Here is a 72,089-nt window from a genome sequence, read left to right as displayed (position 1 = left end):
GATTGCTTTGGCTATTTAGGGTGTTTTGTGGTTCCATACAACAAAATCCATGTGATCATTTTGAGAGATGCAGAAAAAACATTTGACAAAATTCAACACCCTTTCATAATAAAAACTCTCAACCAATTAGGTAAAGAAGAAATAGACCTCAATGTAATAATGACCTTATTTGACAAACCCATAGTGAACATCATATTGAACTGGAAAAAGTTGAAAGCTTTTCCTCCAAGATCTGGAACAAGATAAGGACTCCCATTTTCACCACTTCTATTCAACATAGTCCTGGAAGTCCTAACCAGAACAATTAGGCCAGAGAAAGAAATAAAACGCATCCAAGTTGGAAAGGAGGAAGTGAAACTATTCCTGTTTGCAGGTGACATGATCTTACAAATAGAAAATCCTAAAGATTCCACCAAAAAAAACTGTTAGAACTAATAAATGAATTCAATAAAGTTGCAGAATACCGAATCAACATTAATAATATTAGATTAATAGATAGTGTATATCTGAATATCTATATAGAGAGGGCAGCCTATCTGAAAAAGAAATCAAGAAAACAATTCCATTTACAATAGCTATAAAAAAATGAAATACCTGGGAGTAAATTTAACCAAGAAGGTGAAATATTTCCACAATGAAAACTATAAAACACTGATGAAAGAAATTGAAAAGTACACAAATAAATGGAAAGATATCCCATGCTCACTGATTGGAAGAATTAATATTGTTAATTAATTTTGTTAATATTGTTGAAATTGTTAAAATGTCCATACTAGCCAAAGCAGATTCAATGCAATCCTTATCAAAACAGTAAGGATATTCTTTACAGAAATAGAAAAAAGTCACTTTGTTTCTAATTATAGGTCTTTTCCTTCTGAGACAGAGTTTCACTATGTGGCCCAGGCTGGAGTGCAGTGGTGTGATCTTGGCTCACTGCAGCCTCTGCCTCCCAGGTTCAAGCAATCCTCTTACCTCAGCCTCTCAAGTAGCTAGTATTACAGGCATTCACCACAGCACTCAGCTAATTTTTGTATTTTTTAGTAGAGACAGATTATTGCCACATTAGCCAGGCTGGTCTTGAACTCTTGACATCAAGTGATCCCCCCATCTCAGCCTCACAAAGTGCTGGGATTACAGGTGTGAGCCACAGTGCCTGGCTTATAGGTCTTTTTGAACTCACTTATATTTGCCATTTAGATGCTAAAAAAAAAAAAAAAAAAAAAAAAAAAAAAAAAAAAAAAAAGTTCTCCAAAAGTAGGCTGTACCAATCACTGTAGCCCTTGCAGCAACTTCTATAAGACCACATGAAGGTCTCCAGCACCTTATGACATTTTCTGAAGCTTCTATAACTAGACCAACCCATACAAAACAGAGTCCTACTGCGCTCCATTACATAAAACTAAAATGTATTCCTGGAAGAAAGACCATTTGGCAGAATGTCGAGGGTGAAAGCATACTCTTTAAAATTGAAGGTTTCTGCATGACTTACATGGGTCAATAATTGCTTAGGACTAAAAAAGTGTGATGCCACAGAAAATATTAGTGGTTGCCAGAGCAATAAATGGCTTCTATACCAAGATTCCTCTGGACATCAACATTGCCATATTCCATCAATACAAAGTCACACATTTGGGAAACTGTTCTAAAATTTAATGCTAGATGATCCTTTGACCAAAAAAGTGATCGGAGCCACCCCAGAAAAAAAAAAAAAAAAAAAAAAAAAAAAAAAAAAAGATATTGTATTAAACCTGTGCATGGACTAATGGGGAAATAGGCTTTCCAGTACACTGAGAAGAAGGATACAGAGATTATCCAGGGACTTCTGGACACTCACTCTGTTTTATCCTTCAAATAAGCATAAATCTTGCTGACACTGAGTTTAGCTAAAGAATCATGAGCACATTTACCCTCTAGATTGTCTTTAATGTTCCAGAATATATCTAAATATTGCCTTCTAAGGAAAAACATTATCTGTGTAAATGCTTCCTTGATGGTACTGTGACATAGTCAAAAAATGAATTCCTCAGATCAAAAAAACAAAAGAAAAACCCAAGTTTGCATGTTAAATGTTAATGGAAGCTTCCAAGAGATGCTAGCACAGGCAGTGGAAAGGTAGCTACCTTGTTTCCAAGAAGATTCTACATTCCAGCCTAAATAAACCCGGAGTTTAATCTAACCTATGTGTGCATGTGTGCAGGCATGCACACACATATATGGTTTCTTCCTACAGTTGTACTGGATTCTGCAACTGTCATTTATAACATTATGTGGGTATCATGAATGAGGTTTAACACTTAAATATATGGCTACATTGAGGTGGAAGAGGGACAGCAGGAACAATGGGAGGAAACAAGTGCATTAGAAAACACATGAATATTATCATGAATTTAAGTTAAAAGGAGAGCACTGTTCTGAATAACAATGACCAACTGAACAAACACATTTACATCTGTCATAGAGTCACAAGAACAAAGAGAAGAGAGAGAAGACAGCAGTAATAAATTTATGGAAGCCAGAAAACAGATGGATAGATGGTAACTGACCTAAAAGGCTCAACTCAGCTGAATTCTAAGCCGGCAGCAGGAAAGCCAGAAACAACCCAGTTTGCACCTCAGAACTTTTTCCTAACAGCTTAGGAATTGGTGGCAGCTGTAGAAATGCTAGTTAAAGTAAGGCTAAAAACAGGAGACTTCACTGAAAATCTATTTAAGAAGAATTGGGGTCCCAAAGTGCCTCCTCCACTCCAAGCAGTCGACACTGATCCTACTTCATCCTAACAGGAGACCGAAGGTTTATTTCTTGTAGCGAATGAGGACAGCGGGTCTTTGGACTAAGGTACACCAGGGACAGTTGATTATAGAGAGGGGGAAATTTGCCTATTAAATGTTGACACAGTCAGCTTTCTCATCTCTTTCAGTTTCCCAGATGCTCATAAGCTATTGTAAAGGTCTTCATTTTGGAACCTGATCAATTGGGTGGGAGGCAGGAGTTGGGGTGGTTTGGGGGGAAGAGATATTGGCATTAGGGATTTTCTGATGAAATAGATCAGGCAAATCACATTATAGTGTCTCCCACAATTGAAAAACCCTACTCATTTGTACAAAGCTGCATGATGTACTCAGATAGTCAAGGGTCATCAGATATGAGAAATATGAAACAAAGTGAACAAAACAACCAGAAAGAAAAGAAAAGAAACAAGAAACAAACTTTGGAGAGAGAAGAAAACTTTTAAAAGGATTACTTATATCTTCTGAGAGATAATATATTGTATCTATGAAACTAGAACAATATGGAGGAAAGAACATTCGGAATACACAAAAAGTTGAAGAGCCGTTGGCAATAATATAAAAATTCAATACGAGTTTGGAAAGCATCTCAGAAAATAGACCAAAAAGTATAAGTATGAAGGCAAAAATAATCCATTCTGAAGATACTAATCTGAATAACCTGTGTTAATTTTGCAGAAGAAAATTGAAGTAACTAAAATCATTTGCTGAGGTATACTTACGAGTTCCTAAGCTTTACAAAAATTTTTTAAAGTTTTAGTTGTTTTTCTTATTTATAATTTAGTTTTCTTGAAGTCATGATGAAATGTAGATAGTTTAAGAGGCATATAGGTCTATAAGACTTATGGAAAAGACCAACAGCTGTCCCTCTCTTCTGTTCCTGTGGCCACAAACATGAGACGCAAAAACAGGAAGATATCAGCAACAAAATAATTTCCAGAATCGTCCCCAAAATTGAAAAACTTGAATTTCCAATTTGAAAGGGCTTATCACAAAGGAGGAGATAGAGCTGCATCAAGACAGTTTTATATTACTTAGGTCAAATAAAAGGTCTCTCTGAAGAGAAAGAGATGAAAGAGCAACAGCAAAAACTCAGCTTTTACATAAAAGATAATGAATGGCTGTGGTATTTTATTTTTCCACAGCAATGCTGGAAGCTAGAAAACAATAGAACAATGTGATCAAAATTCGAAGGAAGGCCAGGCACAGTGACTCACGCCTGTAATCCCAGCACTTTAGAAGGCCGAGGCAGGTGGATGACCTGAGGTGAGGAGTTCGAGACCAGCCTGGCCAACAGAGTGAAACCCCGTCTCTACCAAAAAATCACAAAATTAGCCAGGTGTGGTGGCTCATGCCTGTAATCCTAGCTACTCAGGAGGCTGAGGCAGGAGAATCGGTTGAACCCAGGAGGCAGAGGTTGCAGTGAGCCAAGAACATGCCACTGTACTCCAGCCTGGGAGACAGAGAAAGACTCTGTCTCATATATATATATATATATATTATATATATATATATATATATATATATATATGTATGTATTTTTTAAAGTACATATATATATATTTTTTAAGTATATATATATATGTAGTCTTAAAAATTTTACCTCCCATGCCCTCTTTCTGGGGAAACTACTAGAGTATGTGGTCACTAAGAAAGATGGTAAACCAAGGAAGAGGAATATATAAGGCAACAGGGGAACCAAGTCAAGAAGGTGGCAAAAAAAAAAAAAAAAAAAAAAAAAACCCGAGATGGTGGCAAAGGGAGATTATAGGATGAGAGTGTTCAACAGGCCTAGGGAGCAAGCTGTCTATATTTAAGCAGATCAGAGGTTTGTTAAGAGATATTTCTGTTTAAAAAGACAAAACTGATGGAATAGCTAATGTATTCAAATTTATTGAGAGAAGGAATGAAGAAGAGTCTGGAAGCAAAAGTATGTGTAAATACATAGAAAACTAAGGAAACAAAAGAAACAAGAAAAGTATTTATTCCAGGGCAAGCACAATTATGCAGTAAAGAAAAAGTTGTCATAGTGAGTAGTGAGTAGAGGTGGAGAGAGGGATATCTAGATAGATAGATGATAGATAGATAGATAGATAGATAGATAGATAGATAGATAGATAGATGATACATTTTATGTAATCACAATCTAAATTCCATCAAGTTGTTTCATAGAAGTTGGAAACCTTATTGTAAAATTTATATGAAATTATAAAGTATCTAAAATAACCAAATGAGGCTCTCCTAGTCTGCCACAGGCCAACCTGACAGGTGCTTTGTCCTAGCTCTTTCCTGCATTTTGCTAATGGCCTCTGAGAGCACCCACCCTGGCAGCTCTCACCAAGAACTCTCTACAGGCCCAGAGGAACAAAAGTGGCTCAAAACCCAGCACATGCACTTTGAATGAAATTAAAGCATTTAATATGAAGCAAGGGAGCAGATAGTGCCAAACAGCAAGTAGTAGCTGGTACATATTTGGTGAGTAGGGAATCACTTCCTTCTCCTACTGGTGCTGAGATGGAAGAAATTAGTCAATTTCAGTATGAAATGGAATACAATAAAGATATTAGTCAGCAAATGAGGGTCTCAGAAAAATTAAGTCAGCATCATCAAATGGTGACTTGGAACAAGAATTCCAAGAAGGAGTTCTAAATGCTAATGTGATGATGCAAGTTCTAGAGAGGATTGTTACAGCAGAGAACAACGGAGACATTCTGTTTTGAAGACCAGTGGATCTTGATCTTATTCAGTCAACTCCCTTTAAACCTCTGGCACTAAAACCACCACTTCACGTACTTCAAGTGGAAGACCACCAGATTTTCAGGATTTAGAAAGACCTCCTTCAACCCTTCAAAATGAAGAAATCTGTGTGGTTGGCAAGCTAAAAAGAGACTGCTCTTTGAGTGAAAATGTTGTTGGCCAAAATAGACAGTTGATCAGGAGTTATTTCATCGTGACACCATCACCATAAGAAGCTTGGATCTGTCTTCCCAAGATGTTACCCGAAAATAGAACTAATTTTTCCTCTGTTCATGGCATTCTGTCATTTATCCAGTCTTCCACTCGTAGGGCTTACCAGCATATCGTGAATGAGATGGGTGAAAATCGCAGACCTGTGCAGTTTGGCAGGTCTGCTGCTACCACTTCTAATCTGCATTGTGACAACATCAGGTATGGCACTTCAAACCTAGATACAAGTGAAGGAACTTTGGATGACGTGACTGGTGCAGGTGCAGCTTCGTTAAGACGACAGATAATCAAACTAAATAGACGCTTACAACATCTAGAAGAGGAGAACAAAGAACGTGCCAAGAGAGAAATGGTCATGTATTCAATTACCATAGGATTCTGGCTGCTTAATACCTGGCTCTGGTTTCGCCGCTAGAGGTAACTTCAGCTCTTAAACATACGGCCTCAACAGCTAGAAATATAGAGAACTTGCAAACTTCTTTGTTTCTGTCTTTGCATTTTATGCCGTTATATAGTCCATGCCCCAGTGATGTGTTTCTTCCAGAGAGAAGGGGGAAGGACCTGTATTGTCAGAGGAAAGGTATATTCTGTCACTCAGCTGTATTCACTTTTAACCAGCTCTGCAGTAATACCTACTTAAAATTCTCCCTTTGCATGTTTTGTAAGTAGGCTCTAGTTTGTTAGGATTTTTTTAAAAGGAATTGATTTTTTGCCTCATCAGCTTGCACAACTAACTCTTTGAATGGGAGAACGAGTGCATAGACAATGGATTTCGGAAAGTATCTTTAAAAAGAAAAACAATGTTTTATTCTGTTTTTCAAAGACTAATAGATTAAACGATTTTGTTAATAGATGGTTTTGCATCTACATTTCAACATTAACACTTTTGAAGTCACGGTCTGGTGTCAAATTTAAGTAAATCAAACCACCTAATATTTCATGATCACCTTCATTAAGCACACGTACAGGTTAAATTAATTCATAACATTTCAGCGGTTTATCTAATACATGTGCAATAAGTGTGTTCTTATTTTCATTTTGGTCTTGCAGATGGTTTTCTATAAAGTGCATTTTTACTAAGTCCATGTGTGAATAATTTTTAAAACTACAGCATTAAGTACAAATGTAGTATATTTAATAAACTGTCAACCAAAAAATTAAACCAAATAAGGTTTGAAAAAGAAGAATAAAGTTGATGGACTTAAACTACTGACTTCAAGTCTTATTATAAAACTTTAGTCTTTAGTAATCAAGATTGTGTGATATTGGCATGAGGACAGACATACCTATCAATAGAATAGAAATAGACCCATGCATATATGGTTAATTTATTTTCTTAAAAGAGAGCAATGTAATTAAGTAGGAATAAGATAGTCTTTTCAGGAAATGGTGCTGAAAAAAAATTAGAAATCTACATGCAAATAAAAAGAATCTCAACCCTTATTTTATACCATACACGAAAATTAGTTAGAAATGCATCATAAACCTCAAATAAAAGCTAAAATTATGAATAGTCTATAAGGAGACAAAGGAAAAGATTTCCTTAATAAGGAAATATAAAAAACATGGTACTCTTAAAAGTAAAACAATTAAAAAATGCAGTATAGATACAAAATGGAATACAATTCAGCCTTTAAAAGAGGGAAATTGTGTCATTTTCAACAGTATAGATAAACCTGGAGGACATTATGTTAAGTGAAATAAGCAAGGCACAGAAAGACAAATACCACATGGTCTCACTTATAAGTCAATCTAAAAGAGGTGAACTCACAGAAGTAGAGAGCAGAACGATGGTTACAAGAGGCTCGGAATGGGAGTGGATGAGAAAATGAAAGAAGCTTATCAAAATTTCACTTAGGAGGAATAAGCTTTAGTAATCTATTGTACAGAATGGTGACTATAATAAATAATAACATATTGCATATTTAAAAATAGCCATAATAGTAGATTTTAAATGTTTTCACCATGGAAAGGTAAGTATGTGAGGTGTAGGTTTGTTAATTAGCTTAATTTAATCATTGCACATTGTAAACATATACCAAAACACCACATTGAATCACATATATACAATTATTAGTCAATTAAAAATAAATTTTTAAAAAATCTAAAGAATAAAAAAAGTAGGCCAGGCATGGTGGCTCAAGCCTGTAATCCCAGCGCTTTGGGAGGCCGAGACGGGCGGATCACGAGGTTAGGAGATCGAGACCATCCTGGCTAACACAGTGAAACCCGTCTCTACTAAAAAATACAAAAAACTAGCCGGGCGAGGTGGTGGGCACCTGTAGTCCCAGCTACTCGGGAGGCTGAGGCAGGAGAATGGCATAAACCCGGGAGGCGGAACTTGCAGTGAGCTGAGATCCGGCCACTGCACTCCAGCCTGGGTGACAGAGCGAGACTCTGTCTCAAAAAAAAAAAAAAAAAAAAAAAAAAAAAAAAAAAAAAAAAAAAAAAAAAAAAAAAAGAATAAAAAATGTAGCTAAATTAGATGTCAAAAACTTCTCTTCTTTGAACAACACTGATATGGTTTGGCTCTGTGTCACCATCCAAATCTCATCTCCAATTGTAATCCCCATGTGTCAAGGGCGGGAATTTGTGGGAGGTGATTGGATCATCAGGGCGGTTCCCCCAGGCTGTTCTTGTGATAGTGAGTGAGTTCTCATAAGATCTGATGCTTTAAAAGTGTTTGGCAGTTTCCCCTGTGCTCTTGCTCTCCTGTTGTCATGTAAAATGTGCCTTGCTTCCCCTTTGCCTTCTGCCATGATAGTAAGTTTCTTGAGTCCTCCGCAGCCATGTGGAACTGTGACTCAAACCTCTTTTGTTTATAAATTACCCAGTCTCAGGTAATATCTTTATAGCAGTGTGGAAATGGACTAATACAGAGAATTGGTACTGGCAGAGTGGGGTACTACTATAATGATAACCTGAAAATGTGGAAGCAACTTTGGAGCTTGGTAACAGGCAGAGGTTGGAACCGTTTGGAGGGCTCAGAAGAAGACAGGAAGATGAGGGAAAGTTTGGAACTTCCTAGAGACTTGTTGAATGGTTTGACTGATAGCAATATGGACAATGAAGTCCAGACTGAGGTAGTCTCAGACAGAGATGAGAAACTTATTGGGAATTGGAGCAAAGGTCACTCTTGCTATGCTTTAGCAATGAGACTGGCAGCATTTTGCCCCTGTTCTAGAGATCTGTGGAATTTTGAACTTGAGAGAGATGATTTAGGGTATCTGGTGGAAGAAATTTCCAAGCAGCAAAGCATTCAAAAGTTGACCTGGCTGATTCTGAAAACATACAGTCATGTGCATTCATAAAGAGAGGGTTTGAAATTAGAACTTACATTTAAAAGGGAAGCAGAGAATAAAGGTTTGGAAATTTTGCAGCCTGACCATGTGTAGAAAAGAAAACGCATTTTCTGGGGAGGAATTCAAGCAGGCTGCAGAAATTTGGACAGGTGAAAGAAAGAGGGGAATATTAATAGCCAAGACAATGGGGAAATTGTCTCCAGGGCATGTCAGACTAGCACTCCCTCCATCACAGGTCTAGAGGCCTAGAAGAGAAAAATGGCTTTGTGGGCCAGGCCCAGGGCTTCTCCACCACCAGCACCCCACGCCCGCCCCTGCCATCAGTGTGATATCTTGAGGAAGCTTGGTGATCAAGGTCTCTCCCAATAAGATTATGACACAAAGCTGGAGAGTTGATATAACCCAGAGGTAGGACAGTAAAGGCATATTGCTGGCTTTGCCACCCAAAGGCAAATTGCTTCTGGTGGGCCTTATGGACAGGAATGGAGAAAAGGGCATTTTCCAAGCCAATGGCTACATACCAGGTACCAGGAAAGGTGTTAATTTGCTCAAGCAACAAAACCACATCTGGTACAGCAGCTGCAATTGGAGTCACCACTTAGTTAAGCTTAGATAACCCACTATCTTTCACGAAGATCCATCTGCCTTCTGCACAGGCCAAATAGGAGCGTTGAATGGGAGTGTGGTGGAAATCACCACCCATGTGTCTTTCAAGTCCTTGATGGTGGCACTAATCTCCGCAATCCCTCCAGGGATGTGATATTGTTTTTGATTTACTATTTTTCTAGGCAGAGGCAGCTCTAATGACTTCCATTTGGCCTTTCCCACCACAATAGCCCTCACCCTACTGTTCAGAGAGCCAATGTGGGAATTCTGCCAGCTGCACCTCTTTTGTTTATAAATTACTCAGTCTTAGGTAGTATCTTTATTGCAGTGTAAAAACGGACTAATACAAATACTGTTAAGAAAAAGAACAGGCACGCAATAGACTGGGAGAAAATATTAGCAAAACACATGTCTAAAAAAGGGTCTCTATGCAGAATACATAAAAACTCTTAAAACTGAATATTGAGAAGACAAACATTCTATCTAAAAATGGGCAAAAGATATGAAGAGATATTTAACCAAAAAAGCATATGAATGTCAGATAAACACATGAAAGAAAGTCAATATCTTTAGTCATTAGGAAAGTGCAATTTGAAACCACAATGAGATACTACTCATAGCCACTAATGCAGCTAAAATTAAGGACTGCCAATATCAAGGGTCAGCAAAAATGTTTGAACAAATGGAACACTCATAAATTGTAGGTGAGAACATGAAGTGGTACAATTACTTTGGAAAACAGTTTGGCAGTTTCTTATAAAATTAAAAATATACCTACCTGTGACTCACAAGTATTTTCCCAAGACAAAGGTAAATATATGACTATACAAAGATTTAATGTACATAAAAAGCTTTATTCTCAATAGTCAAAACTAAAAACAACCCAAATGTCCATTAAAAGGTGAATAGTAAGCAAATTGTGATATATCCATTTAATAGCATACTACTGAGCAGTAAAAAAGAACTACTGATTCATGAAACACAGATGAATCTGAGAAACATTATGCCAAGTGAAAGAAGCCTGACTCAGCCAGGCACGGTGGCTCATGCCTGTAATCCCAGCACTTTGGGAGGCCAAGGCAGGCAGATCACCTGAGGTCAGGAGTTCAAGACCAGCCTCACCAACATGGAGAAACCTTGTCTCTACTAAAAATACAAAATTAGCCGAGCATGGTGGCACATGCCTGTAATTTCAGCTACTCGGGAGGCTGAGGCAGGAGAATCACTTGAACTCTGGAGGCAGAGGTTGCGGTGAGCCGAGATCGTGCCATTGTACTCCAGCCTGGGCAGCAAGAGAAAAAGTCCATCTCCAAAAAAAAAAAAAAAAAAAAAGGAAAAAGTAAAAGAAAGAAGCCTGACTCATACGGCTATATATACAATTCCATTTACATAAAACTCTAGAAAACGAAATCCAATTTATTGATTGAAAGCAGGTGAGTGTGTGCCTTGTAGCGGTGGGAGGGAAGTGGGAATTGACCTAAAAGAGACATGAGGGGGATTTTTAGGATAATAAAATGTTTTATATCTTGGTTGTGATGATTGCTAATGGGTATATATTTATCAAAACTTTTTGAATTATACACTTAAAATTGGTGAAATTTAATATATGTAAATTATACCTCATAAAGTTGTTTTTTCTTTTTTTAAATTATACTTTAAGTTCTAGGGTACATGTGCACAACGTGCAGGTTTGTTACATAAGTACACATGTGCCATGTTGGTGTGCTGCACCCATTAACTCGTCATTTACATTAGGTATATCTCCTAATGCTATCCCTCTCCCCTTCTCCCACGCCATGAGAGGCCCCGGTGTGTGGTGTTCCCCTTCCTGTGTCCAGGTGATCTCATTGTTCAATTCCCACCTATGAGTGAGAACATGCGGTGTTTGGTTTTCTGTTCTTGCGATAGTTTGCTGAGAATGATGGTTTCCAGCTGCATCCATGTCCCTACAAAGGACACAAACTCATCCTTTTTTATGGCTGCACAGTATTCCATGGTATATATGTGCCACATTTTTTTAATCCAGTCTGTCACTGATGGACATGTGGGTTGATTCCAAGACTTTGCTATTGCGAATAGTGCTGCAATAAACATATGTGTGCAGGTGTCTTTATAGCAGCATGATTTATAACCCTTTGGGTATATACCCGGTAATGGGATGGCTGGGTCATATGGTATTTCTAGTTCTAGATCCTTGAGGAATCGCCATACTGTTTTCCACAATGGTTGAACTAGTTTACAATCCCACCAACAGTGTAAAAGTGTTCCTATTTCTCCACATCCTCTCCAGCACCTGTTGTTTCCTGATTTTTTAATGATCGCCATTCTAACTGGTGTGAGATGGTATCTCATTGTGGTTTTGATTTGCATTTCTCTGATGGCCAGTGATGATGAGCATTTTTTCATGTGTCTGTTGGCTGCATAAATGTCTTCTTTTGAGAAGTGTCTGTTCATATCCTTTGCCCACTTTAAAATAAAGTTGTTTTTAAAAAATCAATGCAATTCACCACATTAACTAAACAAAGAAGACAAAAACCAGATGATCATCTCAGTAAATGCAGAAAAAGCCGTTGATAAAATTCACTATCTACTCATGAAAAAAAAATTTAACACTCTCAAAAGAGAGGTAAACTGCCTTAAAAGGCCTATTTTTACAAAGAATCTAGGGCAAACATCATACTTACTGGTGAAAAGCTAAGTGTTCCCTTTGAGACTGAGAATAAGACAAAGATGCTCCCTATGCACTCCTCTATTCAACACTGCACTATATGTCCTAGCCAGTACAATTAGTAAACAAAGATAAATAAGAAGTATAAAGATTAGAAAAGAAGAAAGAAAACCTATTCACAGATATATTTATATGCATGGTCAAAAATCTACAGTTAACCTTAGAATTAACAAATAAGTTTAGCAACGTTGCTCGATATGAAGTCGAAAAACCTAACTGCATTTTTATATACCAGGACAATTCATTACAAAGTGAAATTTTGAGATACCATGTATAATAGCATCACAAAAGATCAGATACTTAGGAATAAATCTAATGTATAATGTGCAAAATCTCCACACAGAAAACTATGAAACATTTGAGAAATTAAAGACCTAAACCAGTAGAGAGATTCCAGTATTCACATATCAGAACACTCTATAAAGCATAAATATCAATTCTCTCCAAATTGATTAACTACATTTCCAAATAAGATCCTAACATTTTTGGCAAAATTTACAATGGAGTCTAAAATTTATAACACAAATGCAAAGAACTAAAATATCCAAAGCAATATCAAAGAACAGCTCTAGCAGATATCAAAACTTATATAGCGGCCAGGCATGGTGGCTCATGCCTGTAATCCCAGCCCTTTGGGAAGCCGAGGCAGGAGTATTGCTTCAGGAGAGTTTTAGACCAGCCTGAGCAACATAGCAAGACGACATCTCTACAAAAAAATGAAAAACTTAGCCAGGCATGATGGTGTGCACCTGTAGTCCCAGCTACTTGGGAGGCTGAGGCAGGAGGATTACTTGAGCCCAGGAGGCGAAGAATGTACGCCAGCCTAGGTGACAGAGTGAGACCCTGTCTCTAAAAACATTTGTTTTCAATTTATACAGATATGGTAATAAAGACAAAGTATTATTGGTACAAGAATATTCAAATGGACCAATAGAATACATATCCCAGAAGTAGACACAGACATGTATAGGCATTTGATTTATTTGTAAAGGTTGCACAGAGTAGTGGGGAAAGTTTTCAACAAATGAAGTTGAATAACTTGTAAATCCCTATAGTAAAAAGCAAAATTTGACATCTAACACACCCAATTTATAAAATTCAGTTCCAGGAGAATTGTGTATTTAAATGTGAAAGGCAAAACAATAAAACTTTTGGAATAGGGAAATATTTTAACAGGACATACAAAAAATAACACTTATTAAAGAAAAGATTGATTGATTAGATTACATTAAAATTAAGAGTTTTTGAAACCATTGAGAAAATGAAAGAGAAATCATAGAGTAAAAGATATTTGCGATAAAATAACAAAAGGCTTACATCTGGAATATATGAAGAATTCCTACAAGTCAACGAATAATCTACCTGAACATAAAAATGAACAACAGAGTTGAAAACTTCATTAACAAGCAATACTAAGCTATAATTTTAGAATTCAGAGTGGTAGTTACCTTTGGGGAGTAGGGAAGGATACTGACTGGGAGGACACATAGGAGTTGAGTTTCTGAGATACTTGCAATATTCCATTTGTTGATTTGTGTGGCAATCACACAACTCTATTTAGTGAGTTGTTTATTTATTTTACATGCATTTCCCCATATGCGTGCTATGCTTCACAGTTTTAAAAGTTAAAAATGGAAAAAATACATCAACAGGAAAGTTACAGAAAACCTTCAAAGCTCAAATGCATACAAAAAGATGTTCATAATCATTAACGATCAGAGAAATGCAAATTAAAACAATAAGATATCACATCTTTTAGACTGGCAGAAACAGCTTCATCATATCAGTTATGGGCAGGGATATACCTAGGAAACTTCATTCACTAACATTGGGAACATGGACTGACTAGGCCATTCTGTGTGTTTGTGTGTGTGTGTGTGTGTGTGTGTGTCCTATGACCCAACAACTCCATTCCTCATTATACATTCCAAATAATTTCCTGCAGAGACCCATAAGGAGACATGCATTATTAGAATGTTCAGTACAATGTTATTTGTGGTGACCAGGAATTGGTTCCCATGTGGGGTCTATCACTGGACATGGCATAGGTGAAATGTGGTAGTTGCACTCCAAGGAGTATCATGCAGAATTAGAAATAACAGATTAGAAACAAGAATGGACCTTAAAAACAGTGCTGAATTTTAAAAGTAAGAAACTGAATGAGATATAACACAATGTCACTCATGTAAACTAAAAATACTTGAACACCAAAACAAGGTACATTTTTCAAGAACGCATAGAAACTACATGATACACATTAAATATATTTGACTATATGCGCGGAGTAAGGGAAAATGGGAGTACAGAATGGTAATAAAATGAAATTTTTTTATAAACAAGAAAGAAAACTACGAATAGCCATGATCACACACCGAAGAAACTGATCACTGAATTTAGCATCACCAGTAGCAGGACAAATCGATGTAATGTGTATCCTAATATGATACACTAAGGACACAACAGTACTTATGTGTTATTCTTGCCAAACCATGTACAACCTGACTTTAAGCAGAAGGAATTACCAGAAACCCAAATTGAGGAGCACTCTATGAAATAACTGGCCTGTACTCTTCCAAAGTGCCAAAGTTATTGGAAAGATGAAGAAAGGCTGAGAAACTGTTTCAGGTTAAAGGAGACTAGAGATATAACAACTCAACGTGGGATCTTAGATTGGATCCTGAACAAGAAACAGAACAACAGAGAGACAAGTGCTGAAATCTGAACACAGTGTGTAGGTTATACTACTATATTGATGTTGATGTTTTTATTTTGATAATTGTAGATACGTAAGATATTGTCATCTGGGGAATTGAAGAGTGTGGATACTCTCAATTTTATTATTATTAGATATAATTCTCATATTTTGAAATTCACCCATTTAAAGTGTACAACTCAGTGACTTTTAGTATATTCACAAAGTTTTGCAAGCATCACCAGAACATTAATTTCGTAACATTTTCATCACCCCAAAGAGAAATGTTGTATCCATTAGCATTCATTCCCCACTCTTTCCTACCTCCAAGCCTAGCAACTACTTATCTACTGTCTCTATAGAATTGCCTATTCTGGATATTTCATATAAATGGAAATACATAATATGTGGCTTTTTGTATCTGGCTTCATTCACTTAGCATAATACTTTTGAGGTTCACCCATGTTGTAGCATGAATCAGTACTTCATTCCTTTTAAGACTGTGTAATAGTTCATTGTGTGGATATAACACATTTTATCATTCATCAGTTGATGGACATTTCCGCCTTACAGTTATTGTGAATAAGAATAGTGCTACTATGAACATGCATGCACATGTCTTTGAGTACCTGTTTTCAATTCTTTTGGGTATACACATAGGCGTGAAATTTCTTAATCATCTGGTAATGCTATTTGAGTATTTGAGGAACTGCCAAACTTTTCCAAAGCAGCTGTACCATTTTAAACTCCCACCAGTGCTGCCTTTGTATTGTTTTTGCAACTATGTTGAAGTTGGAAATTATTTCAAAATGAAAAGTTTTTTTAAAAGAATATAGTCAGGTTGTTGTGCCTCTTCTAGTAAGAGCCAACAAACCAATGTCCATTGCTTCATGGGTCTTACAGAATGAGAGAAAAAACAGTTGAGAAAAAGTGAGAAGACAAGTCCCTGGTCATTTGCACCTTTCCATCTTGTTTTCATGCTTAACACTTTGACATCAAATGTGCAGGTTTCTTCCCCCACACCAACCAATTCTCTGACACCAGCTGAGTGCCCTACAATTTAATTCTGGCACCATCTAACTGGAATCAGTGTCAGATGGCACAAGTTAAGGACTCACAAGACTGTCCCCACTTCAAATGTCAATTCCAAGTTCTGAACGAACCACTTGTATTTCTGACTGGTTATTAATCAGGTGTTCCCACTACTCCCATCTTGTGTTAGGTAATTTGCAAGAACAGGGCACAGAACTCAGAAAAAAAATTTACTCAATATTAATGGTTTATTATAAAGGGTACAAGTCAGGAACAGCCAAATGGAAAAGATATACAGGGCAAAGTATGCGGGGAAGGATGAGGGGCTTCCATGCAGCCTCCTGGCATGCCATCCCCTTAATATCTCCATGTGTCCACCAACCCAGAAGCTATCAGAACCTCGTAATTCTGGGGGTTCTATGGAAGTTTTATTACATACACAATTGATTACATTATTGGCCATTGGTGATTGCTGTGGTCTGATTGCATCTCCCCAAATTTGTATGTTGAAACTTAATCACCAATGTAATACTAAGAGGTGGGGCTTTTAGGCAGTGATTAAGTCATAATGGCAGAGTCCTCATGGATGCGATCAGGGCTCTTATAAAAGCACTTGAGGGAGTGGGGTCTTCTCTTCTGCTCTTCTGCCATGTAAGGATAGTTCATCTCTTTTGCCCTTTCACCTTCCATCATGTTAGGACATAGCAAGAAGGTCCTCACCAGACACCAAATGTTGGTGCCTTGATCTTGGACTTCCCAACCTCAAGAACTGTGAGAAAAACAAATTTCTGTTCTTTATAAATGACCCAGTCTCAGGCACTTTGATATAGCAGGACAAATGAACTAAAACAGAAAATTGGGGTGTTGCTATAACAAATATCTAAAAATGTGGACACAGCTTTGGAACTGGGTAGTGGGTAGAGGCTGGAAGATTTTGAAGGTGCAGGCTAGAAAAAGCATACATTGCCATGAACAGAGCATTAAGGATGATTCTGGTGGGGGCTCAGAAGAGGAAAGCTGTAGAGACAGGCTTTTTTTTGAGAGTACCTAAGTTATCGTGATCAAAATGCTGGCAGATATACGGATAGTAAAGGCCATCCTGATGGCCTATAGAAATGAGGAGTGTCTTATTGGAAACCAGAGGAAAAGTCATCCTTGTTGCAAAATGGCAAAGAACGTGACAGAATTTTGCCCACCTCCAAAACTTTAAAGAAGGCATAACTTTACGGAAGGCAGAGTGATGAACTAGGATATTTGGCAGAGGAAATCTTTGAGCAAGGTGTTCAGGGTACTGCATGGCTTCTCTTAACTGCTTATAGTAAAATGCAAGAAGAGAGAAATATAGTAAAGATGGAATTTAAAATGAGAGGAGTGGCCAGGCATGGTGGCTCATGCCTGTAATCCCAGCATTTTGTGAGGTCAAGGTGGGTGGATCAATTGAGTTCAGGAGTTCGAGACCAGCCTGGGCAACATGGTGAAACCCTGTCTCTACCAAAAACACAAACAAATTAGCCAGGTGTGGTGGCACATGCCTGTAGTCCCAGCTACTCAGGAAGCTGAGGTGGGAGGATCAATTAAGCCTGGGTGGTCAAGGCTGTAGAGAGCTGAAATCACACCACTGCACTCCAGCCTGGGCAACAGAGCAAGACCCTGTCTCAAATAATAATAAATAATAAAATCAAAGGGGAAGCAGAATTTAAAGATTTGGAAAATTCTCAGCCTGGCCAAGTGCAAAAGCATTCGGAAGAAAACACCAGGGGTGTGAAGTGACCATTTGCAAGGAGATTAGTATGGATAGAAGAAAGTCATATACCGTTCAAGACAATGAAAAGTGACCCTGACCACGGTGAAACCCCATCTCTACTAAAAATACAAAAATTAGCTGGCTGTGGTGGTGCACGCCTGTAATCCCAGCTGCTGGGTAGGGTGAGGTGGGAGAACAACTTGAACCTGGGAGGTGGAGGTTGCAGTGAGCTGAGATCATCCCACTGCCCTCCAGCCTGGGTGACAGAGTGAGACTGTCTCAAAAACAAAACAAAAAAACACCCTGAAGGCATATCAGAGACTATTGGTGCTGCCTTTCTCATGACAGCCCAGAGTGCCAAGGCCTGGGGCACATAACTAAAACTAGGGACTTAGGGTAACCAAAGAACCTCAGGGTTCACTGCCCAGTGATACCTCATCTCTGCTCCATTTACTTCAGTGTAGCACTCCTCACCCACCTCAGCCGTGGTGCAAGTATGCCTAGGTGTGGCTAGTGCCCCCAGTGTCCACATTATAACTCTCCAGACACGCAGAGTGCAAGAGCTGTGGAGGCATGACTAATTCCACGTAAGTTTCAATGGATGACTTGGAGAGCCTCAGGACCAATACAGAGAACTGAGACAGGGATAGTGCCACCAGAGTCCCCAGTGGGGCAATGCCCAGTGTAGCCATAAGATTGGGACTGCCTCTGAGACTCCAGAACTGCAGAGCCACTGGAGTGTGATCCTAGCCTGAGAGAGCTGCAAACACCCAACTGCAACTTGCAAGGTACTATGTGGGATATGCCCAACAAAACCATGGGAGTGAGGCCCCCCCTATGGTTTTGGGGGCTTAACCTCCACTCTAGTGTGTCTAGATAATTCTCAAGCCTTAAGATTTAATGTTGTTTACCTTGTTGGTTTTAGCACTTACTTAGGACCTGTTATTCCTTCCTTATTTCCTACTGCTTTGTTTTGGAATGGAAATGTCTATCATATGGTTGTTCCACTGTTGTATCTTGGAAGTATATAACTTGTTTGACCTTATAGGTTCACAGCACAGAAGCAATTTGTCTCAGAATGAACCTTTCCTTGAGTCTCACTCATATCTGATTTAGATGAGATTCTAGACTTTTGAGTTGATGCTGGAACAAGTTAAGATCTTTGGGGCTACTGAAATGGAATGAATATATTTCATACGTAAGAACATAAATTTGGGGGGCCAGGAACCAGACACTATGGTCTGAATGTGTCCTCCAAAATTCATATGTTGAACCTTAGTCATCAGTGTGATAGTATTAAGAGGTACGGGCTTTAAGAGGTGATTAGGCTACAAGGGAAGAGGCCTCACTGATGGGATGAGGGCTCTTAAAAAGGGGCTTGACGGAGTGGGTCCTCTCTCTTCTCCTATGTGAAGACACAGCATTCATCTTCTTTTTGCCCGCTTGTCATGTGACGAAGCAGTAAGAAGGCCCTCACCCAACACTGAGTGCCAAAGCCTTGGCCTTGGACTTCCCAGCCTCTAGGACTGTAAGAAAATAAACTACTGTTTTTTATAAATTACCCAGTCTCAGGTACTTTGTTATACCAGCATGAATGGACTATGACAGTGATCCATTCAGTTGTCAGAGGTCAGGGGTGGGGTTGAATGTTGACAGTTCCAACCCTCTAATCATACCTTGGTCTTTCTGACAACCAGCCTTCATCCTGAAGCTACCTTGCCACCACCTCTACTCCCCACTAAACCAAGTCATCTCATTATCTTGTTAGCACACAAAAAGACACTCATCACTCCAGAGAGTCCAAGGATCTTAGAAGCTCTTGTGTCAGGAACAGGGGACTAAGACCAAATATTTTAACAAAAGATGATATCAACTCTATTAGTTAGAAAATTACAAGAGTTTTAGGCACTCTCTTCCAGGAACTGAGGGGGAAGAACAAATATGTATTTTTCTTATTATCACAGCATTCAATCTTGCTCTGAGGATCAACCCAATACTTGTACCTGAGAGGTAAATGTAAACTTATCAATGGAATTAGGGAGTTCTTCACACCTGGCACCACTGTCAACACCTTCTCATTTAATGATAGGCAAAGGGACTCAAAGAACATCAGAAGTATAGGACTGGAGGGCTGGGCATGGTGGTTCAAGCCTGTAATCCCAGCACTTTTGGAGGCTGAGGCAGGATGATCACTTGAGCCCAGGAGTTCAGTACGAGTGCACTCCAGCCTGAATGACAGAATGAGAACCCATCTCTTTAAAAAAAAAAAAAAAAAAAAAAAAAAGTATGAGTGGGCATGGGAGAAGAGAAACTGTCCCTTTGGTAATTATGATTTATTAAACATAACCGTGTTGCACAGAACCACTTATTACTCTTCAAAGCCTGTCAAACATCTCGAGTGGAATGACTTTCTCTTCCTGGGCCACAAAAGCCAGTGGCTCAGGTACAGAATAGATAATAGAACTGATTGGTGAGTAGGAAGCCAAAAGACACACACAGAGAACAGTACAATATTTTAAAAGCTCCAAGTCATTAGCTTTATTTTTACTGAATTCAGCATGGGATGACAAAAATGCATTATATCACTACCATCCATTATTACATGTAGACATTCATCCTTGCATTCTTTATATGTCTATTTTCTACATTCAATACTAATTTAAATTACATGATTTCCTACTAAAAATATGCAGTTCATATAAGCAAGGGCAGATAAATCCTCCTTAAAACATTTTATTCCTTTATAATTGAGAACTTAACAGTCTTAATGGCTAGTTCTTAAAAAATGTTTATAGGATTAAGTTTAAGAGAGCAGACAGACAAAACACACTGTAAAACTCATATTTTCCAGAAGCAAGTTCCATTCTCTTCCTTTCTTCCTGCAAACTGGTGTTTTATCTTTACAAGTTCTCTGTCATTCCATAAGAAAGCTGAACAGTGGTTAAAACATCCAGTTTGCCTAAATTCCTGAGTGATTCAGATTCCAGTGAGACTGAGGGTCATTCATAACAGTTACAAGGCTGTGTGGTAAAGGCAGAACAAAAATAAACTGGGTTTCTGCAGGTAAGTGAGAAGACAAAATGAAGAGGAATAAGGTTGTAAGGCAGCATGATTAGGCTCGTGGGTGCTATGCCTTCTGATAATAATTATGAACAGAAATAAGCCAAAAAGTAAACAACATGTTAAGTGGTCAATCTCTGACAGTTGAGGCAGGGAGAAGGAAGGATGACATTACACCTTATCTCTGGTTTACTAGGCTGGTGTGTGAGACCACTGGGGTGAAATCATATTGAAATCATTCATTGCTGAGCTGATCAGCTTTCTTGCGGTCCTTTCTCTGCACTCTATTCAATGATAAACTCCACTGGTTTATACCTCCTGGAAAACAGTTATTCAGAAACATTATAGGTAGGTGAAGCATCGGTGAGACAGCCAATGGAGAACATGTTTCCAGGTAGCCTGAAACCCAGCAGACAATGTAGCTGTTGCCTAATGAACACAGAAATCTACATTGTATGCCAGGTTCATGCCCCAGACCTGGATGTTCAGCTTGCAAGTAATTCTCACATACTATTTCAACACAATTGCCTACTGCATTCAAGATTTCAAAATTGGCATTTGTCTTTTCTACCACAAGGAAAAGACAACCAACAGTCAGAAATGCTGGCACTTACCTACTACCAATAAAATTTCCTTAAACCATCATATCATCAAGTTGTCATTATTTAATCACCACATCATGTTGAAAATGCCATCTAAAAGTCAAGAGATGAAAAAGCTGGATGGAAGGAAGGTTGGATAGGTACGTGAGTAGGTGGGTAGATGGATGGATGGATGGGAGGATGGATAGATGGATGGATGGGTAGGGGTATGTAGGTAAGTAGATAGATGAATAGATTGATCTATCCAAATGATACCTTTCATAGGGAGGAAAGAGAAAAAAAAGAGGTAAAACGAAAAGAGGTAAGAGGTAAAACATGGATAAATATCCAGATTCCTCCCCGTTGTAGTATTGAAAGCAAATAGATGTCATCATTCATAAAACCTTGAAGGTTCCCAAGCCCCAGCTGATATTGTTGGACTTAACACCCTAGAACTTGACTCTCTCTCCTCTCTGTCTCTGTCTCTCTCTCTCTCTCTTTGTGTGTGTGTGTGTGAGTGTGTCTGTGTGTGTGTGTGATTCAAGGTAAAGTTTTCATTATTAAGAACTGTTTTCATTATGAAAGAGATTATTAAGAGATCAATAATCTCTCTCAGGACACTGAAGCTGAAGCTAGAAGATGCCATCAGAGACCCAGTAGCCAGATGTAGCTGCTGATTACGAAAGACAGGATCTACACTGGCTACTGAGCCATTGAGGGTACCTATACCTTCCAGCAGCTGGGTGATCCTTTGCCTTCTGGGGAGAGGCTCTGTGGAAGAAAAGAGAAGATATCAGATTTCAAATGCACATTTTCCTTCGATCATGAATTGACATTTTGACAATAATCTCATGTATGCAATTTTAAACAACCTCTAGATTTATTTACTTATCCAACAGATACTGACTGAGTGACATTAAATAAAATGCCACATATTTTCTTAGGTGCTGGAGATCCAGCAGCAAACAAAAAAGTGGAAAATCTCTTCACTTCTACAGCATACATGATTCCTTGTGACAAAATCTACAATCAATTATTTGGTATGTTTTGCAGTAAAATGGAAATATACACAAGGGAGAAACAAACAAGCAAACAAAAAACCAATCTACCATTTTATTGTGGCTTGGAGCATTTTTATTGCTTCCTGTCACTTTAACTTGGGTAATCTAGCAATGACGCACATACGTAAAGTAAATTGCAGTTAAAAAATTCTTTCCTGCTACGAACTGAGGATAATACAGTTATGTTTACCAAATATCTCAAACACCAAAGAAAATTACAGAAAATGCATATTATAACAGATATTCAAAGCAGGTGCCCACTAGTATGTCAGTTTCAAGCTTTCCTCCCAGATACAATGCAGGTAACAAAATAAGTCACAGGATTGGTGTGCTCTTTACTATTCATTTATCCACCCCAGAAATACTTACTGAGTACCTTCAGTAAGTACCTTTCAGTACCTTACGGAAATACTTCTTTATTCCAGGCACTGGGAATGCAACACTGAATAAAATCCCTGCACTCACGGAAGTTTAAGTCTAAGATTTAAGGAAAGGGTAGAAAAAGACTGAAAAAAACTTCCATAGATATGGACGGTCATTTCATAGAGTAATGAAACAGTTAAGAGGTATGCTATTTTCAATAAGGTGGCTAGGGAAAGCCTTACTGAGGGCCTGGCATTTGAGTGGATTCCTGAAGTAGGAGGAGAAGAATCATGTACATACCTGGGGTGGGAAAGGACACCACAGGGAGAGGCAAGAGTCAGAACAAAAAGCACTGAAACAGGAAAAAGCCTGGTATCTTGGACAAGGTGTTCTTTTATTAGCACATGACCACATGGCCAATTATTGTTTCCTACTTTTAGGATTATTCTAGAATGTGAATGACTATGCAACTTTGCTCCAAGTACACGTCTTAGAATCCTACTTTGCTTGAATTTAAAATGCTTCAGCTATCACTCAGAAAAGATTTAATAAAGCTACTGTCAATTGGAAACTAGGACCATTTGATTGGACATGCAGCTATACCACAGTATGACACACACACATATTTATCACCAAGAGAAAAGTGGCTTTTTAAAAATGTGTTAGCTATAAGAAAAGATAACCAGCTTTCTGGGAGCTCTAAATATATACATATCTAGGGAATGATTTAACTATTTAATCACAGATGTCTAATTTTAAGAGGCAACTCACTTGCCAAGTTATAATAATAGTGCTTCACCAGTGTGGTTAGCTCTTGGCGGGAGGATAAGGGTGGAATTTACAAGGTGAAGCAGGGGTTTTTTTGACTGCTTGCTTTTTTTTCTCTTTAAATAAGTTAAGGCCAATCCCATCTATGAAGTATATTTTGGCACTGCCTACAAACCAGTGGGGGAAAAGACTGTTTATATAGGTTTGGCTAAGTCTTACCCTCAATGTAAAATAAAGCATTTATAGAACACACAAACTTACATTTCATAAACCACTAAAACTAACTGTTCATAACTCTACTTTTATGAATAAGGCTAACAATTAAAGTGAGGCAAGGGTTTAGTGTGGTCAGTTTCAATGCCAAAATACAAAAGATTATCTTTTATAAATCTTTACAGTTGGATGAGAAATGTACATTTAGATGAGAAAAGGTAAATTTTTAATTCTCAAAGGTATCTATTCTACAAATCTTAGTACTAAAGTTAAGGTGGTCTTTTGTCCCTTGTTTTAAATTTAATCTAGGTAACACAAATAGGAAAATCTGTGAATAAAATTTTATTAAAGGTTATTCTGTAAATTAGTGTCAACCACTAACCAGTACTATACAGCTTTTAAGTTTACTAAAAACACAAAGAATAGAATATATAGAATATACAACACCATAGAATATTAACTAATAATACATTTTCAGCTTACAAATAAAAGGAAAGAAAAGAAGTAGGTTCCAACTAGAAATGCTGAGTTATATAATTCTGTTATCTAACAATTAAGATGACAAGTAAGCCCCAAGGGTGGGTGATAGGACTGTAACCAAGGTACTTCTGCTCAAGTCCCAGTCACACTGCAAACAAACAAAACAAAAACAGTAATAAACAAAAACTCCCATACATTCTGGCTAAAGACCATTTATTTGAGGTATGAGAAAGAGTTTAAAGGGAGGGAAAGACTATTAAAAGTTAAGCCTGCCACCTGCTGTTGGAAGGCCTGCTTTGAACTCGGATAAAGACCATTTCTTGAAATGTTAACCTGGAATTTGAAGAGCTTACACTCCACACCGTTAGAACAGGGGCAACCTATACCCCAAACCAAGAAGTAAAGAAACCCATTGATGTTTAAAGCTACACTGAGAAAGATAAAAATCGCATTCGCATCAAAGTTCTACTGGAAATGAAAGAAATGCTGCTTCGTGCGTCATTCTACTGAAGGAAGAGTAGAATTACTCTGTCTTTTAAAGTGGTTACCTGGACAATTCTATTTTGCCCCCAAAAAGCAACTCTAAGTTTAGAAATCATCATTTTTAGAAAGAAATTTTGACCCAGGGGACTATATGTGGAAGTAAATGAAGAGAGACGAACAATTTCATAGCATTGCCAGAATGCTAACTTTACCAAGTCAAAATTGTCTAACTCACTGTTTTTAACACAAATGTGAAATAATCTATGCTTCTTTGAGGAAAAGAACTTCCAGATGCTTTCCAGTTCCATGATTTTCTATAATCTCACAAAGTCTGGCCCCACATGTCCCCCCAACCCCCATCCATCATATTTCACATATTTTTGTTCATGCACCAGTAGCTTTCTGTAACTAAACAGGAATAGAGTCAAATTCTATCATAATCATATTTAGGGATTTGACAGAGCATAAGCCAGTCCACTATTCTAACAAAGTCAGAGTTTACTTTAGAAGTGAAGAAAAACTGCCACCCACAGTGTATATCTCATGTTAAGTGATTCTTAACATATACACAAACATAGACACGAAACCAAAGGGATAAATGAAACTTTGAGAGGTGTTGAATACATCCATTACCTTGATTATGGTGATGGTATCACAGGTGTTTGCATATATCCAAACTCATGAAATTATCCACGTGAAATATGTGCAGTTCTTTATCAATTATACTTCAATAAAGCTGTTTTTTTTTTTTGAAAAAGCTGCCTCCCACACAGTTAAGAACAAAAAGTCCAATTAACTCTAACTGTAGGCCAGGGAAGAAAAGCACCCATGTATACACAGTGCGCCACAGGGTGAAATTATGCTAGAGGAGAAATCAGCCTTTTAAATACAGGTGTCTAATTAAAGTGTGTTCTTATGAACTTGGATTCCTTCTGTGTTATGTTATGTTAGAGCAACTGAGCCAGGGTATCACCATAACCAGGCACGTGGTTGAAACCCGTCCAGCTCTTGCATACCTGAGATCCTGTGACTACATTGACCAAAAACATTTATACCAGCTGATGGTCACTTGATTCTCACATCTCTCTATTTATTTAGTAAATTGCTCCACAAGCCAACTTGAAGATTGAGGTGAACATTTTCTGGGACGTTCCTGCTGAAGACATTTTTTTTAAGACATTGCCCCTGCCAGATAATTCTAGTCTGAACAGGCCTGAGAAGGGACTGGGTTGGCACAAGATCCTAAAACAAGCTTCTAAAGGTGAAACCACTCAGAGCCCATAAAGACAGACTCAGACTAGTTTTTTAAAAACTAATATTTAACAATTAGGTGTATGCCTTTAATCCTTCTCAAAGAAAAACAACATTTTTTAAACAATCAATAGAAGAAAACATGAAGCATTTTACTCACTGCAAACATTCAGAGGAAAAGGATAGTTTTAACCTAAGTAACAACCAGTCTTTTTATGGACAAGTTTCAGAAATTAATTGCCCTAAATCCATGTACATATATATCTCTCTTTGTCCCTCTCCCCACACTCTGGGAGAAATCCCTAAGGCATGCTCTACACACAATGTCGGCAGTGTGCAACGATGGTGAGGAATTCTTGTCGTTTTTAAATAAAAGAAAAAGTAAAATAATTTGCATTCCATCAATGATAAGTAAAAACAAGAAAAGGATGTCAAAATAAAGTAACTTCTCTGAGCTTGTAAACAGTAGAAAAACCAGTCAGTTCTCTCAAGAATTCATGACTTAGAGACTTATTTAGTGACAATTAACCCATTACTATTCTATACTATTACCGAGGTCTTTCTGTGTATTTGGTCTCATTTTTAAGCCTTGTGTTATTTTCTAAAGGCATCGACATCACACATGTCTAACATTGCAACCTTCATTTATAATCAGATCTCTACCAAGCCTCTGCTTTTGGTACCGTACAGAACGTCTTCTGTCATACAATGTTCTTATGGTACAAAATTCTTTGTGTGGCCTTCCTTGAATCTTCCCATCAAGTTTCCCTCTCTTCAGATGGACTGATGGAGGAGCAAAATTTGGCTCTTGTACACTGCCTGACAAGTACTTCCCTCTCTGCAAGGCCCAGCTCTCTTATAGGATGCCTTTAAGGGACCTTCCTGAATTCCTCTGGAAAGTTAGCTGCATACTACTGGGGGCTGGCTCCCAGATCACTGAGTCTGTGCTCTCAGCCAGAAACACAAGACACATTGCTCTTCAATTTGTTTAGAAATGTGTCTCCCTGTGAGAATATGTGCTCTTTGATGGTAAGAATCAAGTCCTATAATTTTGAGATTCCCCAGGTACCAGCATAGTACACTGGATCACAGTCACCTTTTAGTAAATATTTGTCAAATAAAGAAATGTGAGTGAATAGACAGTAAAATGCCTGACACCTATACTGATACATTTCAAAAAATAACAACAAAACACACACACACACACACACACACACACGCACACAGTGGGAGACTATCTCTACTCAGGGAAACTCTTGTATTTCTTCATCCTTTAAACATTTCTTGCTTTTTCTCTTAGTTTTATGGTAGCTTTCTGTAAGATTTGTGGGTGCTTATAAGATCATGCTATTTGTAAAGGAATGTATGTTCCCTTTAACAGAAGTATGGACTAGTGAAAGCACTGTCTTAGAGTGTGTTTGTGTACAATCACAGGTTTGTAGCACAGAAGGGTCCTCAGGGAAATAAAATCTACTCCAGTAAAATGATAAAACTGAGACAAATGAACAGGTAATGAGGAAGACCAGAAAGAGAACATCCATATATACAGTTTCTTTTGCTTATGACGGTTATCAGAAGCTTAACCGCATTAGGTATCAATTATTATGAGTCCTATGACAGTATGTGGACTTTTAAAATTAGGTGGCTTATATAAATAACTCACACCACAATGGAAGAGAAGGGAAGATAGTTAACAGAAGAAGTGTGAAGATTTGGAAGGACTAATAAAAACGATTTTTAAATGATGAAGGGCTAAATGTATTTCCCACAGATGCCATCTAATGACGTATCAGCTACAAGACACACACACACACACACACACACACACACACACTTCAGCAAAGAGGAACAGGATGAAAACATGGATTCTACTTGTGTAACAAAGAGAAAATGGGAATGCTAATTAAGATTTTTAAAGGAAGAATGTTCTAAAATGTGTTAAACGAAGGGAAAGAGGGGAAATATATATTTTCAAACTTCTAGATAATGAAGAAAGACTACAGTATAAAGACCTAACCTACAAGTCAAGTATGTGCTCCCAGAGTGGCTGCCACATAGTGGACGTGTGATCAGTTCTTCAACAGGTAGTAAGGAAACCTCAACTGTTTTGGTGGAAATAACTCAGTACACCCCAAAGACCATGCAAAGCCTTGATAATAGCACAGTAGCATCCTTCTACCCCTTCTTCTCTCCTTATTGGGTGATGCTGGACTGTATTTGTGCTGACAGTGGAAGGTTTCTTGACAACGTATGGACAGTTCTATAGCGCAAAATATAAGTATTTAGAGAAACACCATCAATATAATTAAAAATCAGATTCAAAATTAGGATTCAAAACACTAACAAAGAGGAAAATGGCAAAATATCAAACACAGCTTATAATTGGAGATGGTCTACAACAAGACAGTCTGGAATGTAAAAAGGAAGCAGGATATTGAAGAGGGAGCACCACTGCAAGTGTGAAAGAGCCAGGGAGAGAGACATCAGTCAATACACCAGAAGAGAAAATGGACATAGGGAAGCCCAACGCCCAGATACTCATCAATGAGACATGAACTTCATGGGCGCCCACTATTAACTGGGTAGAATAGGAAGTTTACCAGGTAGAGAAAACCAGAAGGTGGGGAAGGGAAGGAGGCCGAGGAGTAACTCTTGGGGGTTTAAAAAAAACGTTAGAAAAGGTGAGCATCCGGAGTCCATGACAAAGCGAAGATTATTCATAGGCCTGGGCAAAGTCAAGAGATGAAGGAAGGAAGTCTTTCTTCCTGTGCGGGGTGGGGAGAGCAGCAGCAGCAAACTTTATTACTAGGTTGAAAGGGGAAATAACAGAAACAAAACTGCTGTTTGTATTGATGGTAAGTCACACAGGGGAAATCTGGTTCCTCTTTCTATGAGTGAAGAAAGAGGTCAGGGGAGGTGCTTGGCACTAAAGGATGATATAACCTTGAAAGGACTGGCTCAGGGAGGACAAGAGAATGGTGTGTGTGTGTGTGTGTGTGTGCGTGCGTGTGTGTGTGTGTGTGTGTAGGGGAGACCGGGTGGAGTGTGAATGGCAATGTGCTATGGGAGTAGTTTTCACTCAAAAAGGAATAGCAAAACCCTCTCATACAGAGAAAATGACAGGGCGTAAGGAGCTCAAAAATGAAGAGGAGCCTTCAGCTTCTAACAAGAACATGAAGAGGAGCCTTCAGCTTCTAACAAGAACACACTAGATGTAAATTGGCAATGCTGAAAGAGCAGTGAGCCCCAGAGCCAGAAGGAACTTTCCTAAGGTATCCAGGCCGTGGATAGTCTAAATGTCCCATGTAGATGTGACAAGCCAGGAATGATCCCAATTTACCTAGCTCCAGAATTGCCTGATCTTCTTCCTGACTCAATGCCCCCAACCTCACATTCATCCTCTTGCTTCCCATTTCTAGCTGGTAGGTAACAGCACTGAGCCCATTGAAATTTCTCACTGACTGTCTCTATTCATTCTGACCTTATCTCTCCAGTAAGTCCTACTCTGGTTATCAAGCTTTCTGTAGTCTGAAGAACAAACAAATCCCTAATATGGTCATTCTTTTCATGCTGAGAGATCAAACTCACCCTATTACTGGAATCAGTAATAGTAAATGCAACCCTGATACTGACAGGAGAGAGTCGTCAGATACATGACTACTTTTCTTCACAGTTGCCCCTGTGAAAGCCATGGAGGACCACGGAATTAGGGATGGAATAAATTAGAGGGTTTGATGAAAAACAAAACAAAAAAATAGGGCTCCCTTTGACTGTCATCCTTAGCAAAATTTTATACTCTTTGCACTCCCATATGATTATATCCCCTGATTTTCTAAGACTAAAATCCATTAGAGTTAGAAACTGGAACTCTCAAGCTGCAGTCAAGAAAACAAATCATGTCTGGTTTTAGAGGTGCCAGAATGATACAATGGACTTTGGGGACTTCGGGGAAAGGGTGGGAGGCGGGTGAGGGATAAAATACTACAAACTGGGGCCAGGCGCAGTAGCTCACGCCTGTAATCCCAGCACTTTGGGAGGCCGAGGCGGGCGGATCACAAGGTCAGGAGATCGAGACCATCCTGGCTAACACGGTGAAACCCCGTCTCTACTAAAAATACAAAACATTAGCCAGGTGTGCTGGCGGGTGCCTGTAGTCCCAGCTACTCGGGAGGCTGAGGCAGGAGAATGGTGTGAACCCGGGAGACGGAGCTTGCAGTGAACCGAGATTGCGCCACTGCACTCCAGCCTGGGTGACAGAGCGAGACTTGCCTCAAAAAAAAAAAAAAAAAAAAAAACTACAAATTGGGTACAGTGTATACTGCTTGGGTGATGGGTACACCCAAATCTCACAAATCACCACTGAAAAACTTACTCATGTAACCAAACACCAATTGTTCCCCTTAAAGCAACAGAAATTCTAAAAACTTTAATTTAATTTCAAAGAAATCAATATATGAAAAAAGAAAAAAAGAAAAAAAAAAAGGAAGTGTCGTTGGGACAGACAGAAAACTCTCAGGAGAATTGCTCATTTTGCCAATACATCAAATAGGTTATTTAAAAATTTTTTTTCTAAAGTGTGTTAGAGGGCTAGTGAAGAGAGAAGGCCAACGAAAGTGATGAAGAATGAGGAGAGATGTACAGGCAACACAACCAAGGAAAAAAAGAGGATGCCAGACGTGGGTCAATCTTGTTAGCTAAGTAAACCTCAATGGCATCTGCCTCTTAGCTCTGTTTGGTGAGTCTCTGGGACCCAACTAATGATGGTTTAGTGTCCTTTAAAGAATTTAAAATAATCCAGTACGTAGAATTTCTTATTGTGCAACTTTCCAACTCTGAAGGAAGCTATAGGGCAACTAATGGAATTAAAGTGCTATGTCTCCCTGTTGGGTTTGGAAAGTCACTCAGTACTGTGTCATCAGTAACCCAGGAACAAAGAGGGCAGTCACACAGTAACATCAACACCCACTGGGTACACAGAGCTGCCCACTTTCCATGGCTCTTCCACATGTAAGGGTCAAAGACTCTTTGACCCTTACAACAAACTTGGGAAGCTGGTGGCTGTGTTATTACCCATTTAGAAATGGGGAAACAGGATTAGAGGGAATTATCATCTTCAACATCTCATATTTTTAAAAAGGGACTCTAAAAACTACCTGACAAATTGGTGAGCGAAGAGTCTTAGCCAAACACTCAACGACAAGAGTTTGAGGAAGAAGCAAAGTATAGTAGTTAGAATGGTGATTTCTGAGCAAGAAGATGGAGGCTCTGTATTCCTGGCCAAGTAGCTTGACTTCTCTGGGTCTCCGTTTGCTGCCAAAGCCAACGAGGATAATACTGACCCTACCTGTAACAGGACCACTGAAAGGATTTCACAGGATGAGGTTTATGAAAGTACTTTATACTTAATAATTCTGTATCATATACCTGACATTTGCTAAGAGAGAAAATCTTAAAACGATCTCACCACAAAAGACAACTATGTGAGGTGATGCATATGCTAATTGACTTGATTGTGGTAATCATTTCACAATGTATACATATACCAAAACATCATATTGTACACTGTGAATATATACAATTTATTTGTCAATTATACCTCAATACAGCTGGAAATACATAAAGTTTCATGCACTGTGTAAATATGAGAGATTTATTTCTCTAACAATGATAGAATCTGAAAGTGGGGATTTTCATGTCTTATCTTTGCAATCTGAACACAGTAGCTTCGGGTGTCTTAGCCACATTGCACGGTAGACTGCTACAGTAGCTTTGTTTAAGTGCTAATGCTTAGAAGTCAGGCAGGCAGCTGGAACCACCATGCTGGAAAAGATACTTCCTGAACCACTTGTTCAAATGCTTTGTAAACAAAAGGCACTAAAGAGATCCCATTTATTATGCTCACTGTTTAACTTTGGTTTCTCATCTCTACTAGAAGATCGTATTTCTGTCCTCAAACCATTAAAACTCTATCAGGTTCCCCCTAACCCCCAATAAATGCTGATTTTGCTAAATATAAGGGCATTTTGAAGCCTTCCATCTACTATAACAATGATTTCTTATTTTAGGTTTTTTTTTAAGAATTAAGGAATAACTGACATATGATAAACTGTACATATTTAAATTGTATAAACGGTAAGTTTTGACATATATACACCCATGAAACCATCAACACAAGACAGAGAAATTATCCACCGGCCTGAACGTTTTCTCAGGCCTTTTTGTAACCCCTTTTTCTTGCCACCCGCATCTCCCCTACCCCAGGTAACCACTGATCTGCTTTCACATTTTCCAGAATTCTGTATACATGGAATCATATGATACGACTCTCATGGGTTAGGGTCATCCATGTTATTGAAGGTATCAATAGTTCATTCCTTCTTATTATTGAGTAGTATCAATCATACAGATACACCACAATTTGTTTATCCATTTACCTGTTGATAGACATTAGGATTGTTTCCAGCTTCTAGCTATTACTAATAAAACTACTATGCATATTCATGTACGAGTCTTCAGGTGAGCACATACTTTCTTTTCTCTGGGAGTGAAAACAGCTGAATCGTATGATAGGTGTATGTTTGACATGTTTGTATCATTGTACATGAGAGTTCTAAATCCTACACATCCTCACGAACAGTTGGCAAGGCTGGCTTCTTAAATTTTAGCCATTCAGATAGGTGTGTAGCAGTACCTCACTGTGGTTTTGACTTGTGTTTCCCTAATGACTAATGACATTGAAGATTTTTTCTTGTGCTTATCTGCCATTTGCATATATTCTGTGGTGAAGTGTCTGTTCAAATCGTTTACCCATTTTTTAATTTTGTTTTCTTATTATTGAAAATGCCATCAGTTTTACGGAGTGGAGCAAGACTGGTAACTGAGAACTGCAACAAAATTTTACAATTCATGATACCCAAAAGGATAAAAAAAATTCACAAAGATTATTTTCCAAAACTTGTGTGGAGTGAAAATATTCTCCAAACGTTATGACAAATTTGAACTTCTTTTAAAGCTTGAAAAGGATTTAATCATATTTTATCAGTATTGCTGCTAAGTCTGCACAGGTTCAGACTATTAGTAAACCAAATAAGCATATTTCGATGTACTCTATTGGTACCAAAACCATCTTAATCTCTCCTTCGTGCATTAGCTCAATTACCCAAGCATCTATCCCTAAGCCACATTTCACACTTTGTACTAAGTATACTCTAATCCCATAGATTCCATTTTACTAATTATTTCTTATGTCAAGTTTGTGCCCACATTCAAAAGGTGATGAAGGCCAAAACCTCATCGCATTTTTTTTGTGTGTCAACAGTAACAGATAAAATGTGATCTACAATCATGAAGATGAATTCTCCTTTCCGATCCACAGAGAATGCTAGATTTGAGGGCACCTACAGGCTTTGAGGAAAAGCAGGCCCTGTTCTGTTGTGTAGAGCCATCGGCTCTTAGTTCAATTGTTACAGTTGATGTGGGTTTCCTTTTAGATGTCTGGAAAATGACTCTGCTGACCACATCCACATTCTGAAATACTTTTTGAGAACTTGTAACCGAACTGCAGGAACTGACTCATTTTGCAGTGCCCAGCCACCACACAATTGTTCCAGAACAGACTCAAGTCAAAGGGAAAAATATGAAGGTCTTAGAACACAGACAGCAAGTTGTCTATTTATACGGGGGCACAACCAGGGGAAATCCCAGAGCACATGGGGCAAAATGGCTTGAGCCCCAGAAAATCAAGACTGCGGCAAATCTTAGAGGAAGGACCAAACAGAACTCACCACTTCATGGACAACACATCTGTTCTCCTCAAAGCAAGGGGTCAGAGGCTGGTAGAAAAAGAAACTTAATGTCTATCTCTTAGACATTAATCTACACTTAGAACATAGATTCAGTAGACAAATGTATGCAGATGACTTGGGGGAGACGTTGTCTTCAAAGTCCATTCCTGAATTCCTTGTCCTCCTAGCTCCTCTGAGATGGGATGCTCAGTAAGTCAGGAGTATGCCCCTTGTCTCGCAGGAGATAAGCCAGAAGGGACAGCATGTCTAAGATGCTAGGAAGAACTGAGGCTGACACTTAAGCTTAGGACCAAAAATTCTCTGGCTCCCCTGGGGCTTCCCTACATCCTCTCCTGGTCCATTTTTACATCTTTCTCTTAATTCCCAATGTGGCTCACCCAAGGGGGTCAGTTTCCCCATGATGTCCCAAATCTTTCTCCCTCTCTCAATGCAGACTTCTTACCCAAGGGGAGGATGAAAAGGAGCAAACTAAGCTCTCCTCCACACAACACTCTATGTTCCCAAATTACTCATTTCTCTACCCCACAAGTGAAACTGATTTAGTCAGTCAGTTTCAGCCAAAGGCAGTGAGGAAATCCGGTCTTGTTGAACTAAACTATAAATGACAAAACCAATAACTCTTTTCTGCAGGTGGGTCCCTTGCTAAAAGAATATGAGGGTTAACCCAACCCAAATGTATCATTGACTAATAGAAAGTCAGGCTATGCGATAAGAATTAGGTATAGAGTCTCAGGCAGTATTCCAGGTAAGATAAACCTGGACGACACCTATAAAAGGCTATCAAGTCCCTTTCTAAGCCCTGTATGTCGTGATATAATTACATATACATTTTATGTCTGTTCTCACCCGTGCAATGTCTCTTAACATGTAAACTCCCAGATGACAGAACTTGCCCATTTCCTTATACAAAACATAGGGCATTTAGTATCAGAGTATAACAGTGAAGTAATGATAGGGGGCTGTAATCAATTTACGGCAATCAACTCTACCTTTAAGAAATTACAAAAATGTTTTTAACACAACTTTAAAAGAGAAAAGGTACATAAAACATTTTACCCTTCCCACCTGGCCAATTGCCTTTATTTTTCCCCACTCTCTTTGTACCGCCAATTGTAAAATAAGTGCTATACAGCAAGACTTCCTAACCTGTACCAAACATAAGAGGGAGCTTATCATCTGTCTGAACATAAAACTAAGAATTATTTTAAAATAAAGGCGTTTTAAACATGGATTTAAATCCCTTCAGTTCAAAATTCTAAACTGCTTGTTACTGAGTGCAAAAATCAGCAAAGATGTGCCTTATGGAAGATGAGTTTTTGGCAAATTTAAATCAAATCAAAACGTTCCACAGCTAGACATTCAGGTACCCCACATCTCTCTGAGGAGTAGTGTGACAGGAAGAATTGCCCACTGTGCGCTTTTTAGCTGTAATTGTGCTTCAAATAGTTCAACTTTATCTTTACTAAGATTTTCATAGCATAATAATTTAAATTACAAAAGTAGCATTTTACTGCAAGAAGGCCTTACACGACTTGTAAACACTCCAGTTATGAGGCACAAGGGGCTCGACTCTCCGGGATCCCTACAATAAATCACCTAGACTCTCAGAATACCATCTTCACTCTCTCTAGTTATCATTTCCTACCTTCCAAACAGCTTCTTACTGCGGCCAACAGAGTCCCACCTGATCTGCCACAATGTGTCTCTTGGACACACAAAGCCTGCTTCCATCTCTATTGCAGTGACTTTTTTATTTTCTCTGCCTGGAATCCTCTTCCTCCAGACACTCCCACAGCTGACTCCTCACTGGCCTCATAATATCAAAGAGGCCTTCCTATTAGCCCTGGTTAACGTCACTCTACCCCTGATCCCCAGGTACTCTCTGTCTGATACAGCTTTATTTTTCTCTGCAGTGTTTACTAACACCTGCCGTATACTTATGAGTTCCATCACCATCAGCCTACCCGCTCCATGTGAGCAGGGACTTTATTCACTGCTGTATTCTCAGACCCAGAACTCTTGTTTGGCACCTGGTAGATGTGCAATATATTTTTGTAAAATGTACATTTCCCATGTGGTGTCTCAGTCTGCTGTTCTGCTATAAGCATATGAAACTTAGTTGGTACCTGAGACCATTTTTGTTAGCACCTTACCAAAACTCCAAACGCATCAAGGGCCAGGTGGACAAGAGCTGTAGGAAAGTGATCATTCCCCCAGGAGTAAAAAAAGAAAGCAGGAGAAACAACAGTTTCTCTATAGTCTCCCTGCTACCCATGCATAGAAAATAAGGGAAGGTCTTTTGGAGTATGGATGTCAAACGGAATGGGGAGAAAGGTAGATATTCACTGTCATTATCAACCTAACTTGTCCTGAGGCCTCCTTATTTGCTTTAATATATATAGAGAGAAGAGCCTTGAAATACTGAGACACCCTTTTAGAGTGTGAGTGATTTTGTTTTTGTTTTTAAATCTACTTTAACATTTTCTTCCCTTGGGCCATATATACCTACTAATAAGGTAGACTTCACATTTCATGCTGAAAGACAAAGCATTTTCATTGTCTTTGCTGGTGTGGTCAAACTTGTTTCAGAAAATGCACAGGTACAGTTTGTGCCATTGAAGAAAACTTGAAGAGTGATGTTTTTCAAAAACTATAGGAGGTGATATCAAGACTTAAATAACAGGTAAACATAATGACTCTGTCTTAAGGAAGCGCATTCCTAACTGCAGCATGGAGATGAGTAATTATTTTTTGAAAGCATCGTAGTATAAATTCCAAAAGTCCTCCCCATCTTCATTCCTCATTTTCTATATATTTACTTAGAAATATTTTCAACAAGTCATAATAAATTTGATTGAGGGCATGGCAATACTTCTTACCTTTAAATTAATTTAAACTCTATTTTAAAATTATTTTTAAAGACATCTTTGTGATGGCCTTTGTTGTCTCTTAATGTTCTTTTTTTTTAAAGCATAGGCAAGTGAAGCAGCAGGAGAGAGAACAAAGCAATCTGTAACTGGTTGTGATCATTAATTGTAAATACCACTGCACTTAATATTCTTCAAACAAGGAAATTACTTGAAAGCATGGGCGCTCTTAGATTATATTTACTGATACGTTCCCTACTATGAACCCTTCTTCCGCCAACATTAAAAAGAAAGCAAGAAAAACCATTTCTCTGCATTGTTTTTCCCTCACAAGCATTTTCTCCTCTCACTTTAAAAAAAAGAAACACGGCTCCCAAAGGAAGATGCTTAAAGACCTTCATGAGTGTCTGTCTGTGAAATACACGTTGTCTCAAAAGGGGCAAACAATCAGATACAAGACACAGTCAGTGAGGTGAAAGGAACAAAGAGTGAGTTTATTGCTACTCCTCTCCCGTCCCCCGATGGACTCTCACTCCCATCATTTCTTTCACCTCTTTGCAGGTAGATGTTGACAGACTTATGCGAGAATATGGACAAATGAAGGAACGAACAAACAAAGGAAAGAATGAAGGCAGGCATGATTAATAAGTCCCCCAAGAGCAGGCTCAGTCCAAGGCCAGGGGATTTTTTTTTTAAGAGATTTCCAAGCACTCTGGACCCACGGGCTAGGACAACCAGCCCTCATCTTCTAAGTCAAAATTCTCAATCTACATCTGAAAGAGGAAATTCTCAATGTGAAATCCCTTTCCCATAGTCTGAAAATTTAGTCCACACCCAAACACAAGGTTCTATGCACATAGGTGGCTTCCTGTACTTCTTTATCTAGAAGTTTTACCGCATCCTCCAGAAAATATCCAGAACTAGATGGAGATAAAGAAGAAAAATATTAGTAAATACAGATTCTTACTCATTTCATTTTTCTATGTATTAGTTCTATACCAACAAGAAGGAATTTCCAGAAAGGCTGATGTAAGTGCATCCCGAGGACTCAAATGCTAACACACTTCTCCCTCCCACCCCCACTTTCAAGTGAAAACATTAGAGAAAAAAATAGGGGAAGTTACATGAGTAAACTTGTTAGTATATGAGATCAACTGAAAACAAGGAATTCCCCTCCTGGATTGCAGTGGCCTAATTAAAACTCATGAAACACAAATGACTAAGACTGTTCCCGTTGATTTGTGAAATAAAAAGCAGAAAAAGTTAATTTTGTATTTCAATATTGAGAGAGGTAGGCCTAGAATACGTGACACTTTACAGAATAGAATGAGAAGACCATTTCCAAGACTTTCAGGTTCAGTCAACTTTTATTCTGCTTTCCTGCCAGAAGTACATGTACTTACCATCTGTACTGGCAACAACCTATTTGGATTTAGATTCTGGTTCCATGACAGATGAGTGGCCCCTAAGTAAGTTCCTTTACCTTTCTGTGCCTCTGTGTGTTCATCTATGAAATGGGCATGATAATTGCACCAATAGTTTGCCATGAGGAAAAATGGGTCTATGCAGGTAGAGCCCTTACAACAATGCCTGTCCAGAACATGGTAACTACACAATAAGCGACAGTCACCATCATCAGTGTTTTGCTTAATCTGATGTGAAAAAAAGTCCTATCATTTAGCATGGATCTACAGGCTTTAGGACTAAACTGAAGAAGTCTGTTCCTAAAGGGATTTTGGAAGGGAATGCAAGTGTGTTAAGCACCATTACTCCAGGTTCCACAGCATGTGCTTTACTCGTGTCATCTCACGCAACAAACCTGCGCGCTACTTCTGATGCTCTACACTCTGGGACTCAGGGAAATAGGCAGAATAGCTTACTCAGCTAGCAAGGGGCAAAGGGAGCTTAAAGCACAAATCTACTGATTTCCAAAGCCTGGGCCTCTTAGGGAGTAAACTACTTCAATGGATGCTGTGAATGGACACCCTCTTGGGGTCATGGGTACCATTTTCACGCACTAACACTCTCTGGAAAACATCTGAAGATTTGAAGATTTTTTTTCAGGTAATCTGAACTCTGAATGTTCCCTGCAAAGTTTTGTTGGGCGTATACGGATTTACTGTTTCTCTCAACTTTAAGAACTCTAGTCTCACTTCAGATATATTACATAAATCCTAATCAAGAAAAAAGAAAAATCAATGGATTTTCACTTTTAAAAACCTTTCTTCCCTCTCCTTTTAGAAGACGCAGAAAAACTAAGCTTTCTTCCAATACCAACACCAACAATGGGCTTTCAATACCATAAGCACATCAGGGGAATTAAACTCTTCCATGGCAGAAAGGGGAGATAATTTAAAATAAAACCTTAGCCTGCTCTTCATAGTCTACCTTAAATAGTTATACTATATTTTTAAAAAGCAAGTTATTACTTTATTAACCATTTAAAAGAAAGTAACTAGAACTATTTTGTTATAAAATATAGCTAAGAAAACAAAATGTCTCAATCATTACATTGACTTACAAAAGCATACTAAATTCAACTTTTATATGTATCTAATCTGTTCCTTTAAGAATTAGTCTAGGCCGGGCATGGTGGCTCACGTCTGTAATCCTAGCACTTTGGGAGGCCAAGGTGGGCAGATCCCGAGGTCAGGAGTTCAAGACCAGTCTGGTCAACACAGTGAAACCCCATCTCTACTAAAAATACAACAACAACAACAACAAATTAGCCAGGCGTGGCAGTGCGCGCCTGTAATCCCAGCTACTCGGGAGGCTGAGGCAGGAGAATCCCGTGAACCCAGGAGGTGGAGGTTTCAGTGAGCCGAGGTCACCCCCATTGCACTCCAGCCCAGGTGACAGTGCAAGACTCTGTCTCAAAAAAAAAAAAAAGAAAAGAAAAGAAAAAAGAAAAGAAAAGAAAAAAAGAATTAGGCTAAAGAAAAAAATCAACTAAAATGATGCATTTACATAACCACACCACATTGTTTATAGTTAATAATATATATGGGTTTTTTTTTTTTTTTTTTTACTTTATGTTTTAAATTATCCTAAATATGTTGGAAAGAATAAACTAGAATAAATATGGGGTTGAAAAACAAGAGATTAGAGTTGAGGATTTTAAGAACTTGAGTCAGGAAATATTCAAGGTTAAATCACTTACAGTCTTTAATGTGTAGAACAACTGTTTAATAATTGATTTATTTTTCAAATGAAAACAGTAGGAAGTAGGTAGGTTTAACAGGTCTTACTCCCAAAACATGTCATATACAGTTACCCAGTTGTCTATCTAAATTGAAGGTAGTTCATAAAATGCAAGTGTTTACTTTGCATGTTCTCCTTAGTAACTTAATCTTCTGGATTTGTTACCCAATGATTGTATTCAAATTTGGCTCAATTTCCCTCCTGAATGAAGACGTCTATTCTCCTAATTCAGATTGTATAATCAGTACAGCTTGTTTAAGAAAAATAAATATGATAACTAATAGTAAAAAAAAAAAAAATGGGCAAAAAGTCATTTATTTACAGCAGTCTGAGATTGATAGGAGGGAATGAGTTGCAAGATGAACATCAAAAAGAAATAAATCTAGGACCTTCAAATGTATTCAAAGAAAACAATACTGCTAGTGTCTAACTAAAATGCCAAATGAATAAATAAGTAAGACATACAATATGTCAGACAGAGGCAAGTGCTAAGAAGAAAAATTAAGCAGGAAGAAGGATCGAAAGCTGGGGAATAGAATGGGGAGGTTGCCATCAGTTTGAAATGAATTCTTTTATTCCTAGAAATATATAGGGACTTGAGACATGCCTTACATACATTTTTTGAGAAGTACTGTTAAAGGTATCCTTTTGTGAATTCAAAGAGTCATGCAGCTGAAGTTCCATGGGCTGCCTGATTTCTCCCAAAGGGCTTGGCTGTGTCCCAGTGTAGTTCCCAAGCCATGGAGCTCACACCCTCGGAGGTGACCCATGCCCTCTTTATTGATTCCATACCTCCTGCTGGGTAAGGGGTCTAATGAATGTCTACAGAAAGGTTTTTCCCACTGTTCAAGGAAAATTCCTTAGGGTTAAGGAAAGAGTTATTTCCTATGTCTTAATTTTTCAAGATGAAGAAGTCGGGCTGATTTACTGATGGAGATCACCTTGGGAAGTCTGTGAGGAGAGTTCAGACCCCTGGAATTCCTACACTCCCACCCAGGAGAACCTGTTACAAGCATTCCACCACAGCCCCGATTAATGACCATAGTGGTGTATCACCAGCTCTTGATCATAGGAGGTATAAGGTGACTATGAATAAAGTAAATCACTCAAACACCCCCTCTGACTCAGTTAAGAAGTCCAGTGCCACATCTCCAGTCCTCTCTTGTATCTGAATCAGAATCATTAAGAGCAGATTGGAGCTAGACTGTCTGCTTTCAAATCGTGGCTCCACTACTTTCTGCCTGTGTCACTGTGTCACTTTGGGCAGGTTGCTTCACCTCTCTGTGCATCAGTTTCGCCATGTAAAAATGGGGGTAACAAGCATATTGGTCACATACTGTTTTTGTGAGTTAAAGAAGTTAGTAAGTGTAAAGCATCTCCTACCAAAACGTGTCTACTAAGTACCTACTATGTGCCAGGCACTGTTCTTAGATGCCAGTGATTCATTTAGAACAGTACCTGGCATATAATATGAGCTCAATGTACATCAGCAATTATGGGTCCACCAATGCTTACCTGACACTCAGATTGATTATTATTATTATTTTATACAGGTAATATGTTGATTATTCAACATAGTATATAAACCTCTAGGGGGGTCTGGAACAATATTCCGTGATCAAACACATTAATACTTCTGGAGTAAAACATACAAAGATTCATTCTGAGCGAGCTAAACAAACACTATCATTAGCCTCACATCAGTTCAGGTCAGGATTTGCTGCCAAATTTGTTACATGAAAATCCTTTGATTTTCAGAGCTTTTTGAATTACAGAAGAGATGGTGGGCGTATATTTATTAAGGAAGGGACTAACCCCACTGAAATCTTTTTATTTCTAACTTCAGGAGGTTCTAGCAAACAAATTAAAAAAACGTAGCTAAGGGAGTAGATTTTAGGTGCTTTTACTACAAAAAAAAAAAGGTAACTATGTGTGGTGATGGGTATGTTAATTGCTTGACTGTGGTAATCATTTTATTGTGTATATGTATATCAAGACCTCATGTTATACACATTAAATACATACAATACAAAAAAAAAATCTATTTAGGAGTAGGAAATAGGAAGACCTTCAGACATGGAAAATCAACAACTGCATAATTAAGCTATGCCAAATATTAGTCTAAACAATCCCTCTCCTCAAATACAGTGCTCCATAGATTCTCCGTTCACAAACATTTCCACCAACAACAGGTCTCAAACAATCTTTTTCTAAGTACTTTTCAAAAGCACTTTTTGAATATAGAATAAAATACTTAAATTTTATCACTACTTTAATAGTATAACTTTATCTGTCCCATAGAAAAAAGACAAAAGCTATTAAATGACAAATGAACAACTGGTTGAAAAACATGTGCCTTAAAAGAACACAGTATCCTCTGTAGTCTGCCTGGGGGAGATGAATCAATGTTATGCCAAAGTGGTAAACCATCCTGCTACCAAAGGAATTTTCTCCACATTGCATTTGAAGGAAATTCACAGCTCTTGAAGAGCTATACAATAACTGGTTCAAGATGTTCTCACTGCTAGTCAGTAGAATGGATAAAGGATTTGCAGAAACCCGTGGAAGCCTATTTCTCCTGCCTCTTTATTGCCCCCATGTGTCGTTATGTATCTTCCCCAACTTTTCTGACCCCTTTCCATGTATTTTTTTTATTGAAGTATTGCTTTGTTCAAGACCTATGTTTACCACTCCCATGGTGATCCTGCACACAAAAACAAGTCAGAAAGACATGAAACGAACGGAGATACTTAGGTTGCTTCATGGTTTTTCCCCTTCTCATTATCCTCCTCCTCAATGAGACTATAGTGGGAGGTCTGAATGACATTTCCAAACCAAGAACTTAAAGCTACATTTCAACACCCAACTACTCAGTTGTCATAGGAACAACACTACGAGGCTTATCTGGGTTCTAACAAACAGCCACTTGTTTTGCTAATGATTAAAACTCCCCCTTCAAATCAAATATATACACCCATACATATATACAGACCTCAAAAGAAAAAAATGTAATTGGGTAAAACTGTATACTACACCAAAAACTTAAGAAACAAGCCCAAAGGGAAAGCATTTACATTCCCAAACATGCAAATTCAAATACTATTTCAGAGAAATTATTTTGAGGTCTGTCACTTGACCAGATCCCTTCAGTTCGTCGCTTTACATACCCACAAAGACAAAGACATATGCAAAAGGCATTAATATCTTTTAACAGGGTATACGAAAATGTGAATACTCTCAATGACCCCAGAGGAGAATTCAGAGCAAGCAATGTTACTCACTTTCGATGTACTTTTAAAAATTAATAAATTAAGAACAGAGAACGGCAAATAGAATTGAAAACATGAAGTTCTCAGATAATTCTTCTGGGATATACTCTCTAGCATTTACTGTTCCAACCTGCTTCTATCACATTTTGTCATTCAAAACAATGGATTTTAAATGGATGAGGAAAACCTAAACATTAGAGGCTTTTTTCCAACAGGCACAGCAGTATTTATCCAGATTATTAAATCATCATGTTCTCCCCAAGTATTTACTTACATGAAATACAGAGTTGAAAACATAAGCTAGCAGTTGAATATAAATTACCTGTAAGTACCTTAATGCTTTGTTGCCATTTTTCTGTCTTCAAGACTCTAAAAAACTATAAATTGGTGTACTTCAAGAAAACTAATGCCACACCTTAATGAAGTCAAATTGACTTGTCATGTTCACAAGTTTGGATCACCAATTTCCTGACTTATTGTAGGACCTGCCCTTAAGAGCCGTGCTTATCTTGTCTTTCTATTTCTTTAAGAATAAATACTTATGCAAAAGTCTTGAGAGCTGCTAGTCTGAGAAAAGTGATCTCAAAAATTATCCAAGTATACAAGAGGAGGAAAACACAATTAATATATCTCACTAGATTCATCTCCCTCCCTCACCCTCATCCCACTCCACTGCTAAGACAGAGAAATTTCAGCACTGCTATCCTGTTTTATTATACATTTTCCCTTTTGAGTTAAGGATTTTAAGATTTTGAAAGTAACAGAATAGAAACCAAAAGTAGACTCAACTTCCAATTTGGCTTAAAAAGAAAGAAATAATTATTATTTCCTATGTTACCCAAAACTTATTCTGTTAATAACAGTTATAATTATATATTCAAATTAATAAATGAAGATCGCCATAATGGCCTTAATATAATTGTTAGCAGCTAAAGAACAAAAATTTTTTTCATTTGCTTCTATAAGTAGACATCACATGATTACTTCTATTGACCAATAAGAAACTAGTAAAATCAGGCAGTCACCCACCATTCTTTTCTAATATTCTTTTTCTTATTCTATTCAACCTTTTCGGTATATTCTTAAGAAGCAAAATCAAGAAATTAGACCTTCATGCCTAAACTAAAATTGTATTACCTTATACATCATGAACAGGAACCTGTTGTATATAACACAGGTATTCAAAGCTTTATTGTCATTTTCTAGAACCTTTAAACATAAAGGCAGCTCAGATTCAAGATTAGAAAACTGAATTCAACATTTCAGGGAAAGAGAGACAGGCAGGAACATGCATACCAAACCAGTAAGAACTACTAATCATGATCTCCCAAAATGTCATGAACCATATAGATAGAAATAACCACCCTTTCCTCTACTCATGTAATCAAATAGAACAAACTTAAAATTAGTGACACAAATGTAAAAAACAACAAAAAAAAATCTATTGCCATTGTAATCTACCCTTCCCAATCAGGAGGAGGTGTTTCCCATGCACTACTTGAACTTTCATTTTGCACAACTTTCATCTTGTAAGGTTCTAACTAAATACTTGACATCTTAATGCAGAGGAAAGGAAAGGAGGGCAAGTAGACTAATTCTGAAAGCATCCCTTCAAATTTCATACATGCTATTCAGATTAAATGGAAATCTACATCCATGGAAAGTTAATGTCGCAATTCTACTAAACAGCCCATTCTGATGTTATGTTTCCCCTCCATTAACAAGAAAAAATAAAACAACCAAATCTAGCCGTATTACATATGTTTAGCTAAACTGATAGCACTCAGCTCATTTTTGTTAATTACCTGGCTTCTTCTCAGTCTTTATGCGGTATTCTTGTGCTGCTCTTTTTTAGAACTCCTCACTGTTTATGTGTTCTCTGTTCAACACAGTTGTTAGGGGTCTGTGAACAATTTTTCAATTCCCACACACACATATGATATCTATTAGGGAGCAATGCCACTTTTCACTTACCAATTCTGGATAAAGGAGTATTTCCTGGTGACAGAATGCTGCTGCTTCCGTTCACTAAAACTCCCTCTTCGCAGCTTGATAAATCTGATTATAAAACGTCTTTGTTCCAGATCACACGAGGCGCTTTTCCTACAAAAGTTTTCTAAAGAGTTATCTGCATTTCATTCCTGTGACAAAACAAATCATAACAAGGGGGGTGGGGGGGAACAGGGAATAAGTCCACACAAGTTCCTGGCAAAGATTTTAAGCTGCATTTTTCTGAGTTTAATCAGTAACCTATATTAAAGTGACAGTTACCAGTTCAGGAAGCCCAGAGTTTGATCAAGTCTGTCACAACCACTTTGACTGTCTTCCACTGGTGTGCGGACCCCAAGAAAGCAGTCACTTGGTCATCTATCACATGTGGCTGAATCACTGGACAGACACCGCCCCCCACCCCAGCCCCGGTTGAGCAGCAGCCCAGGCAGGAGAGTGGCCGGATGCCCGACCCAAGACCTCTTATAGGGACCCGCCAATTAGCTGCTGACCAATCGCAGCCAGAACCTAGTACCTAAGTCACATGATAGGGCAGTCCCTATGACTGCAGGATTTCTGAATTACTGGGGTTACACAAAGGACACTCATTCAGGAAAAGAGAAAAAAAAAAGCCATAAGCCGAAACAGAAAACGCCCAGGCTGCGACAACTACGGCTTTAAAACAGGGAACACCCCAGCCTCACACAGACAGAGAAAGAGCCACAACCAAGCCAGGATGAAAATCAGAAGAATGTCTGGCACATATTAAAAAATAATCCCAAAGCAGAGGCTGAGTTTACAAACCCACTTCAGCTATAAATCTACTCCTCCTTCCCCTTCCTCTATAGTCTGCAACAATTTTACATTCTAAACTTTTTTAAATGGTTTTCCTACAGCAAAACCGCTGTAGGAAAATGTGCGAGACACATGAGCCTCTCTTCCCATCCCCTCAAATACCCCTAAAGAAGATTCAAATTTGCCATGAATAGATTCCTAAGTGAAATACATTTCTTTTAAAATAGTCAAATAAATTAAGTGAAATTAAACATTGTCAGAACAGATTTGTATGGTTAACTACCAAACCATCTCTCTCTCAATCATTTTAAGCTGTCCACATCAAGAATACTCTTGTTAAGTAAACGAGCCCACTTAGTGAAATAGATACCCATTTATTTTTATTTCAATGCCCCTAATTTGTCTCTTAAACACCTTTTATGTCCTAGGAAGAAATTCAACTGTGAACACCCCTACCATTTCTCCGACCTCCAAAAATGGTACTTACAAATATTCCTTGTTTGGATCTGTCGACTTCTTCTCCCCTCCCCCGACATTTGGAGTCAAAATATGGGCTCAGCCTCATCCTTCAAACCTAAAGGCCCTATTTTGATCATGCAAGGCTGCAACAGCTCCTTCTCCCAGGCAAGCCCAGAACACTGTGCCGCTCGCCATTCCCAATTTATGGAAGGAAGCGTATGTCAAACAAACCAGGTGATGACTCAGACTGCCTCCCCCAGCCACGTTTTCCCTAGAATAGGAGGGTAGTTTAAGTGCAGCCCATTTGGATGTGACTCAGTTTTATTAGACTGGTGGCTGTAGCTAAGCTGACAAGCTCACTTTTTTTTTTTTAGATAACTTGTACATTTAGAGATCAGGACGCACATTCCAACTGGTTTCAAGGGCTGAATCATGTAAACAGGAGAGATGAAAGATTATTTTTAAGGTATGGCAACGCTCTGGCTCTATTCCCTAATATTTTAAATTTCAGAATTGTGCCCTGAAATTTTTACAATGGAGGCAACCAAACGTTTGAATTCACACTAGAGTAGCAAACAGGTTTTCTACATTTAAGTTTACTTGAGGTCTTTACCATGAGGGACTTGGACTCTTTCCATCCTGAGGATTCAAGTCTCTAAGTCTGGGACCCGCGTGGCAGGGTTCTTCAGGAAGTGGTTGGGAGTATGAGAGCCATGTTGCAGCTTTCACTTTTGCATTTACTGCAATTCACACTCTAAGCTGAGCTACTCACACACTGCACACACGTAATACAATCACATTACCAAAAAATCTGTACAGTCCTTTAGTCTTGACCTGCCTAAAAGCTGCGAAATCAAAACTTGAAAGTCACCAGTGAAAATTCCAATTAAATATACTGACATGCCCTAAAAGTCTTCCTCTTCAGTAAAAACTTTACTACCAAGATGGGAGTGGCGTTACATGGAGTAAATCGTTCCCAGGTATTACGTAGACAGGAAGAATACAGTAATAAGAAGTGCAATTCCCCACATGAAAAATCTGGAAGGCTTGGACTGAGCACAGTTATCTCTTTTCAGCATACTTCCTTTAACCCTGAGCAAAGTCAGCAACTGTTCTAAGGCTTGGCATTTATTGTTGATTATGCCTTGATGGATAACTCGTTTTATTATAACACAGGAAATACATCCAACATTTGAAACACAGAAAAATGTTCAGATATCTAATTTTCAGATTGGTAGATGAGAGCACAGAAAAGGTATACACACTGAAACCATGTATAACAGTTAATTCAGGAGTCGATTATTCACTTTATAAAAAAGACTTCCTGCAGGGCTTTACTGTAATAAACACTACATTCAATTTACATACAGAATTGATTTTCAGAAATTAAAATCACACGAAACTATTTCGAGTGCACTTCCAAATTACACTTTTGAATTCTATTTTAAGTATGTGTGTGTATTTCTCAGTTATTAAAACTTATTCATACTTCAACAGTAATGTATTAAGTTTTACTGGCTTAAAGACAGTTACCTTGCTAAGATACAGAACATAAAGTCTATAATTATATGGCTTTCAATGGAAATAAACACAGGCTATGAAAATAGAATGTGAATAAAATGGAACATCTAAAACTCTGACATCTAAAAGGGCCTATGACATCTTTGAAGAGTCTAGCTTCCAGAGTCAGACTTGCTGGGGTTTGACTTCTGGTTCTGCTGCTCCTAGCTGTGGCACCTGGATTAAAAAATGACTCTACGTTAAGGGCTGAGAACAGTGTCTGACAGAGAACTCTGGAGTCATACACATCTCAGTCATTCCCTAAGTAACACTTCTGAATGAGAAAAATATGATTCCATAACTTTTAAAACAAAGAATCGCTAATAACTACTTTACTAATGTTGGCAAACACATAGCCAATCCATATTTTCCTCCTAAAGTTTCAGCAGTTGAAATACTCATCCAGTTTTACATCTGAGACCTGTTTGGGTCTTTCCTCTCCAAACTTGTGGAGTCTCCTAAGGCCAGTGCAGAATCGAGCTGGGACCAGTCAGAGAGGGCATTTAAGAACTCCAATTCCAGTCTGCCCAGATGTGTCAGGACACTGGAAGTGTCATCAGCCAGGAAAGAAGGTGAGTGGGTCAGAGACTGGGGGCAACACTACAGCTCTGTTGGGGACAGAGCACTGCCCTTGACATTAACAAGGGCCCCTAGTCAGAAGCATGAAGAGATGGGTACAGACTCAGAAAAAAGTACCCAAGATCCACTGTTTATTCGCTCCACAGGGCCATGACATAAAACCCTACCACAATTACCCTAAGAGAAACCCAGAGAGTTGGGTGGGGAACCTCAGTATGCATTCTCCTCTATGCTGTCTTTCATTAAGAAATTTCATTTCTTAAAGGAGCAAACAGCACGCATTTCCATCTGAGAACTATATGAAGCTGTTTCAAGCATCCCACAAACCCCTCAGTAACAAAAGCTAATCGTTTCCAGTCAGCACATAACATATTTGAAGAATAATAAAAAGGACAGCAAGCAGGCATCACTGAGGTGCAAGCAAGCTTTATAAATATGGAATTCCTCAAATATGGTGCTTGGCACTAGTCGGGGGTGGGGGGGAATGGGAGCGAGGAGAAGTAGTTCTGTGTTTTGTTTGAGGGCGAGCAACTGCTCCAGCTTGTCTTTACCCAGGCAATGTTTTGGAGACAGATGGTAACATAATGGGGGAAAAGCCAGCAAAATGAAGAGAGGGTGGTTGGGATTACAAATGAGTGATGGGGGAAGGCTCCATTCTGTTCCCCTCCATGTCACAGCCTGGTTTGAAGATGCACACAGACCTGATTCAACAGTTCAGTTCAAGGCTGCTTTGGAGCTCCAGCATGGAGCTTCCTGTCCACCGCCACTCCTGTCTTGGGTAAGTTCTAAAATACCAAATGATCCAACTGTGTCAGGCTCCCAAAAAACCAAAGTTACAAGTCAGGGTAAAGACAAACAGCTTGGGTTCTAACACTGTCTCTGAGGTTATTACCTGTGGGGACTTAGAAGAGTCCCTTCATTTCTCTACGGCTTTTCCTTCATCTGAAGAATGGGAATAAGCAAAAAAATACAAGCAAGGAACAGAGACTGCTGCCTCAATAATGTTTGCTACCACCATCAGCTCTCTAACGGTGAGCTGTCACCTTCAGTACTAATCTTACAGTTCCTCAGGAAAGAAACAAAAAACAATCTTGTGGCCGAGTGCAGTGGCTCACGCCTATAATCCCAACACTTTGGAAGCCAAGGTGAGAGGATTGCTTAAGCCCAGGAGTTTGAGAACAGTCTGGGCAACATAGTGAGACCTCATCTCTACAAAAAATAATAATAATAAATTAGCCAGGCACAGTGCTGTGCGCCTGTAGTCTCAGTTACTTGGGAAGCTGAGATGGGAAGATCACCTGGGCCCAGGAGTTCAAAGTTGCAGTGAGCCGTGGTCTGTGCCACTGCACTCCAGCCTGGGCAACAGAACAAGACACTGTCAAAAAAGAAAAAGAAAAACAAACAACAACAAAAAAACCTCAAGCTGCCAAGTCCCACGCTTATTTGAAGGCATACAAAATGTCTTTATCACCTATGCTTTGCAATGATCAGACATCCTTGGATTGCTTCTATATTCACTTTTTGATTATAGCAAAGTATCCTACTTTGAAAACAAGGTTCTTTCTGTATACATTATATGCAAGATTCACAATATCGGAGGGTTTTCATAGAAACCTGCCTCCATGGCTATGTGTATGCCTCTACAGACATGCACACAAGCTATACTAGTCTTATATAAGACAATCTGAACATTTCTTCATGAGGGCTAGCCTCTCTTTCAAGCTTCTCATGTTATGTAAGTAGCCGCTTTGCCTGTCTTCCTGCAATGATTTCAGATCTAAGCAGTATACTTCGCTCAGAAAAGTTTTTATTAGTTGTCTCCTTTCCCCACCCATTTTAAAGAACAAACTGACTCAGTTTTTTGATGGCAACACCACTGGGTGGGAGTGAATATGGGAGTGGGCAGGGTGGGAGAAAGGGAGGATGAGGAGGAGGAGGAGGTGGTGGGAGCCAAGAGCTGAATCACAGCCATGTGAGTAATCTTAGGCTTTTTTTTTTTCTTCTTCCTAAGGGTATGAATCAAATTAGGCTTATTTTGCTGTGGGTGAAGGAAGAGGAATATAATAGCGTGAATCAGAGCAATTATCAAATATGCGGCACTCACTAAAAATTAATTACAATCACTACTTTTTTCACATGTCTGCCTGAAAATGCCAGAGAGCTTTTGTTACTAATCAATATAATCCTTCACAAAAATTCTTCAGACTTTGAACTCAATTATCACCCTCTTCCCTTTAAAAATTTCCTTTTACACATGAATTTCAGAAACAGGAATTCTTTCGGAGCTTCTGTGAGATAATCTTTGGCCCTTGGAGGTAAGTGTGAAAACAGCATGGATAATACCGGGTAGAGACCAGGTTATACACTATCTGGCCATGAACACTGGAAGCAAAATACTGAATTTATAAAAACAATTGCTCAGAAAATGAGTTCAACCTCTCATGCAACAACACGCCCTCAGGGAAAAGTGGGCATTCCTTTCCTAATAGTTGGCAGTGAGAATAAAGTTGTCATACAGAACTTTTGAATTGCCTTAGGGTGAAATAAGCAGATCTTCATCAATGTAAGAATTTGCTAAGAGTAATATGAAGAAAAAGATGGATCAAAACATATAAAATCTGTTTTTCTGAATTTACATACTTATTACCAGGTGTAAAATGGCTAAGGGGGAAGGCTTGAACAACTAAAATACTATTTCAAAGGAGTCTATGCATTTGGAAGTCAAGAGGGCATATTTGAACTCTACTGAGATTCTGTTACATGTTTTACTATACAAATGAGCTAAAATACATTGTCTGCTTAGTTACCCACCCGTGACTTTTTCCTTTATTAAACATAAGTATGGATATTCTTTAGATAAGCAAATGTTCTCTATGAATTAGTACCCTTACAGAATGTTCTACACCCAGGAGCTCAGAGAATAGAGTCTTTATCACATTGTCAGATTTTCCAAAGTTCATTTCTATTTATATAACACTGTTTTTTGTGCTAGTATCTTTACTGGGGTCTCCAGATAAATTCAAGACCACTCTGAATAAGCCAATGCTTTTACTTCTCTATTTCTATGTGTTCCTCAATTTGGAAATTTTAATCTGTAATGGTAAGCTCTTTAGGGATGATAATTTGTATGCCCAAGTTTGCATATCCTTAAGTCTGTCTATAGAACATTAACAATTTTGGAGACCTCAGTCAAAACATATTTACATAATCTACAAAGATATATCAATATTGGGTTCATATAAAATGGCCCTAATCTGTTTCCAGAACAGGTGACTTGGCTACCTCTACCCCCAACCCTCAGGTTCTCTACCACCCCACCTAAGCCAAGTTAATTGTATTGCAGTATTTGACCTTCTACCTTTCAAGTCAGCGCTCTCTCAACTAACTTCCTAGGTAGTAGAAATAATACTCCCAAACCCAATTTTGTCACATCCTGACCTGCATCTATGGCAAGGAGCCGGCAGCTTGTAGAAATTTCCAGTTCATATTTTAGCTCTCTCTCTCTCTCTCTTTTTAAAAAAATATTTCAAATAGCAATTGCAGGGGAAAATTCTCAGAGTTCCAGCCCTCTGAAGAAAGAGTCCTTGGGCACTCTGTGTGGGTTTTATCTGCTCCCAGAATGCCAGATGTTTGAGGCTGAAGGTCAGGGGCAGGGGACAGGGGTTGCCATTCTGATATTTTATCTGGAGAGAATCAGAATTTTCAAAGGCATCATTGATGCTGAGTATACATGAATTTAAGGCTGTTTGGTCTCAGCATAGTCACTAACTATGCTGACATGACGTGGTTCTCATCTAGTGATAAAAGAAAAGAATAAAAAACAGCAGCAAAGACAACTTGAAGGCCAGGCATTTGGGCAAGGACAATGATGGAAATGAGGTAGAGGTGGAGGTGGAGGTGGAGGTGGAGGTGGAGGTGGAGGTGGAGATGGAGGTGGAGGTGGTGGTCTTGACTGAGGTGATGTAGTGAAAGAGTCAGCAGAAGCAGAAAACAAAAGGTGAGTATTTGGACAGAGGAAATAGGGACATCAGGGCTGCTCACAATGCAGACCATACCCTAGAAGTCTGGCTTCAAGGGACAGAAGATAGTACAGGGTGTCTAAAAGTACAAGTGAAAGATAACAAATAATATAAATAGGAAAGAGAAACAGGGTAAGGAAGGCACTACCCTTATTTGAAGAATATAATTGTAATAATGAGCTTTAGTTTCCAATCTTGTACCAAATACCTTCTGTCATATTTTTTCTGTAATGTACCTCTCTCAGCTCACCCCCTAATTTACCACCATTATCTTCTCTCTAGGATGTGGCCAAGCTATCAAAAAACTGCAGCCTGTGGAGAAGCAGCAAGTAGGAGGGAGGTCAGGAGTGGGTGGCTAAAACCACCACAAGATTTGAGAATGCAGATGTATTTAACTGAAAGGAGAAAAGGAAAACACAGAGGTACCTGTCTGTTGTCTGATCTGTGGGTAAGAAAAGTCCATCATGTGGAAACTGGACTGAGGCCTTAAGCAGAAAAGGATCTTAAGAAGAACTGCAACAGTAACCTGGCTGGGTCTTTAAGGGGGAAATCACCCTATCCAACGGGTAAGGTTGACCTCATGTCCCTTCCAACTGAGGTTCTAGATCTTTAAGTTGGTCTATTTCAAGAGATTTTTTGGAGCACCTGAAATCACTCTAAAATGATTGCTTCAAAAGAAAGCTGTGCTGAAGCAAAAACAAATCAATTAGGAGTTTCTCTGTTGGAGAGCTTCAGGCCACTAACTCTTGAAGACATTTTAACCTGAGTGATTATTTCCTCTAGGTCATGAAAATCAATGTATTAGTCCCTCTATAGCAACTGTGCCTCTGGGCTCACCACCTGTTACCAGAAACACTCCCTCCTAAAGTGAGGTGGCTTAGAGCATAACAAAATTACCTGATCTCTCTATTCCTACTCCAACAGGTCATGGGAAAAGAACAAAATGATCTATTAAAACTGCAGCTGTGCTACAGTTATGGGCGATGTCACTGTGGGAAGAAACTAGCTGATGGATACTCGAGACCTCTCTGTACTATTTTTATAACTTCTTAGGAACCTATAATTATTTCAAAAAAAAATGAAAAACAAAACCTGCAGCTGTCTGAAAAAATTATTTTCAAACTAATCATGAGAACCAAAAGTCAAAACTCACGACTGGATAATTGGTCCCAATTATGCTAGTTCTTTACGTAATGCTTGGAGAAAGGCATTCAGTAAGGAAACCAAGAAATGATAGCACAAGTGTCTGGCCAAACCTCTCCCTTCTTGGTTTAACTAATAAGGAAGAGTAACATTTGTTATCTTAGAAACTAAGATGCAAACTAACAACCATAAATGACAAAATTAAGATTTATAAATTCGTTTCATCATTCTAAGATCTAGAAAAGAGATCTACCCTATTTTATTCAAGCTAAAACTCTGTTGATTGTAAGACACTTCATTATTTTATGTATCATTAGGAAAGAAACAAACTTTGCCAATTAACTATGACACAATGCCTTAAAGACAGTCTTGGGTGACAGTCAAACTAGTTCCTCACTGCTTTGTTCTGGGGGATTTGGCAATTTCTTCTGCCTTGAGTTGCATTGCTTGTTGTGTGATCAGCAGTCCTTCTGAATGTAACTCAGTAACAAAACATAACACAGCTTCAAACTCCTTCTATCTTTCTAGTTGTTGCTATGAAAGAAAAGATAGACTTTCAATCATTTCTCCAACTATGAACATTTGCTTGACTAATATCAAATTTAGTGCCTAGTTTTCTCATGCCTTTCTGTATGCCCAATAGTATTTTGTTTCATCGCCAATAAAATCTTATTTCAATAAATGTAATCTTATTGAGAGCATATTAAATGGCAGGTACAGCCACTCTTCCATTCTCTATAGCCTATTTCTGAACGGTTTGCCTAGGAAATTCACTCAGTCATTTAAAAAATGTTTATTGAGTGCGTACTAACTTCCAGGCACCACACTAGGTTAAGGTGATATAGCAATGAACAAGAGATAAATCCCCTGTCCAGTCTAAAGGGGAAGGAAATACAACCAAATAACTACATAATATGCTCCGGGTGATGAGTGCTCAAGCAGGATAGAGAAGGCAGGCAATCCTGGGATATGTGGGTGGCAGTAGGGTTGGCAGCAACTTATTTTGTTTAGAGTGATCAGTGAAAGAAAGCCTCTCTGATCAAGTAGGCATTTAAACAAAGATCTAAAGGAAGAGAAGTAGTAGGTCCCATAAATATCTAGGCAACAAATGAGAGGGCAAGGCAGAGAAAACTTGTAAAAGAGACAGTAAAGAAGCCAGTGTCACCACAGCAAAATGATCAAGGGAGAATGAAGAGGGATATGAGACTGACTGCGTTTGGTAGAGATGGGAGAGCAGATCACATAGGACTTTCTAGGCCATTGTCTTTACAAGGGCTATGGTCTTTACTCCAAGAGAAATGGAAACCCATGTGAGTAGATTGGGAGATATCTAAGAATCTTTACAGGGTGATTCCAAAGGCAAGGGTGGAATAGGGCACCCAACTGATTACCTCCAGATAAGACCCGACAGCAGCCTGAACTAGGTGGTAGCAGTGGAGATTATAAGTGGTCAGATTCTGGATATATTTTAAAAGAAGAGCAGACATGATTTGCTGATGTGAAGTAGAAGCTAAAGAGAGGGGTCAGTAGCAGCACTAGGATTTTGCAATTTTAAAAATGGCACTGACATTTACCAAGATGGGGCAGTTTGGGTATGGCAGGGGTGAGAAAGTGTGTAGAAGGAAATGAAGAGTTAAGCTTTGAACATGCTAGGCTTGAGATGCCAATCAGATATCCAAGCAGAGAGGCAGAAAATATGGTTGAAACTGAGCAGAGTTCCAAGATAAAATCATCAGTGTTTAAGTGACATTTAATGTCAAGGGACTAGATAATTTGGGAGTGAGGACAGTTACAGAAGTTGTGGAGGCCTGAGGCACTTGAATATGAAGAGGCTGAAGCAATGCCAGGAGGATCAGCAAAGAAGACTGGCATGGATCACCCTCTGGGTGGGCAAAGGACCAAGTGTGGTATCAAAGAGCCAAGTGAAAAAAAAAAAAGATTTCAAGGAAGAGGGCATGATTGGTTGGGCCAGATCCTACCAGTAGGCTGAATAAGATGAAGACTGGGGACTCAACACTGAATTTGAAAGGTAGAGGTCCTGGGCAATTTTGTCAGAGAGTCATTTGGGGGTGGGGAAGGGAACACCAAGCCTAACTGGGGTGAGGACTGCAGAGCATGGGAGGAGAGGTATGCGAGGCAGTAAAGAGAGACAACAACTCTTCAGAGATATGGTATAGTAGCTGGAAGGCGATGTGGGTGGAAGAACAGATGACACCAGGGACCACGGGGACAACTGCAGGAACCTTGATTAGAAGACAGGATGATGGGATTCAGTGCCTTGTCGAGAGATGGGCCTTCGGTGGGGTACTACAGAAAAATAACCCATGAGCACCCATCAAAGTATGTCAGGAGGCCCCCAAGTAGCAACATATGAAAGCTTTCTTCCAATTCCCTAAGTCTATGTCATATGTCTGTTTAAAATCTTCTCTTTAGATACAGGCTAGTTTGTTCTCCTCTGTGACATTTTATTGCTGCCTTTGCCACATTGAGACATGTAGGAGGCCCACAGGCCGATCCCAATTTTTTACAACAAAGAAACAGACAGACTTCGTTGTTGTTAATGTCATGCAGAGTGATCTGTGGCTATATATTGAAATATCTGACAAACGTTAAACCACAAGCATTCAACAGAACTTAGTGTAATAAATGGCGCTTGCTTTTTGTTTACACAGCTAAGAAACACAATGAATTGTAAAGCAAAGTGCATCAATAGCAAATAATACTACAAAGCCACTACAGCAACTTTCATATCTGTATCTTTCGTATCTTAGTCACATTGTTTGAAAACATCCAACTACATGGCTTATGCAGATCCATCATCTGGAATCATGAGACAAACTTCAGATTGATTTTCTCTCTGGCAGTGACACCAATCCCTTTAGTCAGAGGCAGCCCCTGCCTCGCCTGCCTCATGTGGTGCCTCTCTGGAACTGGCTAGTTGCGCACACCAGGGAGAATCTATCTGTAGCCACAGAACTGAGCCTGACCTGAGTTCTCAGTAATTGAGAACATCAGGCCCCACCACTGAGTTTCCTGAACTCTAGGCAAAATACGTGCCTGCAAATTTCCTGAACTCTAGGCAAAATAGGTGCCTGCAAATATGCACCTGCAAATAGGTGTTAACATTTATTCTAAAAATGCTGTGTGAAAAATAACACCAAAATTATCAGATCACGATCTGAAAACAAAAGAAAATCAATCGGCTTCCCTAAATTAGTTTACCATAGAGGCAGGATAACAGAGTGAGGCTAAGAACACAGACTGGCCAGGTCTAATCCCAGCTACGCCATTTACAAGCTGTGCAATTTACTGAACATCCATGTGCTTCAGTTTTCCATCTATAAAATGATAGTAACTAACAGTACCTTTTGTATAGGGTTAGGGGTGGGGGTTAAGTCAATTGCTATATGCATCCTCAATAATTATAATGAGGCATAATCTCCATCCAACTTGTAATTTAAAACTGACCACGAACAATATAGCTATAAGTAGCATGGGGACACTTCAGGGAATTTACAAAACCAGGGGATAGGCACTACAAAATCTAAGGACAATAAATAATGAAATTTGTAAAAATAAATTTTAAATTGTTTAAATATGAAAACATAGCTATAGTGAAGATTAGAATACAAAAAATCCCACTTGAAGATAAGGCAGAGACTGGAAATAAATTGTATGTTTGCCTCTGGCCCTTTCATGCTCACAGCCTCTGAGGCTTAGTGCCCTCTTGTGAAACTGCAGAGGAATACTGGCATATAGCATTGTCTGCTGAGTCAGAGGAGATTCACAACCAGCAGGGAAATCATGCTGGGAGGGCTCTCCCATATCGAATTCTCAAAATGAGATGAAACAGACCTAGAAAAGTTTAGTGATTTGCCAAAGGTTAAATAAATAGGCAGGGTTAGCAAGTAAATCAGGGCTACCAATTCCCAGTTCAGCCATTTTTTTACCTTGCCCTGGGACTTGGAGTCTCCAGTGGGAGACACCATATTGTATGTACAGCTTCTTAACAACAGAGTCTGGGAATCTGTGGAGTGTTTCTGAGAGGACTGTGGTCTCCACCCTAAACCTTGTCAAAGTGCCCAGCCTCCCCTGTATTCCCCCCAGGTCAGGTGACTCAGAGCTCCCAGAGATGCTCCAGCCAGGCCTGTCACTACCTGTCCCCATCTGTCCTTTACTTTTAGCCCCAGGCTTAAGAGATAGGTGAAAGGAACCTGAAGGATGAGCAAGACAAAGAGAAGATGGCTCCCATTTTCTAAACTACACGTTTTAAGAGGAGCAAGTAATAGAAGGAGGTGGTCGCAGGGTATGAAAATTTTAAATTTGTATCATCTGTAAACTCTGTGCTCTGAAAATCAGAGAAGGAACTACTTTAATTCGTTCCTGCAACAAATATTTATTTTCAACCTTATGATTTACAGTGCAGTGGCTGGGCTCTGGGACAGCAGAGATATACAGGACTGAGACTCTGCTCTCCAGAACTCATGATGGAATCTTAGAGACCAGGTATGAAGATTAGGAAAGACAATGAATAATATAAGACAACATGCCTTATATTATTATATACCTTGAGCATTGCAATGTTTTCTTTAAAGAAAATTTATGAGAAACTCCAAAATGTAAAACAGATAAAGTCAACTGTTTTGGTAAAAGCTGGAAGAGCCCCTGTAGGCAGCTCTGTTCTCTGCTGCCCACCCCCAGCCTCGAACCCCACAGTGCCCAGCCTTCAGAGCCTTCAAGAAAGAGAGGCAGGCTGTGCTTTCAAAGGTGAGCAGCACTCCCAAGAGTGGGAAGGAAAGGGTCCCCTAGGCAGGAAGGGCTGCCAAGACATGGGTGTGGAGGCAGGAATAATGCCACAGGTGGACTTTTAGGAACAAAAAAAAAAGCACAACTGTCAAGAACAGAAGTTCATGGATAGGAGAGTTAAAATAGCTGGTGGCATGACTTCCCCTTTCTGACATTCTAATCTTGAAGAGTGCAAAGCAACTGCGCAGCCAAAAAGCTGTGCAGCAGTGGCCTGGGAAGGGCTCGATGAAGGGCATAGCTCAAGGGCACAGCTCAGGGGCAGAGCTCTGGGACATCACCCACTCATAGGGAGAGCAGCAGGGAGCCACACTTCCCATCCCAACTCAGCTTCTGTCCCAGCTCTCATCCCAGGCTCCCCAGCCCACAGGATGATTCCTGTGAAGAGAAGCACATGAAGATGGAGGAATCCCAACCAAGATTCCCCTCAAGGACAAAAATAACTAACACAATGAGAGACAGAGGCCAGGGAAGGTTGTAGAACATGTACCTCTACTGATCACGGCAGACATTTCTCAGCAACCCCTTCCCCCTGCCACTCCCCGAATTTGTCACGTGAGGATGCAGGTCCAGGGGGCCAAATCAACCAGATTTTCAAGAGAAAAACAAAACAAAACACTGCAGTGTTTATAACTGTATGGACCAAAGAGAACACGTCTACAGGCCAGTATGCAGTTCCTATGTTAGAAGAGGGGTCTGAGTTGATCCTGCCTATTGCACTGGGTCCAGCATCTTGTTCAAGGTCTAACAAAGGTAGGGGCTCAATACACATCTGTTAAATCAGTGCATGAGAACCAAACATTAGATCAGGCAGCAAATTATAAGCCAACGTCTTTCCTCCCTCCTCCATTAAAGAAACACTACAGCGTAAGAGAGGTAGCAGATTCTAAGTAAAAGGAAATCTACATATAAGTTACTCACCAAGTCACTATTAACAGTACCAGGGTTAGTGTAATTGCCCTCCACATCACAATTCTTCAAGCTCTTCAGTTATGCTATGTTTACCTCAATCCCAATCTAATTCTTTTCATCCTCTTTTCCCTTCTCATGTTTTTTAAAGACCTCACTTGGGGATTTACTAGAGGAAAAAAATACCAAAATCACAAAGTAAATGGGGGAAAGGGGGTATATACATACTTTCCATATCAGGATGGCAAGGGGCACTACATCTATCTCTACCTTCAGAGAGGTGATAAGACCTGAGCTCTCAGCCTCTGCCCTTCAGAATCTTGGTCCTTGTCAGAGAACTGAAAGGGATGCCTTCCTACTCCTGGGGTTGCTAGGACCATCTTTGGCACTGTCATATCAAAATGCATTCTTGAGGTTTTTGAGATATATCCCAAGTCTCTGCTCTCAGCAGCTCCAGTTGGAGCTTACAGAAAGTCAAATGTGAGGTTGGAGAGGTGGGTAGTTCGGAGATAAACAGGGTGAGGTGGATCCTGTACATCAGAATGAAAACAACTCTCAAAAGGTAATACAGAGATGGCTCCAGGCACCCAACCACTGAAGAGAGATACTTAATCAGATGTTCGGGACAAAAACCAAAGTGTCCCAGAAATGAGCAGATCCTAGAATTGCCGAAGTAAAGAAATTCTGGATCATCTTGCTGAGAAAATGCAACAGACATGTTGCGTGTTGTGTGGAGATGGTGCTGTATTCAGAGGCCATAAAGGACAATGGAAGGTGTGGGCCAACTTTTAGAGGAAATGGGGCTGACAGCAATGAGCAAGAGACAGGCTTCGTAGGAAACAGCCCTTCACTGGAGGGTTTATGAGAGCCAAATCTAGCTGGATCAGGAATTTCTATCCGTGCCGCTCCTCAAATACTGCTTCTACACTCCATGCTGAACTGGCCCCATACCCTACAGGCTGCTGTACTTGACCTCTAGATATATTCAGCTCTTCCTCTGACCTTTTAAGAACACCAACTGTAGTCCTGAAATAAGATTTGAGTTTTGTCTATTTCTGCTGCCTTTAAAATATATGTATTTGTAATCCCAGCACTTTGGAAGGCCGAGGTGGGTGGATCACTTGAAGTCAGGAGTTCAAGACCAGCCCGGCCAACATGGTAAAATCCCATCTCCACTAAAAACACAAAAATTACGTAGGCATGGTGGTACGCCACTGTAGTCCCAGCTACTCAGGAGGCTGAGGTGGGAGGATCCCTTGAGCCTGGAAAGTGGAAGTTGCAGTGAGCCGAGACCACGCCACTGCACTCCAGCCTGGGTGACAGAGTGAGACTACATCTCAAAAAAAAAAAGGCTATTTCAAAAGTTATCCTCATTGTGCTAATCTTGTTTCATTTGGCCCCTCCACATTGTTTTTTCTCCCTCCTAAATGCCTCACTCAGATTCACCCTATTAGAAGCACATATAAGATTGTAACTCAGGCCAAGTCAAAAGAAATTGTGTGCAACAAGGTACATATATTATATAGTTAGCACTACTGTACTGCACACTTAAAATGGGTAAGATGATTAGTTTTATGGCAAAATTTTTTTAACCACAATGAGAAAAATTGTACAAGGTCCTTTTGAGAGATTAAAATTCAAGGAGAACAAACAAAAAAAAAAAGACCCTGAGTGAAAGCTACTTACCACTCTTTTTGGTACCTTCTCTGACCTCAGGAAGTTAAAAAAAGATCAATAGGAAAATAGATAAGCAATTGAATATGTAAATATTTTCAGGCCAAGAGATGGGGTTTTTTAACTTTATTTTAATATTATTAAAGGCTATGATGAAAGGCTAATATTCAATGAATCGCAACAGCAAAAACCTGTACATCTACAACTCCACAGTTTTAAAAAAGTTATGGGGGGGAGATCTGCATTTTAAAATATTGAATTTTAGTGTTTATAATTAAAAAGAAATTATCATTTCATGATGTTTTATACCCTCATATACTTTTTTTTTGGTGGAGATGGTGGTGGTATCTTTTTAAAATATAATTTTAAGAGGGCAGTGATTTTTCACGTAACTAAAGCACATGTCACAATTAAAACTGAGGAGACATATAGGCTTCTCTTAGGACTATGATAAAATGTCTCATTTTATAAAATCAGCAGCCAAGATTGTTCTATTTGCTGTTCCCTCTACCTGCCCCTCCAGTTCTAGCTAAATCCCTTCTGTTCTCTCGTCTCAAATTTCTTAAAGTTCCTAACACAGCCCACTCCTTGTTCATGCTCCCACATCATAGCTTCATCTCCTTCGTTCACTTACCACAGTTACCTTCTATCGAGATTTCATCCATCTGGGATACAAGGTCCGTACCAGGGCCAGGTCCTTGCTTCACCTTCTCTACTGCATCCCCACTGCCTAAAGCAATGTGGTGCTCCCTAGCCAGCTGCTTAAAAGGATTTCTGGCATGCGGAATCAATCACTGTTGGTTTGTGTTACACTCTTCCCTACTGTGCCATTCGTCACAAACCTTCCCTTTCTCTGCTTTCCAAGTTTCTTCTCTTGTACCAGCTCTATCCCATCTCTTCATTAATTTTAGTGCCCTGACATTTGATGATAAGTCACCAGAAATGTCTAAGAATGATGTATTGCCCCAGATACCATGGTTCTGTTACCTTTTGCAAGGTTGGGATGGTAGATGGGAGCACAGCTAACTGCTAAGCCTTACACAACTCAAATTCAAGTCTTGAGGCACAATCTAAAGATTTAAAAATAGACTTTTAAGTGTTTTATTAACAAGAACCCCATACAATGCCATTGGATGCCAACGAGGCAGGATTCTTACAGAGCATTATATTCTGTCTTTGCCACCCCACTATCTTTATATGCTTAGTAAGAATGTAAATAATGTTTATACACTGTAGCACTCCTTACTGTGTTGATGCTATCTAAAGCTCAGGGGCAATTTAATAGCAGCCTCTACAGAACTTGGACAAAGTATACTTCATGCAGAATAGCTACCAGCTAATTATTACCTCCATGACAGGAAGCTCAACTGGAAATGGAAGAGGCCAAAAGGACACTATAGAAATTCAGGCTTGAGAAAAAGAAGTATATCCTAAAAGTGAAAACCTAAAAAGCAATGAATCTCTGAAACCACATATAAAACCTTTTTGTTAGTATGCTATAGTTTCTATTCCTTGAGATGTCTAGAAGTAATATTTAGACATACCTATTTGCAGGAATGAGTGAATCAGGCTAAATTGACATGTATCTTCCATACATGTCAATGCAGCAGGGAGGACTTTGGTTTTCATTTCTTTTCTGTGTTAATTTTAAGCCATTTTTTGCTCAACGTCAGCTCTGTGGCCATACGGGGTCAGAACATTCTTGGTTGGTAGGAAAGTTTTGGGGGGATGGGGATCCTGTGCATCACAGGGTATTAGAGTATTTAGGCTCCATTACTGGCCTCCACTCACTACATGCCAGTAACATCTCCCCTCCCCAACCAAAACCCAAAACAGTGTGCAGACATTGCCAAATGCCTTCAGAGGGACAAAGTCACCCACAGTTGAGAACCACTGCTTTAAGTCTCCAAACACGCCAATCTGTGCACCCCTTCCTTCTTATCATCGTCCACCCAACAAAAGCCAAACTCACCAACCTATGAATTTTATTTCATACCAATAAATTTACTTCAATGAACAGTTATGCAACTTAAAAGAAACCATAAGCAGAATGGATAACTTGCTTCCAGGAGGGCACATAAGAGGCATTTAAGAAATGTGAGGGTCGGGCACAGTGGCTCACGCCTGTAATCCCAGCACTTTGGGAGGCCGAGGCGGGCGGATCACCAGGTCAGGAAATCCTCGCTGACACGGTGAAACCCCATCTCTACTAAAAATACAAAAAATTAGCCGGGCATGGTGGCAGGTGTCTGTAGTCCCAGCTACTCGGGAGGCTGAGGCAGGAGAATGCCCTGAACCCGGGAGGCGGAGTTTGCAGTGAGCCGAGATCGCGCGGCTCGCTGCACTCCAGCCTGGGCGACAGAGCGAGACTCCATCTCAAAAAGGAAAGAAATGTTGGTTCCCACTTTCCCTTTCTGTTAAGGAATTCATAACTTCTGAAGCAAATACCTGTCCCTTCTAGGCACCTGATTTCAAAGGTATGCCCATATATTTTGAATAGGACATTATATTCAAAATAATATAACTAAAGATTGTGATTCTCTTTATTTTCTCTCCGTAAGAGGAATGCAATTCTTAATTTTTAGGAAGAGCAACTGAACTAAATAAATAAGTAGCACATTAAAGGAAAGACTTTTTATACTTCGATGAATTCTTGCCAGGCATGGTCTTAAAAACACAGCACCTTCAACAATGATGTCTAATAATAACACTCCGCATATCCCACAGTACTTATAGCCTCCCACCCAAGTTTCTATGGTGATTCTTGAACTCAAATGGTTTTATTTCAAACTACTTAGTAATCTGAAGAAAATCCCTTTCTTCATTCCTTCAAGTATTTTTTTTATATAATTTGTTGGGGGGAGTGAGATTAGGACCCTATAACTTTTAATAATAAATTTTCTTTCAAAATTAAGAAATTTGGCTCAGGACCTTCTCAAGTTTTAGTGGACTAAGGATAAGGATTCTAGACTGATTTTCTAAGACTTTATTCCATTGTTATAATCAGGAAATACTAGATATTGTTCAAGTAGAGGCAGAGTGTAAGCATGCCACATAGTTGTAAAATCATCAGCAAAATATTAATCACAGCCGAAACCTGACATACACTCTCCAATGTTCCTTAGGTACAATACATTCCGGTGATTAAAAATACGTTCCATTTCCTCTACGTGCAAATTCAATCTGTCGAACTGGATGACAGCACCATAAAGCTGCTGAAATTCTGAAACTCAACCTGCTAAACATCCTGAACAGACTTTCTCCAAAGAAAATTGAAGAAAAATGTATGTATCTTTTTGAGATGTGGAAACATCTTAAAATTACTTAAGCATAATTTCAAAATAATCCCCTAATAAACTGCTTATTGTGAACAGCATTCCAAATTCTCAGTCTAATTTTAAATTTCCACCTTTGTTGCAAATGGTACTCAAATAAGAATTTCCTTGTGCTCTTAAGAATACTATAGGGTTTAAGATCTACTGCAAGATCCCTCCAGCAGACATTGGCATAAACCCTTGAAAACTGTGGGTTGTATCTTTAAAAGGTGTCGAAGGAAAAGCAGATGAAATGCTGTAATCTCCACCCACTGTCACTTAAGACTTACTGCCCACGCACTCCACAGGCCCAGCCAGCATCCTGCATCCACCCTTTTTTTTCAAGCCCACTGCATTAGACCATGGAAACTCAGGATGTGTGGCCACAGCAGCCCCTGCTCTGGATCCAGCTGGCCCACCACGTGGCGTGGCCGTGACCTTAGTCACACTTCCCCCTGACATCCTGTGAGTGGGCTCAAGCTGGAGCCAGACCTTCCCACCGTGCTGCCCGCCCTGCTCCTGGAAATGACAAAACCCGGCTCCCTAAAACATTCCATTCTCCACTTACACCAACAGAGCTTCCTGCTCTCCACCCCTCCTGAACAACAGGTCTTTGAATATCATTCACCACCCTGGTAACACCTTTAACCATTTGGCCATTAGCTATTAAGGGAGGTATGCACAACTTCACTTCGGATTTTCATAGAAGCCTGTTCTCTCGATTTTCACTAAGCTTTTTAAACTATTATCACAAGAATCACTTCTACGGGATTTGTAAGCACATGCAACATTCAAAATTGAAAATGTGGCACTGCAAAATTTGCACACCAAAGCTCTTCGTGAGAGAAGTATCTCTTAATTTAATGGAGAGAGTATCTGCTGAATGCAGATTTGCATAAGCACTATCTTCTTGGTCCTCTTCTAAGCTGGACTAAAAGGATTTCAGAAATCTTCGACTTACTATGTATAACTCTCATCTTTGAAAAGGAACTTGCATTTTAATAAAAAGGTTAATGAAAAGAAAATACTCCCAATTTAGTTTTAGTTGTAGAGTCAAGAAGCAAGTTTTCATTTCATCAGATGGTAAAGGTAATGCTTTTAATTGGCAGCATTAACCCCACCTCCCTCCTAACAGGTGTCTGTGGATCCTAAGGATGTTTTTTCAAGCAAAGAGGTAAAGTTGGGTAGAGTGACACTAAGGGGGTAGTTAAGGCACCCATTGTTTAGACTCAAACTATTCTCCATATTCAAAATGAAACAGCGGTTCCAGTTCTACATAGGAGGGATAGAGTCAGCACACTCCACCCTGTTTTTCCCAGGGCCCACAACTAGGAACCTCAGAGACAATACTTGGAGCAGCTATACAAGGACTCTGAAAAGTAAACAGTAGCAGGCACATTAAGAAGGAAGACCAGAACATGAAAGACCACCCAACTGACAGTTTCCTCTTCTTTTTTCATCCAGTGTGCCCAAGCCTGGTCTCAACACACTGTCAGCAGACCCTAGGTGCTGACAGAAGAGAGGGAGAAATCCCCTGTTTTTTCCTTTCCTGTGTTCTCTCAGGCCACAGTCCCCAAGTAGCCCTGCAGTGGCTACAGCAGCCAGCAGCAAGGGGAGCCTGCTAGACAGGAACTCCGAGGAAGGAAAACCTTCCTCTAAATTCAACAGTGCTGTGATTCCAAGAAAGTAGGGCCAAATCCCACTGTTTTTAGTGTCTCTGTCCTCCAGGGGCTTGATCCTGGGGACATGGGCACAGTTGTGAAAGTATATGGCAAAGTAGAGTAACTAAAGCCCAAGCTTTCTAGCTAAATGGCCCAAAAGAGAAGCCCCATAGAACTGGAAAGATGTAGAGAGAGCACAAAGGGGAAGGAGCTCGAGAAAGAGGCCCCATAAAGTTGCTTATCCACATGCAGGCTCACTCCTCAGATTTGCACTTGTTGACTTCATCCTAACAGCCTACCAATGACTTTGAGAACTGAAGACCTAGTTCCCAGATCGGCCACTGTGGAGCACACACACAGGACACATCCAAATGGCGCTGCAAATGCTAACACAGGACCACAGCTCATAGAAGGTGGGTTGGAACCTGTCCTCTGAACCTAACCATCATCAACTGTCTGCTAAAACAAAATTATTGACATTCTCCATAGGATTTAGACAAGATCCAGAGTTTCATAACATAATACTCAAAATGTCCTGGATAAATTCAAAATCACTCAGCATGGAAAAATACAATCAACAGGTGCCAAGGCTGAGATGACAGACATTTGGACTATCTGACAAAAACTCCAAATCAGTTATTATAAAAAAAGCTCCAGCAGCCAATCGTAAACAATCTTGAAACCCATGAAAGAGAAATTCTGGACAAAGAAATAAAAGATCTAAAGAAGAACTGTTGGAAACTGTAGAAGTGAACAATAAAATAACCAAAATAAAAAACTCGTGGGATGGGCTCAATGGCATCATGGATATAAGAGTCAGCAAACTTGAAAGTGAATACATAGAAATTAGCCATTCTGCACAAGAAAGAGAAAAAAGATTTAAAATAAAAAATGAAGAGGGCCTCAGGGGACCAGGGGACAATAAGTGAAGGTCTGCCATTTATGTCATAGAAGTCCCAGAAAGAGAAAGAATGTCGTGCAGTACAGGAAAAAATATTTGACAAAATCATGGCTGAAAACTTCATAAATTTCATAAGACACATATATGTACAAATTCTTTGAAAAGCAGAGTGAACCTCATGTAGGATAAACCCCCCAAAACCATCCTATAAACCAGAGATGAAACAAACATTCCTGAAAGCAGGGCACAAAAAGTCAAATGGTTATAGATTTGTCACTAGAAACCATGGAGGAAAGAAAGTGGCACAATATTTTTAAAGCATTAAAGGAAAAGAACTGCAACACAGAATTCTGTATCCAGCAAATATATCCTTCAATCAAGGTGAAATACAGATATCGTAACAAAAGACAGGAGGACAAAAGCATATCTATATGGTGGTAAGGCTTCTACAGTCCACTTAAAGTGATAAAGTGTCCATTCGAAGTTGACTGTGAATGATCCCAGTTGACTATACATATTGTAATCCTTAAAGCAGGCACACACACAAAAAAAACTGCAAAATATTCAAATAGCTCAAAAAAACACAGACTAGGAACAGGAACAAAAATAGAGGGAATAAACAGAAGGCATAAATCCAAACATATCAACTATTACATTAAACTGAAATGGTCTAAACACAAGAATTAAAAGCAGAGACTGTTAGAATGAATAAATAAATATGAACCAACTACATGCTATCTAACCAAAGCTCACTTGAAATATAATATAGGCAGGTAAGTTAAGAGCAGAAGGATGAAAGAAGGTGTAACATGCAAGCTGTTGAAAAGAAAGCTAGAGTGTCTATATTTAGACAATGCAGACTTGAAGACAAAGACAATTGTCAGGGACAAAGAAGAACATCACATAATAATAAAAGTATCAATTTGCCAAGAGGACATAACAATTCTAAATGCATATCTACCCAACAAATGACCTTCAAAACACACAAAGCAAAAACTGACAGAATACAAAGGAGAAATATGTAAATCTACCGTTGTTGTTGGAAACTTCAACACTCTTCTCTCAGTAATATATAGAAATAGACAGAAAACACCACCAATCAATTAAGTTTAATATTTATAAAATACTCTAACCCAGGGGTCCCCAACCTGGGTTAGGCCATGGACCAGTACCGGAATGGGCCGCACAGCAGTAGGTGAGCAGCAGGCAAGTGAACATTACCACCTGAGCTTTGCCTTTTGTCAGATCAACAGAACCATTAGATTCTCATAGGAGTGGAAATCCTGTTGTGAACTGCACACACGAGGAATCTAGGTTGTGCACTCCTTGTAAGAATCTAATGCCTGATGATTTGAGGTGGAACAGTTTCATCTCGAAACCATCCCCCCACCCCCTCACCCCTCCCATCCCCACACCAATCCATGGAAAAATTGTCTTCCATGAAACCAGTCCCTGATGCCAAAAAGGTACATTCACCAACATACACCATGCTCTAAAGAATAAACCTTCAGTAAATTTAAAAGAATTAAAACAATACACAGTATGTCATCTGGCCATGATAAAATTAAACTAGCAATCAACAACAGAAAGAAAAGGAAAATTTCCAAATACATGGAAATTATACAACACACTTCTAAATAATCCATCAGTCAAAGGGAAAGTCTCAAGTGAAAAGAATATATTGAATTGAGCAAAATGAAAATACAATATATTGGCCGGGTGCAGTGGCTCACGACTGTAATCCCAGCACTTTGGGAGGCTGAGGTGGGCGGATCACTTGAGGTCAGGAGTTTGAGATCAGCCTGGCTAACATAGTGAAACCCTGTCTCTACTAAAAATACAAAAATTAGCCGGGCGTGGTGGCAGGTGCCTGTAATCCCAGCTACTCGGGAGGCTGAGGCAGGAGAATCACTTGAACCCGGGAAGCAGAGGTTGCAGTGAACCAAGATTGCACCACTACAATCCAGCCTGGGCAACAGAGTGAGACTCCATCTCAAACAAAACAAAAAACAATATATCAAAATCTGTGATACAGCTAAAATAGTGCTTACAGAGAAATTTACAACATTAAATGTTTATATTAGAAAAAAAGAAGGTCTCTAATCAATAATCTAAGCCTCCACCTAAGTAAGTTAGAAAATGAAGAGCAAAATATAGCCAAAGCAAGAAAGAAATAAAAAAGCAGAAAGCAATGAAATTGAAAGCAGAAAAAACAATTAAAAAAATGAAACCAAAAGTTGATTCTTTGAAAATATCAATACAATTGTTAAAACTCCAGCAAAAAATAAAAGGGAAACACAACTTAACTAATATTAGGAATGAAAGAGGGAATATCACTACAGATCCCACATACATTAAAAGAAAGGAATGTTTATAAATTTGATGGCTGATGTTACTAGTATTTTTTGATGAACTGATGTTGTCTATGTTTATAAAGGATACTGGTCTGTAGTTTTGTCATCATTGTTTTGTTTTGTTTTGTTACTGCCATTGGTATCAGGGTAATGTTGACCTTATAAAATAAGTTGGAATGTTTTTCCTCTTATTCTAGAAGAGATGTCATTTCTTCCCTAAATGTTGGAATTTACCACTGAAACCATCTGGGTCTGAATATTCCTTTTTCAGGAGATTTTTAACTATGAATCCCGTTTTATTAATGGTTATAGGACTATTTGGGTAATCAATTTCATCTTAGGTGAATTCCAGTAGTTTGTGGCTTTTTCAGGAATTGGAGCTGCAAGATGTTCTTGTTGAATCCTAAAGTTTGATTCCGTTACTTGATCCCCTTGAATTCCAGAAGAGACCACCTAATCTGGGATCTTCCAGATTGTCACAGACAGGTTCCCAACCTTCTTGGCAACAATCAGATAATGGGTATGGGGAGCTTAAGGTTGGGGGAAGCTGAGAGGAGGATGCTGATGGGTTAAATTTCAGGTTCCCAGTTTCAGAGACCGGGTTGTCACACACCACAGTGGTTAGCATAGCCATCAAAATGCCTATTGCCTGGCCAGGATTTGAAATGTTTAGTTCTATGAAATGAGCTGGGAACTGTGGGGCCAGAGGTGGGGCCAGGGGTGGTAGGTGGAGGAGGGGTCAGGTCTAAGAGTAAAGCTGGCCAGGGAAGGTCATGGGGTCTTCACCACTCTCTCTCCAACTAGAGCAACTACCCTCTGAACCACCTGCTGGGAGGTTACCTTCTGGGACTCCTCTATTGTACAAGAAGCAAATACCCAGGCACAGAGTAAGTGCTGACACAATCTCTGCCTGCATGTGACAAGGAATATTTTTTTTTTAACTGTTTATTCCTTTGAAGAAAATTTAGCTTCCACAGAAAAAGTTTGAAAAACACTGCCCTCAGATACCCCAAAGGAGGTGACTTGGGTTTCTGGCATGGGCTCCTCAGGACAACCAGCCAACCATTCCCAACCCAACACAGGGCACCTGAGTGGAGTCAGCCTGAGTTTGGAAACAAAGTCGTGGCATCCAACTGAATGGCTGCAATTCTTCCTCCATTTAGTCAGGCTCATAAAACTGAAAGTAACCTCATAAATCTCCCTGCCCATGCCCTTACTTCACAGATGAGGAGACTCCTAATGAAAAAGTTCTATCAGGGTTTGACAAGTTATTCTTTTAGGAGATGTTTCCCCCACAACTGGCATTCTCATGATGGGGAATAAGCTATACTTTCAAGGGACAAACACAATGATGGAATCTGAAACTTGAGGTGAAACTGGCTACCATTTAAGTTTTGCATATGGCAAATTGCCACATGGGAAGGTTTAAAAGGAAAAAACAGACTCTAGTCTGTAGCCCAGGAACCAATCATTCTATTATAACAGGAGGTCAGGCTCTGCTAACCACTATGACCAACAGATGAACAAACAGTTGGTATCCAAGTCCATATGAAGCATAGAGCTTTCCGGAAGCAAAAAAAAAAAAAAAAAAAATGTCAAGTCAACTATAAGATGGCTAGGACAATTACTAGAAGAGCTGTTCCTGGGAGATTCTAAACTGCATTGCAAACCAGGGTCAACTGGCCAATTGTTTTGGGATAGAAAGGCAGAAGAAACTGTCAGGCATTGTCATCACAGTGGGTAAGATTCCAGCCACACCAGTACCAAACAGGTGTGTGACCACCTGCCTGGGACTCTGCTTCTCATTTCATAACCTCTAAAGGTGCTTATTTTGGATAAAAGTATAGAATTTAGGATTTTAAAAATGCTTTTCATGTATTCAACTTAAAAATCCCATTTATTCCATCCAACTCTGATGGGGCAGAAATAATTTATCATCATCACAATAGGCTGTAAGGTTCTAAAGCAGCAGATACCACAAAGGCTTAATGGAATCTCCCTCCTTGAAAATTATGAATAATAGAATGGTTTAGGTTGGCATTCCCTCCAGACCCTCAGAAGCTGGCTAAGTAACCTCAGAAGTACCCTGTTAGTTCAGTAATTCTGTGAGTCAATGGAAAAATAACAGCAATTAATCTTGGGCTCTATGTTTCAATGCCTTGCTATTAAAGAAAGAACATAATGAAATATGCACAGATACAGCTTCTTTCTAGTTTTATCTCAGAACCTGATAAAAATAACTTACTTTTGCATATGCTCACTGCTATATCCCCAGCACCTAGACAGGATCTGGTATAAAGTGGAACCTCAAAAATATTTTTCCAATCCCATTATTACCCCAAAATTCTGCAAAATGAAAACCGTGCCTTGAAAAAAAAATTTGTTATTTACCTTGATATATGAATAAGAAAGGAAATCTCAAACTCGACATCCATGTTGCTGTATGTTTTTTCTTGGTATAGGCTTGGTGAAATCAGACAAGGGAAGGTAATGCATATCCTCTCTATCATTTACAATGTGATTTTGGGCAAATGACTTGAATTCTCTCTTAAGTATCTATGGCCTCATTTCTAAAATAAGGCCGATCATCTCTTCCTCACAGTGTTGCAGTACAGGTGAAATATGTAATAACTGTTTCAGAGCCTGGCACATAACAGATATTTAACAAAT

General features: G+C 39.1%; 1 long non-coding RNA gene and 1 pseudogene across 1 annotated transcript; one reads left to right on the top strand and one right to left on the bottom strand.

The window, feature by feature from the left end:
• The first annotated feature begins 5,300 nt into the window (after positions 1-5,300).
• On the top strand, positions 5,301-6,168 carry LOC104668749 (annotated as a pseudogene).
• Positions 6,169-37,298: 31,130 nt separating this feature from the next.
• LOC115898707 lies at positions 37,299-45,679 on the bottom strand. The gene is made up of 3 exons (XR_004058398.1): positions 45,531-45,679; positions 45,234-45,400; positions 37,299-37,709 (listed from the first exon to the last, which is right to left on the bottom strand). It is a non-coding gene; the product is annotated as an uncharacterized LOC115898707 (long non-coding RNA).
• Positions 45,680-72,089: the final 26,410 nt, after the last annotated feature.

This window comes from Rhinopithecus roxellana, chromosome 7, assembly GCF_007565055.1.
Source record: "Rhinopithecus roxellana isolate Shanxi Qingling chromosome 7, ASM756505v1, whole genome shotgun sequence".
NCBI classification, from domain to species: Eukaryota; Metazoa; Chordata; class Mammalia; order Primates; family Cercopithecidae; genus Rhinopithecus; species Rhinopithecus roxellana.
This window is presented reverse-complemented; position numbering and strand designations above follow the sequence as displayed.